The sequence below is a fragment of the Magnolia sinica genome, chromosome 4 (genome assembly GCF_029962835.1).
Source record: "Magnolia sinica isolate HGM2019 chromosome 4, MsV1, whole genome shotgun sequence".
Lineage (NCBI taxonomy): Eukaryota > Viridiplantae > Streptophyta > Magnoliopsida > Magnoliales > Magnoliaceae > Magnolia > Magnolia sinica.
The window spans coordinates 16,221,135-16,282,082 of record NC_080576.1 but is presented as its reverse complement, the minus strand read 5'-3'; the positions used below and the strand labels follow the sequence as shown (position 1 = coordinate 16,282,082).

At 39.9% G+C, this 60,948-nt stretch overlaps 2 protein-coding genes across 3 annotated transcripts; one reads left to right on the top strand and one right to left on the bottom strand.

Annotated features, from left to right (window-relative positions):
* Positions 1-13,481: 13,481 nt before the first annotated feature.
* On the top strand, positions 13,482-17,382 carry LOC131242584 (probable pectinesterase/pectinesterase inhibitor 51). The gene is made up of 2 exons (XM_058241321.1): positions 13,482-14,735; positions 16,351-17,382. The coding sequence occupies exons 1-2, from the start codon at positions 13,664-13,666 to the stop codon at positions 17,040-17,042; spliced, it is 1,764 nt and encodes a 587-aa protein (XP_058097304.1). The 5' UTR covers positions 13,482-13,663; the 3' UTR covers positions 17,043-17,382.
* A 3,209-nt stretch (positions 17,383-20,591) lies between these two features.
* LOC131242583 (putative UDP-glucuronate:xylan alpha-glucuronosyltransferase 3) lies at positions 20,592-33,155 on the bottom strand. Of its 2 annotated transcripts, none has more exons than XM_058241319.1 (6): positions 32,998-33,155; positions 32,392-32,488; positions 26,563-26,766; positions 24,372-25,018; positions 22,176-23,173; positions 20,592-20,894 (listed from the first exon to the last, which is right to left on the bottom strand). In XM_058241319.1, the coding sequence occupies exons 1-6, from the start codon at positions 33,023-33,025 to the stop codon at positions 20,811-20,813; spliced, it is 2,058 nt and encodes a 685-aa protein (XP_058097302.1). In that variant the 5' UTR covers positions 33,026-33,155; the 3' UTR covers positions 20,592-20,810. The 2 variants fall into 2 exon arrangements, with proteins under 2 accessions (XP_058097302.1, XP_058097303.1); XM_058241320.1 differs by having other exon boundaries at positions 20,592-20,872.
* Positions 33,156-60,948: the final 27,793 nt, after the last annotated feature.

Below are 60,948 nucleotides of genomic sequence, written 5' to 3'. Positions count from 1 at the left end.
TGCAATTGTAAATACATTGGGTTCAACTGACCTGGTACAACCTGCCATTGGTTGGTGGGCTCGGGTAGGGTTCACCCCAAGCAGAGCCCATTTACTAAAAACCAGAAACATTTCTAGCCTGAGCCCAACCCACAACCATTTATCTTGGCCTGAACCCACTTAAAAAGCAACAGGATTTGAAGACCAAGCAAATCACAGATCATAAATCCTTTTGCAACTCTAAACCCGCAACCGACCACAGGGTAGATGGTTTTGATTAAACTTGACCATAAGTTGTGTTGTCTGATGTCTTAAATCTGTTTATAATCAGCTCTGTCAATGGCATCGACAGACCACTCGATCTCATCGATAGCCCACTCAATTCCATCAAGAAAATTCTAATTTTTGGTCTTTGTTTGCTAGAAAGTTTTTTGGTCCAAATCAATATGATCGAATGTGACTTCGATCCTATCGATGAGACGTCAATGGCACTTGATATGATCTAAGCTGCCATCGATTGGCTTGTGCAATTTTACGAAAATTTGGGTTTTGTTTCCTATTTCGATTATTAACCTATTAAAAGTGTAATAGAGAATTAGGGATAGAAGAACGTGCTTAGGGCTTTTGAGAAGCAAATGGAGTTCAAGGCTAGGATTTTTGTAGCATTCGGGGTGTATTCATGATCGGTGAGCTCTTCCATATCAAGTTGGTCGTTCTTGATCAATGATTGTTGTTTTTTAGCTAGCTCATGTTCACAATCCGATCTAGCCCACCAATTCTTTATTAGGCATGTTTTCAACTGTGAATGTGTCTTAATTAGAAATCAAAGGAAGTCACTAGCCAAACTTAACCATTGTTCGAAATATAATACCAATTTACCCCATTAAAAAGCCCTTGACCATATTCTCTTCTTTCCACTTGTTGCATCACTCGAGGGCTTTTTGATGGGGTAAATTGATGTTATATTTTATCAGAGTTGTCACTAACTAATTATTAAAATTCTATAGTCGGTTAGAGCTAGTAGAAACATTTAAGATTGAGAATCTGATGATTCTTAACCCTAAGATGACTCGTTAGTTTACGTTATAGAAATTCTGAGTAAGGGACGACGGTTATAGAGAGGGAAGGTGTTAGACACCCACTCTACCCCATACAGTTGTATGGTCTTTACTTCACAAGATCTAACTAATTTCTTAACAATAAGGGTAGATAGAAGAACGTGCTTAGGGCTTTTGAGAAGCAAATGGAGTTCAAGGCTAGGATTTTTGTAGCATTTGGGGTGTATTCATGATCGGTGAGCTCTTCCATATCTTCTAACATTGATTTCATTGTGGATTAATTGTCGCTTTGTGCTGTGGTTTTTTTCATTAGGGCTTTTTCCACGTAAAATATTGCATTTTATTTGTGCTTGGCCTATAACTAAATAAATATTGCATTTTATTTGTGCTGTGTGTCACTATACACTATCATTCTATTGGGCACATGGCCCACTAATGATGAACAACACCGTCCAAACATTGTCCATGTATATCAGCACCATTCGAACATTGTTCATGTAAATCAATGATTAAAAATCGTTGGTTAGTCACTCAGACATGATCTTGTATTTGTGGCCCATTCGAGACTTGAAATTTCATCATTTTCGAGCAAAGCATATATTTCATCGAGCTTATCACAACCATTGTATCAAAAATTACATATCTCACTAATTATAAATGTTAAAGTTGATTTAGTAATTAAATTCAAACCCCTGTAAATATAACATGGATAGGTACTTTTAGATTAAAGTTGATTCACACTCCATGGTGCCAAACACATTGGGAGGATTGCAAATCCAAGGGGTTTCTAATCCTGGGGTTCTGAATCCCGGGGGTTTAAAATCCACGTTCCCAAATAGGCCCTTAAGGTTTGAAAAATGAGGAACCCACATTCTTGAGGGGTGCTACCCGAAAAGGGGGGAGTGTCATGTAGCCGGTAGCAAACTGCATGTTGTCGGTCTCCACTTGGACTCTCTGCTTTGGCAGGCAAGATCCTCCAAGCATGTGGAGGCTATGCTGTGAAGGTTGTCACTCTAAGGTTTCGGCCATCTCTCTAATTGGGCTTGGATTCGGGCTTAGTTTTGTACTTAATTAGGTGAGTTGACTGGGTTGTGAGATTAGGTAGGTTAACGAGGTGAGTCGACTCGCCGAGTTGACTCAAGTCTTTAGGGTTTTGGGTTCATAAGGTTTCGGGTTAAGCTGACCAAGTTGACTCGGTTGATTGGGTTGAATGGGCTGAGTTTAGGGTTTAGGACTGGGTTTCCTAGGAATTAGGCTTTTAGGATTAGGGGTCGTTTGGCACCATAGATTGGAGAGGATTTGAGGGGCTTTCAAATCCCCTAGTTGTTTGGCAACATAAAGTAACTGGAGGTTTCAAATCCCCTCTTTGAGGGGGTTTGTAATCCATGGTAAGAGCTTGGATTACACCTAAAATCATTTCAATACTTGCAGGTGTAACATGTGTGTCACTATACACTATCATTCTATTGGGCACATGGCCCACTAATGATGATCAGCACCGTCCAAACATTATCCATGTAAATCAGCACCGTCCAACCATTGTCTGGCATCGTCCAAACATTGTTCATGTAAATCAACGATTAAAAATCACTAGTTAGTCACTCAGACATGATCTTGTGCTTGTGGCCCATTCGAGACTTGAAATTTCATTATTTTCGGGCAAAGCATATATTTTAGCGGGCTTATCACAACCATTGTGTCAAAAATTACATATCTCACTAATTAGAGATTAAAGTTGATTTAGTAATTAAATTCAAACCCCTGTAAATATACCATGGATAGGTACTTTTGGATTAAAGTTGATTCACACTCCATGGTGCCAAACACACTGGGAGGATTGCAAATCCAGAGGGTTTCTAATCCTGGGGGTTCTGAATCCAAGGGGTTCCAAATCCACACTCCCAAACAGGCCCTTAAGGTTTGAAAAATGAAGAACCCACATTCTTGAGGGGTGCTGCCCAAAAAAGGGGGAGTGTCATGTGGCCGGTAGCAAACTGCTTGCTGTCAGTCCCCACTTGGACTCCCTGCTTTGGCAGGCAACATCCTTCAAGTATGTGGATGTTATGTTGTGAAGGTTGCTATTTTAAGGTTTCGGCCATTTCTCTGATTGGGCTTGGGTTTGGGCTTGGGTTTGTACTTAATTAGGTGAGTTGACTGAGTTGTGAGGTTAGGTAGGCTGACGGGTTAAGTTGACTCGCCGAGTTGACTCAAGGCTTTAAGGTTTTGGGTTCATAGGGTTTCAGGTTAAGCTGACCAAGTTAACTCGATTGAATGGGCTGAGTTTAAAGTTTAGGACTAAGTTTCCTAGGGATTAGGCTTTTAGGATTAGGGGTCGTTTAACACTATGGATTGGAGGGGATTTGAGGGGGTTTCAAATCCCCTTATTGTTTGGTAGCATAAAGTAATTGGGGTTTTCAAATCCCCTCTTTGAGGGGGTTTGTAATCCACGGTGACAACTTGGATTACACCTAAAATTATTTCAATAGTTACAGGTGTAACATGTATGTCACTATAAACTATCATTTTATTAGGCACATGACCCACTAATGATGATCAACACCGTCCAAACATTGTCCATGTAAATTCAATACCGTCCACACATTGTTCATGTAAATCAACGATTAAAAATTATTGGTTAGCTACTCAGCCATGATCTTGTGCTTGTGGCCCATCCGAGACTTGGAATTTCATCACTTTCGGGAAAAACATATATTTCAGCGGGCTTATCACAACTATTGTGTCAAAAATTACATATCTCACTAATTAGAGATATTAAAATTGATTTAGTAATTAAATTCAAACCCCTGCAAATATACCATGCACAGGTACTTTTGGATTAAAGTTAATTCACACTCCATGGTGCCAAACGCACCGAGAGGGTTTCAAATCCACGCTCCCAAACAGGCCATTAGGGTTTAGGATGGGAGTTGGTTGTCTATCCACCTGTTCAAACTCCATCAGCTTGTCAGCCCGTGGTGTGGGATGTCTATAGTAGGGTGGACTGTGACCATATGGTGAGCCAAAGAGAATATGGTCGGTTGCAATCTTATCATAAAAATTAAAAAAAATAAAATAGGTGGTTAGATTCAATGTACACCTTTGAGCTTTCCAATGACCTTTCAAACGAGTGGAGGAGCCTGATTTATTATAATTTTCCTGTGTTGAGCTAGGGATGTCAGGGGGCTTCGCAAGGGTACGAACTTAAGTTCAAACACATGCTCAATGGCAAACTCCAATTGATTTGGGTGAGTGAGACTATCCACCATTGCAATGTTTGGTCAACATATTCGATTTTGATCACGTGACACCTTCGCCTCACATGAAATGAGCATCTCTTCCACTCAGATGGTTGATAATTTCGGCACGACAGGACACACGTAATGGACGGTCTACATCAGTGATGGAATGTTTTGTACTACTATCAACACGCCCGTGATTTCAAGCTTATATGACGGTTCCCTACCAGCGTATCACAATCGCCCTTTCCAAAATGTTATCCAAACGCAACAATAATTAGGATACTTTGTTATTTAAATATATTGGTCATCATGTTCCCCAAAATCTCATGAGAATATATCACATTGATTCACTTACTCTAATCCAAACGACCCAATTCACATGCACCATGGAATATGTCCCTTGGCCCACTTACTGGGTGGGCGTATGAGATTGTGGCTGCTCCAATCTCTAAATCTCTACAATGCTAGATGTGGATACGCTGCATTGTGGGGTCGAGTTAGCTAGACAAGCAGTTGAGCTACGCTATGAATAGGCCAGTCCCTGACAACGGGCCCCACGTTGATGTATTCTTTTTATATCCACGCTGTCCATCCATTTTTCTATTCCATTATAGTACATGGGTCTAAAAATGAAGTACTTCCAAATCTCAGGTGGACTACACCACATGAAACAATGGTTCCACAGGAAGCATCGGTGATTGATCATTAAAAAAATTTTGTCGGCCACAATAGTTTTTGCTGAAGATGATATTTGTTTTTTTTTTTTTTTTTCCTTTCCTTACCCCAGAGATTAGATAGTTGGATAGCAAATAAGCAGCAAGTTTTTAACGGTGGGTGTTCAATGACCACTGTTTCCTGTGGTGTGGTCCACATGAGATTTGTATCCGCTTTATTTTTGGGACGGTGGCTAAAATGATATGTCAAAACTGACGGACGGCATGGATATACAACACATACATCAATGTAGGCCCCACGGTATGGGACTCACCTAATCGGCGCCCATTTATGGAAGCGGACCGTGAGTAACTCGGTACGCTTAGTAAACTCCGTGGGGCCCACTGTGATTTACGTATTTTATTCATTCTTTTCATTCATTTTAACAATAATTTTAGGGCTTAAGCCTAAAAATGAAGTATATCCAAACTTCAACTGGATCACACCACAGGAAACACTGTGAATTGAACATCCACTGTTGAAAATTTCTTGGGGGCCACAGAAGTTTTGGATAAAACTTGTATTTGTATTTTACCTTCATCAATGTCTGTGTGATCTTATGAAAAGGTTGGATGGAAATAACCATTACTGCGGGCGCTAGAAAGGTTTCAACGGTGGAAATCATTATTCCAACTGTTTCCCTATAATATGGTACACTTGATATTTGGGTATGCTTAAATTTTGGTCTTAACCACTAAAATAAGATGGAAAAACGGATGGACGGCGTGGATAGACCGGATACATTCAAGGTGGGCCAAAAGAGTTTACTCAATACGATAAGAGCGTACTGAGTAACTCTGCATGCAATCCGATTTCCCCATTTATATGATACAACACATGGACGTGTTGGGTTGAGCCGCATCAGGTCGGGCTAAAATTATTCGAACTAAGAATTCAAAATAATCTACCTCCGATGGTGGACATTTTATCATGGATCAGGGAACGTTGTCTCTGTTGTCCTTTTAACCGTTCATGTGGTAAGCAGCTATTTGATGGCTAGGGATATCCAGTGGGGTAATTTTCTGTGCCATCCCCAATCTAAGATGCGGTCTACCTGATGAACCCTCTGGATCCCTCAAAGGTGGGTCACGGGTGTTATATATAGGAATGGGGTCCCGAATGACGGTAGTCACATGAATTTGGACCATTCATTACTTTCAGCCATTCATTATATAGCCATTTTTATTGGACGGATTGGATTGCTCAATCGTGGTGTTCTTAGAGCTTTGTTACACGCACGATGTGCGCTTTGTGTGGCCGAGATAGCTGTACACGTGTGCCACGTGTGAGGAGTATAAGTGATCAGATGGCGACGAGGATTTACTGCGAAAGGCTTTCGCAGGAAGTTCCTGGAAACCTAGGCGGGCGTGATATTTGTACTAAATCCACCCGTCCATCCGTTTTGTGAGATATTTTAGGACATTGGACAAAAAAGAGCCGGATCCAATACTCAAGTGGGCTGAAAACGTGAGGATTGACTTTCTACAGTTGAAATATTCGTGGGGCTATATAAGTTTTGAATCAGGTTATTGTTTGTGTTTTCATTTCATCTCAGTAAGAATGAAGCCATGAACGGTATGGATGGCATGTAAACATCAGTCTCGACCCCAGGGAGGTTTCAACGGTAAGAATCTCCCCACCCACCTTTTCCTTTATTGCGGCTCACTTGAGTCTTGTATACTTCTCATTTTTGGTTTAAAACACTAAAATGATCTAACAAAATGGATGTACGGGTTAGATTTCGTACAAACTCTACGGTGGGCCCACCTAGGTTTCGAGCGCTGGAACTTCATGCGATAGGGCTTTAGCAGGAAATCCGCGTCCAGCAAATGGTAATGTCGTGTGGTGCGGACCAACTGAGATTTATATACCTCTAGTTTTTGGGATCAAGACCTAAAATGATCTCTAAAATGGATGAACGGAATGGATGAAACACATACATCATGGTAGGGCCCACAGAGCACCAACCACCAGCCACGGGGCTCGTGGCAGGGGGAGTAGCCAATCCGTTTCAATCTCGAATGTGCTCAGCGCCCGTGAATTCAAGGAACCCTTTCCTTTTCTTGGGATTCTCGATGACGACAAACCCTCCAAAAAGCCATGGCCGACCAACGTCCCACATCGAGAATTCTAGCAACTATGTTGGTCAACGGCGCCGTCGCGAGGATGAATAGAAGAAACACTTCTCGCCCCACGTGCATACCTACTGAGTATGTAAAAGATCTGAACCATTCAATGAGTGGGACCCATTACAAACATTCAGTAGATGGTCCACTATTTATGTTGAATATACTGTGGGTTTACATTTATTTCCATCCGTCATTTTTCCTCAAACACGCGTCTTGCTTGATCAATGGATCAGCCCTGACTTCGGACAGGACATAGCCCAGATATTTCACACGTGTGCCTGGTAGAAACGTGGATTGCTTCATCAGAGCGAACCGTAGTAGTATCAATTCACTTTCAGAGTATCCATTTCTAATCGTTCCACGGACGAGATGGGACGTTAGATATCCGCGGCAGATGAAAACTCCAAGAGCGTGCCAACTTCTTTTCTAGGTAGGGCCCACTTCATATTCATTGCAGCGCCCGTGAATTCACGGACGTGAGTTACCTGTGCCCCGCAAGTTCACGAAGATGTTAGCTAGGTGGGGTCCATCGGGATGTCTGTGAGAAATCCACTCCGACCATCTGTTTGGCCATTTCGTATTAGGACGTGATCCCAAAAGAGAAGTGGATCCAGGAATGAAGTGAACCACACTACAGGAAACAGTGGGAATGGAAATGCTCACGGTTGAAACCTTTCTGGAGTTCGTCGTGATGTTTATATGTCATCCAAACCGTTGATAAGATCGTTCACAATGGGATGAAACGAAAGCACAAAAATTAGTATGATCTGAAACTTCTATCGTCCCATGAGGTTTCAACGGTGAGCGTTTAATAATCACTGGTTTCTATTCTGTGGCCGATGTCTCATTTTTTAGCTCATGCGGAGCTGATGTATGGGTGGATTTCTCGTGAATATCTCGATGGGTCCCAACTAGCTTCCCCTACACGAGCTTCCTTTGGGCTGGGGCCACAGGCAACTCGCGTCCGAAATACGCATGGACTTAATTACTTTAAAGCTTCCTTCTCCGCGTTAGCCAGTGTTAAAGGGACGCATGGACTTAATTACTTAAAAGCTTCCTTCTCCGCGTAACCCCTTCTGTCTCTAGCCCGAAAGGGACAGTTCTGTGAGTGGGCCCACCTTGATGTATCTGTACATCCAATCCGTCCATCACTTTTATCATATCATTTTATGACATGAGCACAAAAAAGGTGAGGCAGATCCAACTCTCAAATGGACCAAGCCACAGATGACTCTTGCATTTAATGCACGTAGCATTTAATGCAACCAAGCTTATTATTTGGTGTGGCCCACTTGAGCTTTGTATCTGCCTCATTTTTGTTCTCATAACTTAAAATAATCTGAGAAAAGGGATGGACGGCTTGGATTTACAGACGCATCACTGTGCGCCAGCCCACAGAACTACCATTTCGGGGCTAGAGACGGGCGGGCGGGGCAGGACGCAAACCGCCTCCGAGTTAAAGCGCACGCAACGCCCCTGCTTCAAGTGCCAAACGCAAACGCGTCACACGTGCCGACTCTCGAGATGCGCGTAGGAACATAAAGCGTGTACAGGCTGCCGACTGGTTAAATGAGGAGTGCACACGTGCATTTCTTCCAGACCATTGGTTATCTTTTTACTAACGGTCCATTTCTTCCTAGATGGACCAAAACGTGGGATGCCTTTGGGACAGGCGCTTGAAGAGGAGGCATGTGAAATCATCGTCCGTGGGCTGGGGTTTGTACTTCCAGTCCGTCTCTCGAGATACAATCACCACCTTCCTTTGGGACTCATGTCTCCTCATTCCCTCGAAAAAAACATGGCGAACCGGGTAATACCCTATCCCCGACATATCGGTGCTGCGGTTCCTACTCGATCGGATCCGATGCCATGGATACTGAACTCGACGTCCGGAACCCGGTTTGGGTCCATTTCTACTTTATCGTGAGGAGAGTTTTGGGGCGAGAGGTGAAAAGAGAGTAGGCAACGAGGGAGTGAGATTTTTTTATGACCAGTACGGAGTGGGTAAAATCTCTGCTTTTCAGTGGTTTTCTGCATGAAAAATCTAGGTGAGACCTGGGCTCACCCACGACAGTGCAGGGGGATAACTTGATGTATGTACTCTGTATCCACGCCGTTCATCCATTTTTCCAAATCATTTTAGTGTATTATCCTAAAAAGTGAAGCTGATCCAATTATCAGGTGGGTCATACTATAGGAAACAGTAGTTTGGTGAGCTTGATTCTTGGGGCGTCCAATTTCATGGTGGGAGCAACAAAGATTGCGAAAGCACATCTAGAAAATAAAACAACTAAAATTCAGACACTCTGCTCGCCACGAGTAGAAAAATTCTGCTTTCTGGCATGGTGATTGGTCTATGTTATTACTGGCGTCTTGAGCACTGTTGCATTAAATACAATATATGATGATGTGATCCAATCATATTGCAATAAACAGAATTTTCCTTCTTGTGAAGATGCAAACTCTTAGTTGTATGAGTTTTTGACACATGCCATTTGTTGGATAACCTTCTCTTTTCTGTATTTACAAATATCATACTGTTTTTAAATTTACAGTCATAAACATCCTCTAGTTAACATCCATAATATTTAAACTATTAAAGGGATCTAAATCGTTAAGCTTGGTTGTTGGCCATATAAACGAACACTTATACCTCTAACAGCCTAAAGGAGAGAGATTTCCACTATTCCCTCTATTCAAATACCCAAAAGGTTACATGGTTTTAAGCAAGATGAACCACTTGCCCGTTTCCCCCTAGATTTGAAACCCCGGCACACTGGATTGTGAATCAACTTTAATCTAAAAGTAGCTATGCGTGGTATATTTACAGGGATTTGATTTTAACTATTAAATCAACTTTAATATCTCTAATTAGTGAGATGTGTAATTTTTGACACAATGGCCGTAATAAGGCCGCTGAAATATATGCTTTGCCCGAAAATGATGAAATTCCAAGTCTTGGATGGGCCACAAGCACAAGATCATGTTTGAGTGACTAATCAATGATTTTTAATTGTTGATTTACATATACAATGTTTGAATGGTGTCGGACAATGTTTGGACAGTGTTGATTTACATGGACAATGTTTGGACGGTGCTGATCATCATTAGTGGGCCATGTGCCCAATAGAATGATAGTATAGTGACACACATGTTATACCGACAACTATTGAAATAATTTTAAGTGTAATCCAAGCTCTCATTGTAGATTTCAAACCGCTTATTTGAGGGATTTGAAACCCCAGTTACTTTATGTTGCCAAACAACCATGGGATTTGAAATCCCCTTGAATCCATTGTGCCAAACGACCCCTGCCCTACCACTTTGAGATGATTCAAACCATCCAATGGTGGGCCATCCATGGAATTTGATCTAATCATCTATCCGAGGAGAGTAAGGGTTAGTATTAGGGCTAGGCTTCGGTGAGAAGGTGAAAGGGTTTTGTAAAAGGTTTATGGTAAAAGGTGGTGAAATCCCACTAAGGTATGAGTGTGTGTGGGGGTGTGTAAAAAAGAGAGAGATTATGGTAAAAGGTAAGGTAAATTGAAGGGGCAGTTTAGTCATTAACATGTTAACTCTTGTTAGATTTTTCAATGCAATTAACTGAGGGGCGTTGTTTGGCCCATTTCAAGAAACAAAGGGTGTTATTGGACTCTATGAAAAAGGGAGGGTGATATATGTAAATAACTCTAATTAGAGTAGTATTATAATTAATGGAATATATAGTATTAGTTGAGTATCCGTTAGGTACCCGTACCTGACCTGCTTTGTAAACCATACAAGATAAAATGGACCCAAACCCGATTGAGTTTTAAAATGGGTCTAGACATCGGACGCATGCCCGTTTAAACATCATCGGATACCCGTTTAAAACATGTCGGATCCCTTGGTTTGCATCCTGATTATTTGGAGTCAGGCATCTACGTGGGCTAAGTATGGTGTGGCACGGATGCCAGATCCTGATTCGGTTCTTCGGAAAATGAACTTTGTATGTGGACCTACGAGGGTTTTTATGGTGCGTCGGCCTATAAAAGCGACACCGGTTGAAAGAAACAGTCGTTTTTAAAAGTTGACACAATTCTCTAGGGACCTACTCACGGCTTAGTGGGAGACACATGCAAACACTCATCTCCTGAATGGAAGAATCCCGTTGACGTTGATGTTGTTTTCTGGTCATCTATTCCAAACCGCCGTATACCTGCAAGAATCGAATGGCAATGGAACCGTGGGCTGCGATCGAATGACAATGGGACCTTGGGCTGCGAGAGGGGACTCTCTGATCCCAAAGTTAGATTAGGCACTTTAAGTCTAATAGGATTATGATTTTTTGTGCATAACTTTCACTATGAGTTTTTTTTTTTTAATATATATTTTATTTTATTTTATTTATTTTTATAGTTGCATGGTGCCAACTACGTAGATGGTATCTTCCTTAGTTGGTGAGCACATATCATGAAAGGGATCTCCATCTTTGACGAAGATTAGAGGAGATCTAATCTTAATAACAATGTCCTCAAGTGGTCAGCCCTCGAGGGGCCGCAGTTGATGATCGAGCCTGACCTCATTAGCGAGGTGGTTGAGGTTTGTGGTTGAATGACCGTGGCTAACCTCGAGGTCAAGTTGGTTGAAGTCTTACAAACTAAATAGAATTATTGATTGTGATCGGCATCCACCTCAAGGCCAAGTTGTTACTCAACCGTGTGTTGGCCGCGATAATGGGGCGTTAGCTGGAGTCGAGGTCATACCTTATAGTCGGTCCTCAGGGTAGTCCCGGAAGTAGTGCTTGATAGCAATGGCCGAGCTGATGTCATCTTCCATGCTTATTGTTCTTTCTCATGTTGTTAACTTGGTCAATTCATTTTTACCAATAACAATTCCAAACCTTAAATTAGTTGCATATATATAGAAGACCCTAAACAAAATGGTAGTATGCATCGTTATGTCCATTTGATTTTGATTGATCCTAAATGATCAACGTGCCCTACCTGCTTTAGTCTACTTTTAAGGTCTAAGAAATCTCGCCAACTGGAAAATTTGAGGTCGGTTGATATTCTTGATCTTTTTTTCTTAAAAAAATTAAAATTAATTTCGACTCGAAAGATTTAAAATTTTTTTAGACATATTTTCACTTACATTCATACAATAATAATTAAATGCTATAAAATTACTTACCCTAACTTTCTTGGATGCTAAAAGTTGAAATTTATCTTATTTTCAGGCCAAAGCTCTTCTATAATTGGATTGGTCCAATAATTATCTTATACAATTGCTTATATTGCACACATATATCATGATTGGGGACATTTGTAAGCATTTAATTCATCCTCTGTATCAATTATAAGAATACATGAGTTACTCTCAATCAGGAATTTGAAAATCCCTGTGGACACATGGAATATAAATTCCAGGAATTTTAAATTCAGGAATAGAAGCTCAGGATTTCAAATTCTAAGCCCCTGAACAAGCCTTCGGTGCAAACGGATTTCAGTTCTGAAAAGCTGGGGAATATTTGGTATAAACGGATTTCCAGCTCTGAAAAGCTGGGTCCATCTGAGTCCATCGGACATGCAGAATGCAACGCAGCGGATCAACAGTCAGGATTAAAAAAACACGGTCCCTACGTACCAGAATGGAGAACACGCGTACACCATGGAAAGGTGCCGCCCCTACTCAGTACGTAGCTGGGTCCATCTGAGTCCATCGGACATCAAGAGTGCAACTCAGCAGACCAACGGTCAGGATTAAAAAAAGACGGTTCCCACGTACCAGAATGGAGAACCCGCGTACAGCGTGGAAAGGTGCCACCCCTGCTCAGAACGCGGATTAGCTGGACGCCAGATCCAGCCAGGTGGGTGCGATCCTGACCGTGGGCACATCGCATTGTATATCTGTGCCGTCCATCTGTTTAACCAGCTTATTTTATGGCACGGTTTCAAAAATGAATCAGATACAAATACAGGTGGACCACATAATAGGGATTGAATTCCCACCATTAAAAGCTTATTGTGGCCGCGGATTAAGCTGCCGTTTCATCCAGGTTAGATTACCCTAATCAAAAGGTTGGATGGCGAATAAACATTGCGATGGACCCTAGGAAATTTTTAATGGTGAGCGTTCAATGACCACCGTTTCCTGTGACGTGTTACACCTGAGACTTGTAATTGGTTCATTTTCGGGAAAATACCCTAAAATAAGCTACCAAAACGAATGGACGGCACGGATATACAATGCATACGTCAAGGTGGGCCCCACGTTCAGGGTCGAACACACCTAGCTAGATCCCAGTCGCGGCTAATCCGCGATCCCCTGCTGAAAAAAACCAGAACACCCTCTTCTCGTCCGTCCACCCTTCCATCCTCTTCCACCATATGCATCGCATTCCCACCACCATCTCTCATTTACAAAATTCCCAAAGTAGCCTTATCTTTTTCGTCCAACCTTCCCAAAATAGCCCCGTAGATCCCAATCCAAATCACCACCATCAATTGGATGAAGGCAAATACTGCCAAACAAACCCCACTCACGGGCCATTAAAATCTCCACTATGCAGAAGAGAAAGCCTATAAAACCCATCTCCTCCCTTCTTCCGAAATTACCCTTCCAAAATCGCCTCTTTCTCCTCTCCATGGCCTCTCTTATCTCTCTCGCCTTCCTCTCTCTCTTCCTCATCCTCCCCCTCTCTTCCGCCACGCCTCACCATTACCACAAGGACCCAAAACAGCTACCGGACGCACGCCATTCCGGGAAAAACCCAAAACAGTCACCGGTTTCCGGCTCCCCAGAAATCCAACAGGCATGCAAAGCCACCCGATTCCCGGATTCCTGCGAAAGCGGTCTCTCCCAAGCCGATCTCCCAAACCCACCAAAACCCATCGATATAATCCTCGCATCCATCAAAATCTCCACCGAAAACCTCAAAACCGCCCAATCCATGGCCAAAACCATCCTCGATTCCGCCTCCGGCAATCCCAACATGTCCAACGCCGCGCAGAACTGCCTCGAGGTTCTGGGCTACTCCCAATACCGCATCTCCCTCTCGTCAGCGTCCGGGATCCTGCCACGCAGGGCCAAGGACGCAAGGGCCTGGATGAGCGCTGCCGTCCTCTACCAGTACGACTGCTGGTCTGCCCTTAAGTACGTGAACACGACTCAGCGAGTCAACGACACGATGGCGTTCCTCGACTCGCTGACCAAGCTGACCAGCAACGCCCTGAGCATGATCGTCTCCTACGATCTGTTCGGTGACGATACCGCTCTCTGGAAACCGCCCATGACCGAGAGATCTGGTTTCTGGGGGAGCAGCAACGGCGATGGGGTAGGTTCCAGTTTCAGGGGCGGTTTTCCGTCTGGTCTAACGGCGGACGTTTCGGTCTGCCAGTCGGGGGAGGGTTGCTATCGTACGGTGCAGAGTGCAGTGGACGCTGCACCAGATATCTTGAACGGTGGGCGCAGGTTTGTTATCCATATAAAGGAGGGGGTTTATGATGAGATCGTCAGGGTTCCGTTACAGAAGAGGAATGTGGTCTTTTTGGGAGATGGGATGGGTAAAACCGTCATTACCGGCAAGTTGAGTGCTCAGATGGTCGGCGTTTCAACCTACAACACCGCTACCGTAGGTAGGATATCTCTCTTTCTCTCTCCGTGATGGAATGAATGGTCAGGATTGTGCGACCACTGCTTTTTTTTTCTTGGCAATTGGTCATTGATGTGGTGGCCCACCAGAGCAATGCTATTGATCGGGTTTCGCGTTTGCCATGGTTGGTCTGAAGACTCTGTACTTCTTTAGAAATTCTATGAAGGGCGGATCGGGTTACAAGCTTGTAAATGCACTAATTGCTACGAAACCGATAACCTACAGCACGTGCTAAGTTAGCATGCAGCGTGTCAACTTCGCAGGACATCTGAACGAATTGGCTACTCCCCCTGACACCAGCCCTGGGGCTGCTGGTCGGTGCTCTGTGGGCCCCACTAATGATGTATATGTTTCATCCATTATGTTCATTCATTTTTAAAGATCATTTTAGGCCTTTTTCCCAAAAATGAGAGGTATATAAAACTCAGTTGGACCACACCACATGAAAACAATAGTGATTGGATATCCACCATTAAAATCCTCCTAAGGCCCACTATACTGTTTATTTGACATCCAATCTGTTGATTATGTCATACAGGCCTAGATGAAGGTAAAAAACAAAAATCAGCTTGATCCAAAACTTTTATGGCCCCCGAAAGGTTTTTAATGGTTGGCGCTCATTAAACATTGTTTCCTGTCAAGTGGTCCACTTGAAATTGGGATATACATCATTTTTTTACAAGCTTGTAAATGCACTAATTGCTACGAAACCGATAACCTACAGCACGTGCTAAGTTAGCATGCAGCGTGTCAACTTCGCAGGACATCTGAGCCATGCAAAAGGTGGTCCCACCATGAATATCGCTTGGCACGGAAATCAAGCAAGTCCACACTCAACAGGTGGGCCGCACCGCCAAAATCAATGGACGGCTGACGTTCTGACTCCTGTAAATGAGTGGAGGATAGGCCTGATTTTCAAGACGGGAATTTCGAGGTGGGTCCCGAGGTTGGTTGTTCACATGTGCCGTGATGAAGTCACTACATAGCATGTAGCCGGCAGCAGATGATCAGTTCGTAGAAAATGACTAAAATGCCCTTCTCTCTTGGTAGAAGGCTACCGTAGTTAGCCTTTAACTTTCAAATTAGGTGTCGTTGGAATTAGCAAAAGCGGGATATCTCTTTCGAGGTCATTTTAGTCATTTTTATTCGGAAGCTACGGTTAGAATTTGAAAGGCAGGGGATGGGGGTCTTTCTCGTCTTTCTCTGTCCCTGTACATGAAATATTTTTCATGTTGACTGAGTGGACGGTCATGTGCGATGATGAAAAGCTCTCCCATTTGAAGGGTAACATGGTCATTAAAGTATAGAATTATCTTGATGGTTGTATACTTATAATTCCACATTTTCTATATGTTTTTTTACAATCATTGGATGACATATTTAAAATTTGATCCCAACCGTTAGATGGGTGGACCTCCAAAAACAGTATAGTAGAGCCAATGTTTATGAATTCACATGGCCCATTGATTCAACGGTCTGAAATGAAGTGTATGTTCATCCCTGCAAGAGGCGGTCCCATACCTGACCGTTTGTGAGGTTGCAGTTTGTCAAGGGCCTACTTTGACCAAAGCCTCATCTTGCGTTTTTCCATGGTGCAGGAGTCAATGGTGATGGATTCATGGCACGTGATCTGACGATCGTGAACTCAGCGGGCCCAGATGCCCACCAGGCCGTCGCATTCCGGTCCGACAGCGATCTTTCCATCCTGGAGAACTGTGAATTTTTAGGGCACCAAGACACTCTCTATGCCCACTCCCTCCGCCAGTTCTACAAGTCATGCCGCATCGCCGGCACTGTCGATTTCATCTTCGGCAACTCGGCCACCATTCTCCAGGACTGTCAGATCCTTGTCCAGCCCCGACAGCTCTCGCCAGAGAAAGGCGAGAACAATGCCGTGTCTGCTCAAGGCCGCACCGACCCTGCGCAATCTACAGGCTTCGTTTTCCAGAACTGTGTGATCAATGGCACAGATGACTACATGACATTGTACCTTAAGAATCCAAAGGCACATAAGAATTACCTTGGGCGACCATGGAAAGAGTATTCAAGGACAGTTTTCATTCATTGCTACTTGGGGGCTCTGATCAGGCCAGAAGGGTGGCTACCATGGTCCGGCGATTTCGCACTCTCCACATTGTTCTACGGTGAGTTTGAGAATGTGGGTCCCGGTGCAAACCCATCGGCAAGGGTGAAATGGAGCAATCAGATTCCAGGGGAGCATGTTTCGGTGTATTCATTGGAGAATTTCATTCAAGGAGATGAGTGGCTACCATCAGCTCCTCCTCAGTAGAGCAAGGAAGATGAGAGAGGCCTTTTATAATTTCATTTTGTCAGGCAACTTTAAACCTATAGAAGAGTAGAGTGGAAGTGGAGTAGAGTAGAAAATCTTTTTTTTTTAGAGTCTACAATCAATCTTGTAAAGAAATGGCCCTAAATCAATATGTGTTGTTACATGATTTTCGGCCCCCCTTTGTGTCTATGTTCTGTTGTATGTAGACATTATCTGACACGTGCGACCACGTGTGTGTAGAGGGAGAGAGGTCGTTAAGATCAATGATTTTTGTTTTTAATGAAATTAATTATATGAAATGGTATGGTAATGTGGATCATCACCACTCAAAGTTTTACTATCGCCGTCTAATATAATGATGCATTTGGGTTGCAAGTGTCATTGATCTGACGGCCATGGTTGATGAAAAGAAGCCATTTCTAGAATATACTCTCAATTGGTTTACTCTAACCTTCACATTGTTGGTATGCAATACATGGTTAAAAAGAAATGCACAAACGGACCACATTCAATGCGGGGATCAAGATTTGATGGTTAGGATCTTCCAGTTTGGGAGAATGGTCCATCTGTAATGGGGCCGTCAGATCAATGGATTGGATAGACCAAACATGGACCCCACATGTAAACTCGGCCTCTTATGTAAAGAGGTTTATATGGCGGAAGCTATATCCATCCATCCATTATGAATTCAATGTACCTTGTTACACTGCGAATTTAAATGCGCGACCAAGTGGGCCCATATACGATCATGGTGGAGCCATAAGTAAGAGGGGCGCACCACTTTCTTTTCGGTACATACGATGTGTATGCATGAACGTGCTTAAAAAGCAATGATCAGGCAATCCCAACCCTTCAAAATGGCATACAAACCATTCACATTGCGTGTTCCAGATTAGTGGAGGCATGAAAAATACTCATACTTCGTACCATTGGATCTCACCACAATGCACTGTTATATACCTTCTACATCCAGCTTCGATTTTAAAAAAAGAAAAGAAGATAAGTTGGTTTTGTTTTTCCTGCAGGAAGTGGAAATCCTAGTACATGATTTAGTGCGACTTCCACTGCATGAGTCTTATGTGTAGGGATGCGGATTGCGTCCTACTAATCCGTCCGGGCAGGGCTCTGTGGGGCCCAACGTGATGTGAGTGCTTTATCCACGCCTTTCATCGTTTTTCTCATATCATTTTAAGGTATAAGCCAAAAAATGAGGCAGCTACAGGTCTTAAATGGACCACAAAGTGGGGATTGAATGTCCACCATTAAAAACTTCTTGGAGCTAGAGAAGTTTCGGATCAAGCTGATATTTGTTTTTTCACTTCATCCACGTCTACATGACCTTATTAACAGGTTGGATGGTAAAAAAAAAACATCACGGTGGCTTTTAGAAAGGTTTCAACAGTGGGTGTCACTATCACTGCAGCTTCCTTTGGTGTGGTCCATTGGAGCTGTGGACCTGCTTCATAATTATGATCAAAACCTAGAATGATCTGATAAAAGCGATGAACGGCGTGGATAAAACACTTACATCATGGTGGGCCCCACAGAGCTCCGCCTGGACAGATTTCGGAATCCGCGTCCTATGTGTAGGCGTCTCTCGTACATGGACGCGGATTTCCTGCGAAAGGCTTTCGCAGGAAGTTCCTGCGCAAGGATCTGGGTGGGGCTTACCACAATGTATGTGAGAAATCCATTCCGTCCATCCGTTTTAAGATCTCATTTTAGGGAGCGCAATAGAAAATGAGGTGAATAAAAAACTTAAGTGGGTCACTGGGTCACACGAGAGGGAAAATTAGGGAAAGAAATTTTTACCGTTGAAATATTCTTAGGGTCTACCTTGATGTTTATATGTTATCCAAACCGTTTATAAGGTCATTGTCAATGGGATGAAGTGAAAAAACCAAAAATGTAGACTGATACAATAATTTTTTGGGCATAAGAATGCTTCAACGGTGCTCACTGAATGATCACTGTTTCCTCTCGTGTGTCCCACTTGAGTTCTAGATACACCTAAATTTTTTTTTTGCTAGTCCTTAAATGATCTCAAAAAACGGATGGACAGAGTGGATTTATCAAAAACATGTCTGTGGGCCCCACCCAGCATCCTTGCGCAAGAACTTCCTGCTTGCGCAGGAACTTCCTGCGAAAGGCTTTCACAGGAAATCCGCATCCCTCATACGGACGCGGATTTCCTGCGAAGGCTTTCGCAGGAAGTTCCTGCGCAAGGATCTGGGTGGGGCTCACTACAATGTATGTGAGAAATCCATTCCGTCCATCCGTTTTAAGATCTCATTTTAGGGAGCGCAATAGAAAATGAGGTGAATAAAAAACTCAAGTGGGTCACACGAGAGGGAAAATTAGGGAAAGAAATTTTTACCGTTGAAATATTCCTAGGGTCTACCTTGATGTTTATATGTTATCCAAACCGTTTATAAGGTCATTGTCAATGGGATGAAGTGAAAAAACCAAAAATGTAGACTGATACAATAATTTTTTGGGCATAAGAATGCTTCAACGGTGCTCACTGAATGATCACTGTTTCCTCTTGTGTGTCCCACTTGAGTTCTAGATACACCTAATTTTTTTTTGCTAGTCCTTAAATGATCTCAAAAAACGGATGGACAGAGTGGATTTATCAAAAACATGTCTGTGGGCCCCACCCAGCATCCTTGCGCAGGGAATAGAAAATGAGGGGAATAAAAAACTCAAGTGGGTCACACGAGAGGTAAAATTAGGAAAAGAAATTTTTACCGTTGAAATATTCCTAGGGTCTACCTTGATGTTCATATGTTATCCAAACCGTTTGGTAAAAATCTACATCCATCCAATTGTAGGGAAACAAGTATTACATCCACCACCATTAATTTTGTTGGATTTTGGAAACAGGAGAAGAAGAGGGAGACACCCATATCACCCATACATGTTCTGCCCTCATCAATGGAATCCATTTCCCAAGAGCATCAAGGGTCTGATTTAATATTAGGTAGTTGTGGCAGGACCCTCATATTCTGGTGTGCCTGACGGCTGCTATATAAATGTAACAATGGCAACTGTTACACGTTACACCTTCATAACGGCCTATTACACCCCCTGGAAAGGCCATAACGGTCCATTCTGGTTTTGTTTTTGTTGTTTTTTGTGTGTCTTTTTTCAATGAAAGAAAAAGACTATAATAGCCGTTACAGCCAATGTTACCGTTACAGAATACCTTGCTCCATACCCTTTTTTGAATGGTTATGTTTATTTGAATTGGTTTCAGCTAGCTGACCAGAGAAAAACTAGCATATGCCCATGGTGTGGTTGGGTCTTAAGAGTTTAGACTGGGGTAGGGTTCCTCTGATGAGTTTTAGTTCGGGTTTAGATGGGTTGCAAGTGTCTGACCTAAGTTTTGAATCTCTCTTATAAGGATGTGAGCTTTTCAAGGTGGGTTGGGTTGCATGGTGAAGAAAAGCTTTTCAAACAGTCAAGCTAGGATGCTCCCTACACAAGTACAGTCAAACACCAACATGCTAAATGTGCCACTTCAGCATGACAGAGAGATTGGATGTGTGCAGGTACAGAGCAGGATGGTTTATACACTTGATTTTTGGTGGTAGTCGATACACATGATCATGGTTCTGTGTCCACCTAAATCTGAAAATCATGGGTAGGAAGCTTAACAGAAACATCAATATGATCAAATACATGAACTTGGCGACAGTGCAACTAAAATAGAATCGACTGAATAAGAATGTCAAAGCCAAACCATGAAATATAGTTACATCATGTTTAGGCATGTACCCACATCGCTTCGTCCCCTTGATTTGTAGGAACCATTCCCAGATCTATAGCTGCACAAAGCATGAAGTGAAGCTGGGGCAGGAAGCATCAATTTGACATGTAAGCAAGTAAAACAGCTACTTAGAAGGATCGTGCAACTAAAGTCGAACCAAAATTTAAAGAAAGAGCGGTGCCTAGATAGTTAGCAAGTATTAAGAAGAGTGGGAACGCAAGTCGAACCACAATTTAAAGCAAAAGTGGCACCTAGTTAGAAGGACCATGCAACTAGGGTCAGGTCACTACTGATTGTGGAGAGAACCAACATGCCCACACATAGGGTATTGGGCACCCAAACACTTCTAGGCTGGTCCCAAATGGGGAAAAAGGATATCTTATATGCTTCGCAGTAATAATTTCACCCGTAGGGAGCACCCCTAGGGTTGTCGACTTTAGATGGCTACGGCTAGTGGGAAAGGGTAAAATCTTAACCATCAACCATCTGCAATGGAGACATTTTCCAATAACTAACATCTGCATTGTTTGTCTTCAAAATGAAGATACTGTGGACCATCTGTTTCTGCATTGCGACTATACGTGAGAGTTGCTGGGCCGATTTTTTTATTCTTGTTCGAAATTGCGAGTGTGATGACAGGAACAATGCAAGCCTTTTCTTTCTTCTTCTTCTTCTTCTTCTTTTCCTTTTTATTTTCTTTTTTTATTTTCTTTTTATTTTCTTTTCTTTTTTTTTTTTTGGGGGGGGGGGGGGGGGTGGGGTTGTATGTAAATGGAGGCACTGCCTTAAGGGCTCAGAGGGAAAGGAGAAATATTTTATGGCCTTTGGCTTTACTAGCAGACACCTGGTCGTTATGAACAGAGAGGGGACTTCTTGTAACTAGGCAGAACGGGTGTTTTCAAATAGCTAAAGGGAAGGTGCTTTGTTGGGCTGTAGGCTTTTTTTTTTTTTGGGGGGGGAGGGGGGGAATTTTAATAAAATCAGTCATCTTTCATAAAAGGAAAAATAAATAAATAAAAAAAACCGCACAATGATTTGGTGAACATCCAAACAGTACACATTAAGCTTGAAGATGGAGGAGGAAACTTCGTAAGGAAATAAAGGAACAGATGTACCCTTGCGACATGTAAAGCAAGACTTATGCAAGAAGAATATTGACAAAAGAATCAATGATACCAATTTAAAGAAGCAAATGAATCATCATGGATACATTCCATTTTGAAGTATCAAGGCATCATTAATTGAAACTCACTCAAAGGCGTACCTAACTCCATTCGGTACCCATCTATATATAAAAAAAGAAGATATATGGAGAGAGAGAGAGAGTGAAATTACAAACTAGAGAGAGATGCAGTCGTCACCTGGGGAGTTGCAGGAACAGTGCCGTTGTCTGTCCAATTCGTCTCTCCCCAATGCCACAACATGCTCTCCCAGAAGCAGAATTCCTCAAAGCAAGTCTTCAGACGCGGGTCTGTTATATTCCTCCTCCAATGCTCGTCTGTGTAGTTCCCCTTCTCAGCCTGCCTCCGGTCCCACTCCAAAGCCGCTTTCTGCTTTGACCGCAGCAGGCAGAACTTCTGCAGATTCTCTGGCATTGTGTCGTGCACTTTCCACCACCTTGCATGCGCAATATCACTCGCAAACTCCTGCAATATATCCACGTTCCAATTGCAGTCGTAGTCCCGGAAACATATCCAAGGCTTATTACCCAGATAGTGAAGGACGTAAAGGATGGGCGGATCTGCTCCAAACAGACGGGTCTTCATCTCTTTCTTCTCCTCCTCGTCACCTATCCAGAAATGCTTCAAAAAGTTCATGTGTCTTGGAATTCGATGCCACCATGTGAAGATCTCGTTCAAATATCCCTGATCGCCTCCGTTATAAGATTCTATCTCGTTAATGTGATCCATCAGCAGCTGAAAAGTACAGTTGGAGGGCTCAATTACCATCACACCTGAGTTGAAGAGCGTAGCATTGTTGCCAGTGGCTGTTATCTCTGGCATCCCAAATAGGAAGTCAATATTCCTCAAGATGAGCAGGTCTGCATCGATGAATATTATCTTGTCGTAGTCAGTCAGCTGCCACAGCCGGAACTTGCTGTAGTTCCATTCGTTGTACGCATCCCGCTCTGCCTTTGGATTCCGGATCCTTTGGATCGTCCGAATTTTCCACCCAGCAGCTTCGAGGCCCCCTCTGTGATACTCACCGATTGTCTCGTCAACAAGTATGACAAGGTCCCTTGTAGAGCCTGCTAAGCGGATGCTCTGGGCTGCAGCGATTGCACCGCAGACATATACGTGTGCTGAATGGAGTATGGTCGCGTATGCCTCCCGATGTGCAGTTCCTAAGTAGGACCTCTCTGTTCATGGAACTAATTATAAGTAATAATTTCCCATGAGAATAAAATGACACTTGAAATTCTTAAACAGCTTTGAAAGAAAGAACAGTTATGTCACAGAAATAATAATTAGTTCACCCATCAATCAAATTTGGTTACTAAAATTAGAAAAAAAAACTGATAATGCATATGGTTTTCCAGGTATTAGCAACAGATGAATCCATTCAGTTTTCTAGCAAATGTAATTACCAGAGATCATTTCAAGATTCAGAAAGTGGCTAGATAAGCAAGTTGGTGTGGCACGGTGATGAACTTGCCATCATTTACCGACATGCAGGGAGATCTAAATCCTCTCTACTAGCAGATGCTCAATTGGAAGAACATTTATTTTCTTTTTTGCATGACTAGGTGTTCCTATGCTGTGAATCTAGTGGGCCCTATCTATCAGGGGATGGGACATACCTAGGATGGCAGCTGGGCAAGCTAGGCTGGGCCAACATATGTTCAGGTCCAACCCACCAGCTAAGGACCTGTGTCCAGGCCCATGAGATAGGGAATCAGACTTTGGCCTGGCCCACCAGCCAGTACTCGCCCACTAGCGTTAAATCAGTTAGTCATGCCTGGCCCTTAGCCAGCTGTAAGCTAGGCCAACTAGTTACTGGGTCTATACCTTAGGCCCAGGTCCAAACCATGGGCCTCGAGGGCTCAGCCCAAACCTGGCGCGAAGCAAGATGGACTTGGACTTGCTAGACAAACCCAGCCCAGTCCAGCTGCAGCCCTAGACATGCGCTAACATATCCCTTGTGAAATTATCCTATCCACCCAATGAAAATTGCAATAAAGGTACACATTTAATTAAGGACCTAAGTTAAATTGTTAAGATCATTTGATGGGGAAGACCTTGGGCTACTTCCCACCCACCGAAGGGCCCACCATATGAATTACAAAGGTACACATTTAATAAAGGACCTCAGTTAAATTGATAAGATCATTTGATGGGGAAGACCTTTGGGGCTACTTCCACCCACCACAGGACCCACCAAATGAATTACAAAGGTGGGTCCACATAAATTTATCAGGCCTAGCAAATGTTAGATTGAAATTGTATATTTTTACTTACAGCATATTTGGACGTGGAATCCATGGTATCCAAACATAGCCTTAACAAAAAGGGCCGAACTGGCTTGCCACACAAATAAAAGAATACTAGAAAACTGACCTTTGGCCTTGAGTGGGACTGCAAGCTCACACGATCCAACTGGAAGCCGAAGCTTTTCCCTCAATACTCTCAGGTTGGGCTTGTACATCCATGTATTTTCTTCACGGACAACAAGTTCCTTGCACATGAAGAGGTTCGGAATAGGGAAACAATCAGTAACAAAGATCACATGCGCTGGGTGGTTTCCCTTCGCAGAAGCAGCAAGCTTCGCAGCTGCAAGCTGCAGATGTAACCGAGCAACGTCTCTCGACCAATTTACTGACCACCGACGACAGGGAAGCTTGACAGCTATAAGATCAAGTTGTGGTTTTTTCACTGCCTCAGGCTCAGGTAGAGATGGGCAAATGGGCACCTCAGATTCTTCTTCCTCATCAATCCATTCCGGGTATAGATCCTCCCAAGTAATATTATTCCTAGCATACTCCAGGTGAAGGATGACACAGTGGGTACCTGGCACAACCTGCTGCCAGTGGTTGATCTCACTACCATTGAAATTTAATAAGCCGATTTCCAGCTGTCCATTTTTATTGTCAGCAAGTTGGTTGACAATTTTTGAAATTTGAGCCCAATTAACATCTACATGCGATGCATAACGTGAATCAGCAAGGGCCCTCTCCCATAGCCACCCCACATCAACGAATCTTGACCTGCATTTCTTGATAAGCTTAGTAGATTGACAAGCGAGAGAAATTATGATGCAAATAGGAGACAGATAAATTCCAAACTTGAGAGACATTCGTAAGGTAGGCCTCGTAAGCAGAGGACTTACACTAAGCTACTAAGAAATTGGAGTTGTAGGCAGCATAAAAAAGTGGTAACTTATCTCTCAGGAAAAAAAAAAAAAAAACATGGTAAGTGGTTTATAGGTTAGTTGTTAAGTCCTAATCTAAGTGAATATGAGCTTCAATTAGAAATAAAACGGTATAAGTCCTATTTTGGCTCTTGAGATTAACACGATGATGAAGAATTTTAATTTTCTGTACACGTCATAGCTCCATGCAACTCCATCCTCACCATATATGTGGTAAACGTGTGCAGTGGTGGGCCTTGTGTTTTTGGATATAACCCACGTACATGGTGGCCACCAATCAATGCTCCTAATTGCGACGCAGAAGTTCCACACGGACAATGTACGTGTGTTATAGTAACATTCCTCTATTGTTACAAGCAATATCCTTGTTTTTTGGGTATCTATCCGTCCATTCCATTTTCATAGGATCCCAGAAAAATATGGGCAGAGTAGTCATTTAGGGCTCGTTTGGATACCACCAAAAAAGTTACTTTTTCTACTTACAGCAGTATATAAGTGACATATTTCACATAGCATTGCAGTAGCTGGAAGGTTTAGCTCAAATCCAGTTGCTGTGATTTTTGCTCATTGAGTGCAGACTGTCGGTCTGTTTTGAGCTGACTGTCCCTTTTCTGGGCCACTCATCATGTGGCTTCCACAAGTCTATGGCCTTGTCTTTTTGGATATAACCCACGTATATGGTGGCCACAAATCAATGCTCCTGATTGCGACGCATAAGTTCCACGTGTACAATGTACGTGTGTTATAGTAACATTCCTCTATGGTTACAAGCAATATCTTTGTTTTTTGGGTATCTATCCGTCCATTCCATTTTCATAGGGATCCAAAATGTCAGGATATAAAAGTCATTTCCCAGAAAAATATGGGCAGAGTAGTCATTTAGGGCCCGTTTGGATACCACTGAATAAGTTACTTTTTCTACTTACAGCAATATATAAGTGATTTATTTCAGATAAGTTTGGTTTATGATTAGTTACAAGTAACTTTTTTACTTAAAAGTACACAATCACTTCAGTTAAATTTTTTAGTTTTTCTACTGTTCATAAGTTGCTGAAAAGAGGCATCAGGAGAGATGAAAGAGAGGAGAAGCTGATAAGTATGTTGTTTGCCAAACATACTTATCTTCTTGATAAGTAGAAAATAAGATAAGCTACTTGTGTAATAAGTAGCTTATCTTAAGCAACTAACGATCCAAACGCTCCAGTAATGATAACAACAAGGCTATCCAATTATTTGCCTCCAACAAGTATTTTGGTTGCTTCTAACAAAACCCATCAAAGGAAAACCTATCCCTGAAAAAACTGGAGCAGACCAAAAATTCAGGCAGTGGTAGCAAGTGTCAAGCAAGATGCATAGGAAAAATCTAAAAATAGAACATACTGGGAAAGAGGATTTGTGAGACGATCATTTTCATATGTGGGTGAATGGAGCACTGTCAAGAAAGTTCCGCATATAATAATAACTAGGACCAGTTTCAAAGAAAGAAATTTGCAGCTTGAGCTCCTATCTTGGAAGGAAGTGCTGAAACCCTTGTCATTATCTTTAAAATCTTTACTTCTTTGAGACCTTTTGTTTGCGTCATCACTGCATCAGGAAGTGGTCGAGCAAGGCAAGTATCAAAGAACCAAATTAGTACAAAATGTAAATAAAGTAGCTAAAAAGTGAGACAAGAAAGTACATTGTAACACCAGTATTTTGCAGGCTAACGTGAGAAAAAAAGTTCAAAGAGGAAAACATTCAAGTAATTTTCAGATTCCAAACATGGTATGGGAAAGGTACAGAAGATATAAACTATTACAAAATCAAGGGACTCACTCCAGTGGCACTGGTACCACTGTAAGCTTTCAGTTGTACAAGGCTGATGTGGGACCCATGTGATGTTTATGTAACATCCAATCTGTCTATCAGATTCGTCACCTCAATAAACCCTTAGGTCCCAAAAATCAACTCAATCCAACACCCATGCGGCCCGGGCACATGGAATAAGTTGGGAGCAAATTCTCACCCTTGATTTTCACCGAGGCCCACTTGAGTAGCAAAACCTCCAGAGTTTTGGCCCGAGCCTTCATATAGGCCAGATGAAGGGTCTGAATGGCCTCTATCCAATATGCACAACTTGGTGGGCACCCCTAAAACATCAATTTTGGGTCTCCCCCCAAATTGTTCCCTTTGCTGTGACCCACCTGAGTTTTGGATCGCTTTGAATGGCCTCTATCCAATACACACACACACACAAAAACAAATGTGGGTCTCCCCCCAAAATGTTCCCTTTGCTGTGGACCTCCTGAGTTTTGGATTGGCCTGATTTTTTCACCTTTGTATGTTTATTAAGGCAACATGTCTGATGGACGAGTTGGATGTTACATAAAAATCAAGTTGGCCCCACCTCAGCCTGGTACCACCATAGCTTATAGTGGTACTGGTACCACTGGAGTACGCCCCCAAACCTAAAAGAGGATTATAGAATGTTCATTACAATTACAGATCATAGACAAAATAAGGAACATCTTGCGCATTGAGGTCAAGATTTCAACAAATTACATTCTGAACTTAGGAGCATCGAGGTGGAGATAAATGCAGGTTTCCAGGTGCTATCAAGCAAGCTGAACCTCACTAAGGCACAACGACTTATTGTTCATACGTGTTCATGCGTACATGTAATTTTCAAACACCCAAATCGAGGGCTCTGTTGTGGATGGAGCACAAGCTGAAAATCAAGCAGAATGGACAACCTTAACCATCTGATTCTGCCTGTTGAATTTGGACCTCTGGCCATTTTCTCTTCAATAGTCTTATTTGATGACCACCTATTGGATGGTTACATCATCCAATCGGTATGATATATACCCCCATCCAAATCAAGGACTGAGTGAAAGATACCTCGTTTCAACCCTGAGGTCTTGGTATCGATCCCTAGTGGGGGTGGCTAACAGTGAAGTGTGAACTGACAGTGGGTGTACTAACAAGCTAACAAAAAATAAAAAAATAAAAAATCAATGACAATGATTTCCAGGTGCTATCAGGCACCCGGGTGCATCAAGGGGGAGATAAATACAGGTTTCTAGATGCTATCAGGCAAGTTGAACCTCACTAAGGCACGACGACTTATGCTTCATGCATGCACATAATTCTCAAAACACCCAAATTGAGGGCTCCATTGCGGAGCACAACCTGAAAATCAACCAGAATGGACAACCTTAACCATCTGATTCTGACTGTTGAACTTGGACCACTGGTCATTTTCTTTTCACTAGCCTTATTTGATGACCACCTATTGGATGGTTACATCATCCACTCGGTTTGATATATACCCCCATCAAATCAAGGACAATGATTTCTGGGTGTTATCAGCCACCCGAGCGCATCTAAGGGGAGATAAATGCAGGTTTCTAGGTGCTATCAAGCAAGCTGAACCTCACTAAGGCAAAACGACTTATCGTTGATACCTGTTCATGCATGCATGTACTCCTCAAACACCCAAACTGAGGAGTCTGTTGTAGATGAAGCACAACCAGAAAGTCAAATAGAATGGACAAACCTTAACCATCTGATTCTGTCTGTTGAATTTGGACCTCTGGCCATTTTCTTTTCAATAGTCTGATTTGATGACCACCAATCGGATGGTTATATCATCCAATTGGTATGATATATACTCCATCCAAATCAAGGACAATGACTTTGACAAGATCGCATGCATGTATGTTGCTGCATCTGAGAGAGGCATAGCTTGTCAGAATTCACCTCCCCATGACGACTTAGAAGTGAATCATTCACATGCACTAGAATGCAACATCTTCGTGTAAAACTGTGTATTCCCAAATATAAGCTACGTTCTCTCCATTCACAACAGAGGAAATCTCGGTGTGTGCACAAGATAAAACGTTCACATCACCAATACAGCTTGGGTGATGACAAGCTGCAAATGATGGATGATTAAACCACCAGTGCCTTAGCCAATCACTTCTGCAGACATACACAATGCACTACATCAATCTGGTTACTAAATCTAGGAAATATCTCTCTTAATTTTAGTTTGAAAGTAGCATGCTGGAAACCATCAGGAGAAAATTGAGATGGAAAACTCGAGGTAACTTTATATGGAAAACACAAACGTCCACTAACACCCTTTAAATGTTGCTATCCAGTGAAATGCTACCAGTTTCCTACAAGAAACAGATGTCCCTAAACATAATCTGACCACACTCACAAGTTATTGTCACGGAAACACTTGGGTACCTCTTGCCAAGTACCCACCAGGTTTACTTTCACTAGCACGGAAGAAATGAATTAACACACATAAAATTCATGCCATCCATCACATGCACCACCCCTTTTTAGGCCTTGATTCCAGAAATCAGGATGATTCAACACTCGGGTGGGCGACCCCAAAAACATTCTACCTAAAACCACTAAATTCTGTGGCATGGCCCGTCTAGGTTTTATGATAGTGTAATTGTCGGGTAATTCTTTCACCCTGATGAGGCATATCATATGAATGTATAGGATGGTATAAAAAAAACAGCAGTGTGTCCTACACAAAACTAATGGTGGGTGTTCCATCCCAAACTGTTTCCTGTGGCGTGACCTATTTTAAGTTTGGATGATCATCGTTGTGTTCAATGGTTAACATGAGGCAATGTGCCTGATGAACAGAGTGGATCTCATGACAGTTTCACCCACGTGGCTCTTGGTTTGTAGAAGTAACCTTGGCAGGTACCAAGCGCAAGTTACCCAAGCGTGGCTCAGCTCTATCGGCACACTTTTAGATGCACAAATGAATTTAGTTGCAATCATTAAGTTTAACCAAATAAAATGACTAAATGCTTTATAGGATTCATAATGAAGAAGTGGACCTCAAATTGCAGGGATTTCTATTGAGTCCAACTAGAACATAAAGCGATTGCAAATTAGAGGCTACTCCATGAATAAAATACTAAGGTAACTTCAATTTGGCCATTTACATTTTATTCAACTACATAAAATCTAATTCAATTTCTTGGTGAATACGAGCGAGCCTTAAGTGCACATGTTGGACAAGGGGAGGATTGGTAGGGTTTGTGCTAGATGGTTGCTGGCCTTAGCCTGTCACACAGAAATCGGCCCGCAATTCATGCCCAGGCCTTGCCTGTGACAAGCATAAATGGGATGCCTGGGCCTTGGCTGCTAAGAGCCCAGCTCAGATGGGTTAGGCCTTGACATCTGACATGTTAGAATGGCCCAATGCTAGCCCTAGTAGACATCTCTCATTACTCAGCTTGGCCACTGAACATGACTGCTTCAAAAATGCAGTATATCATTTAGTTGCAGTGCAGCAAAACATGCAAATAAGATCATTGGAGAACCTGAGTAATTCAACTGTAGTTTAATTGGGATGCCATTTTATATCTGCAGACCAGGCCCAAGAGATGAGATTGCAACCACTGTGTCCAAGTTAGTTGCATATAGGAATAAACATGTGCACAAACATACCATATGCAAATATTAGATAATGTTATCACTGCCTCTGTTCGTGATAACACCAGTTCTCTAGCTCACTAGTCACTTCAGGGCACTTTTCATAGTACACAACAGATAGTGAAATGAGAGAATCATGATTGAAAATGCCACTATGGTTTGTTTTTTTTTCTATGGAGGCATGTTGGTTTCTTGTCTTTCAGTTAAGATGTCAGATCCATGTGTGTTTTTTAGGTCATTAATCTTTTCCTGACTGGTTCTTCTTTGTATACATTGAAGGCACAATCATGACATTTCCCATATCTACTGGGTAACCAAAATTTATCTCTTATAATTTTGCAATTAAATCATGTTCAGAAGTCCACAGCATAAGACTGACTGACAAATCCAGTGCTCTATTGTGTATCAAATGCATCCAAGGGTGTTTCTGACTTTTTCCTATTTGCTGTTGTTCTCAGGTGTTTGGTATTTGCAGATGTTAAATGTTCCTTTTTATATTTAGGGATGTAAAATTTCATAAACAGCAGAAACACCCACGAACAATGACAAGCAACCAAAGAAATAGACAAGGACAAAAATAGACGAGTTCTAGGGAACTCGTTCTCTTCAGCCTTTCTACTATATGCAGAACAAAGAGGAAAGGAATGCACTGTCTGCTCAATCAAGGTAGTAGTTTAGATTTTCAGAGAGCCCAAAATAATTCCCAATATGGGGCAGTCTGATAGCTTGATCTGAACCCAACAGAAGTCCTGTCCACAAACCATTTACTGAATCTACACTGTAACAATGAAAAAGACCTTTCTACAGCAATCAGCTAGAAGCCTAAAACACCAAATTTCTATTGTATACATGCTAAAATAACCTGTTAGACATTCATCTTCCTATCCTCCTAATTTCAATGAGCATCCAAATTCACCCCGTCTAAAAGTCAGCGCTTTATATGAAAAATCCTATAAAATCAGCACAACCCTAATCCTAATACACAACGAAACAGGACAAAATGAAACTGATAACCCAGAACCTCTACAATTAAACTCCTAACACTTCCTATAACCAGGGACAAAATCCTTGAATTAAAGCCAGAGAAGAATATATTTAAAAAAAAAAAAAAAAACCGCATTCCATTTCAAGCTCACCCCAGCTTTAGACAACAAATCAAGCACATCATCATCATCATAGCCTTTTCCCAGCTATTTGGGATTGGCTCTCCAAATCCTATTTCACCTTCATCCATTTCCGAAGCAGGAATTCTCATACAAACATATACAAACCCAAAATGTCCACCACAATCAACCTCATTACAACCACGAGATCGAATCCAAATAAAAAAGTAGCAAATTTTAACAGAGACTCAAATCCAGACTGACAAGGAAAATTCAATATGTGTCGCATTCTATACATGTGTTTCGAACTTAGTTCATGCAGTCAGGATCATACAAACATACACTAATCCAAAATGTCTACCACAATCAACGTAACTACAACCACAAGAACGAATCCAAATTAAAAAAGTAGCAAATTTTAACAGAGACCCAAATCCAGACTGACAAGGAAAATTTCAGTAGTTATCACATTCTATGCATGTGTTTCAAACTTAGTTCATGCAGTCCGGATCAGTGTTTAATTTAAGTACGAAAGCTAGGAAGGACTAACTCGCATGAGAAAAATAATAATAACCCACACATTTAAAATCAGCCTGATGAATTAATAATATACATAAGCACAGTGAAAGGATGTGAGAAACAAGAAACTCACGTCGATCCCGGCAACCGATGCCTGGCCTCTACAGGACTAGGCAATGTATTGAGAGCCCCTCTCATCTTGTTCCAGTTACAGCAGGGTAAGACATCATCTGATATGTAGTCAATAAAAATAAAAACCCAAATTCAAAAAAAGGAACAGAAACAAAAGATGAGTAAATACAGTTGAACGGATGCCTCACAAACATTAATAGAAGGAAAAAAAAAAAAACCCACATCAAGAAAAATAAAATGGCACAATACAAAAACCCAATTTGCATAAAGACTAAATCAACCAAAACCAGGAACTAAAACCAGAGAAAATTATAAAAATAAAGAAAGAAGCCATGAAGAAAATCCTATAAAAAGCAAGATGCAAAAAATTAAAAAAGTGAAACAGAAGGAATCAATCAGCAAAAAAGAGTAACAAAATGAAGCAAGAAATGCCAAAATAGCAGGAACAGTCCATGATCATTCTAGGAAGTAACCAGATTCTTAGATTGCCAGATACAAAATTAAAAAGACCCAAATACCAGAAACAACAAAAATCAACAAAATCAAGATGAATTAAAAGAAAGTAAGAAGATATAAATAGTCAACGTAGAAAAGATAGCTTCATTACATACCCAAAGAGAGATCTTTCTTTCCATTGGATATAGGGGGGGTGATTTTTGAAGAGAGCTTTTGCAGGGGGCTGGCAATAAAAATCGGAGGTGGAGAGAGAGGGGGGGAGAGAGAGAGAGGGGGGTCAATAAGGACTTGAATGGGGTGGAACTTGTCCAAATGATATGAGAGAGCTTTTACTTTGAATTTTTTCTCTTCCCAAAATGCCCCTCGCTGCCAAAGCAATGTCGAGATGCTTGATTCGTGAGGAGTGTGACTTTGCTACTCTGGCGGATGGTGAAGGACGATATGCAGGGACTTAGAGATTAGCCAGAAATTGCATACATGGAATATAATTAATTCAAAATTTAACTTCCAGGTTATTAGTTGCTAGTTTAGATTTGTTATGAAGCAAAACATTACGGTAATCTTATCATGTTCCTGTCGGATTGGTGGACATTTATTGGACGGCTGAGAATGAAAGTATCTAATGGTCCTATTTCAATAAACGAATGTCCACGGCTCAGATGGTAGGATTATTGCACCGAGCTGATTTTGTGCATGTAACCTCGAGACAGTGAGTTCCACGAATTGATCGGTTTATTTGAGTTCATGTACGCACACGTGTACAAGTTCTGAGTGGTTGCGTATCAAGTGCCAAATGCTGTCGGAGTATGAAACAGCTCCCAATTCGAGAAAGGACGATGTTTAATGAGGGGATCCCACATGAGTAGTGCAACACGTGTCAGATATCCGGGCGTAACCCACGTGACAGAGATCCAGTCCATTCATCATGTGGGGTCCACAGAGACCATTCCATATACAGAAAGTAATGATGGTCTGATGGTTATATGCATGTCAAAAATCATACAATAAAAATGTGCGGTTGGAAAGAAAGTCCGACTGTTCAAATTCAACATAAATATGTGACTCATTTGATAAGTGTACGACACTGATTTTTGGCAGGTAGTATGCTTGCTCTGCTTCCGACATGATGAATGGCTCAGATCTTAGAAAAGTGGGAATTTCACGTGGATATCTGACACGTGTTCCACCGCCTCACATGAGAGGGCCCTCCTCGAATAACAGTCCTCCCGGCGGTAATTCCCGCGGAGATCTGCACACGTGTTCGGGACGTGAGCTGGCCTGGAAAACTGGCTGATTTACTGGTTAGCTGGGCCAGACAGGTGTGCAAAAAATGGACGGTTAGAAAGGCGATGATCCAACGGTGCATAATCAACCTATGCATGTGGTCCAACTGACCAGTGGAGCGGTACAACTCTTGGGGTTGTTGGTGATCCCGACCGTTGATCTGATGCCGAATTTTTTTTCCATATGGGAATCGGAGGATCTTGACCACCAGTTTATGGCTCTGATTAATGTGCATTGTAATATTTGCAACGCTGCGAAATTGAAGTTCAGGGATTGTCCCGGTGGCCAGATTTCTTCGGGATCGTCCATCCACGGAGGGGTCCATCAGATCAACGGTCTTAACCAACTAACCATGGGCCTCACTTGTACAGACTCAATGCCACTCATCACAAAGGTAAAGGAGACCAATCAGGCCAGAATCATCTGGAGTCCTTTTAAAAGAGGTCAGATCCATTACAAAGCTTTGTAGTTAAGCTTATCGTACAGCCCGATTTGTGGGGAACAACGTAATGTATGCATGAAATCTAATCCGTCCATCATGTGGACCCATCATTTTCTTACTTTTCAGCCAAAAATCAGATAGCCCTAAGTCTCAGAGAGGCCACCACATAGGGACGAGTTGGAATTGGGATGCCGACCATTAAAACCTTTTTAGATTGTTTGTTAGGCCAACCGTGATTTCCACATTCAATCCAAACCATTCATAAGACGAATCTTATCGAGATAAATTGATACGATAAAAATAATCCCATTACATACTCAGGTGGGACCCACTATTTTATTTTAGAGGTTTTAGGCATGATTTTACATTTTGCGGCCACATCAGCTTTATTTCGGCCCGATTTTTGGATTCCTAAAATAAAATGAGAAGGTTCACATCTTGGGCCGATTGGATGAAATGAATCTATGATGGTGGACCCCACACGTTGCGTTGTATTTTAACCTTGACCTCCAAAGTCTTCCGGTGGATCCGGCCACCGTTTAGAAATGGAAAAAAAAAGGAAGAAGGGAGGAGATCGGATACAACTGGTTATATCATAGGCTTATGATAGTACAGGTTGCTTTTGTACATGTGGGGGCAGTCAAATCATCAATTTAAAGTGTACGGTCATCTCAATAACCGGATGATCTTAACCGTCTGATTCCAAAATGGTTCAGATCGAGCAAATGGAGATATGTCTAATCATGAACTTAAAAAACAAAGACCAACACTCAAAGTGTACAAATCGTCCAATCGGTGTGATTTTTGTATCATGGCTTTCCAATAGTGGTATAAGGTGAATGGACGGCTGAGATCCATGATTGGATTGTCCACACATACCCAAAGCAGCTGGCTGTAGTATACAATCATCTCTGAAAGGATATGGAAAAAACGGATGGACGGTGTGGATATGGGGGGCCGCACCTAATCCGCTAACGGTTGATAGACCGTCGAAGAATTTTAACCGTATGACTAGTTTACTTTCTCTGTTAAATAGATTGTCCGGCCATCTTTAATTTTTAGCCATCCATTTGCAGGGGAACAATCAAACCGATCAGATGGTGGAAATAAGGTGCATCTTTATGGCATCAGCCATCCACCGTGCAAACCGCCAAATGAACGGTTCATATATATGCAAGCTACTCCTCGCATGTGAGCAATATTGGTCCAAATTAAAACTACGGAGAAGTCATGGAAAGATACATAAGCATATGTTCTAAAATGAGGCAGAGGCGAAATTTTTTAAAACTTCAACTACCAAAATAAAAAAGAAGAAGAAGGGAATGCATATTTAACTAAATAATGCCATCCGCAGGTAATTTTTTTATTATTAAAATACCATGGGTCTAATTCTTTTCTTGAAAAAGTAGTGAAGCTAAAAAAATTGTGGGTCATTACTCTTACTCCAGTGGAAGACTCTGAGGAGTTTCAACACCTGGTTGAGGGTACGATGAGTGGTGGCGATCAAAAACATTAGGTTAGGGCCTGTTTGGTTTTTTGACTCAAGTGTAATTACCTTGTAAATAAGTAATCCTCATTTACTAAGATAATTACCTGCATCTTTCCCAATGCTGGCTTAACCAGTTATTTTTTAAGCACTTGAATCGAGAAATTTGTAAAATAAATATGGGGCCCACCATAATGTGTGTGGCTTATCCACACCACCCATTCATTATACCAAATAAATTTAAGGCATGAGCCCAAAAATTAGGCAAATCCAAAGGTCAAGTAAACCATATCACACGAAATTATGAGAATTGAATGCCTACCATTAAAAACTTGTTGAGGCCTTTAGAAATTTTAGATTAGGCTTATATTTATATTTTTCACTTATCCATGTCCGTGTGACCATACGAACGGGTTAGATGGTGAATAAACCTCAATGTGGGCCTACTAAAATAATCAACTTTCAACGGTGGACAAATTAAGTCCATTGTTTCCTTTCATGTGGGCCAATTGAACATTAGATCTTTCTAATTTTTTCGGATCAAGCCTCAAAATATTCTAGTAAAACAGATGGACGGCACGGATATATTATATACATTATGGTGGGGCCCACAGATTTAAGTCAACTTTTTTAGACCAATTTTCTAGGTGAAATTACTCTCTCATTTCCAAACAAGTGAAAAAATATAATAATTATTTTTTTATTGCGATTTACCTGGATTATGGAAAACCAAAGAGGCCCATAATCAAATCATCAAAGGGCTACACAAAATGGAGTTCATTATTTTCAATGGATTGGCCCACCTTAAACTTAGATTAGCTATATTTTTGGTTCGTCTGGTGATAATTCGTGTGCATCTATTGGATTAGTTGGATGCAAGACAAATACTACATGTGGTCAACAACTTTCAATTTTTCACTTTATGGTAAAGAAAAAATAACATTATTAATGTAATTTCTCCTTTAAAAAAGCACATATTTGATGTACTATTTAGTAAAATCTAATTATTTGAGAATTAAAATAATTTTTTTTTAAATCTTTGAATTTATAAAAAATAGGGCTACTTTTATATGAGTTTAGCACCATTTAAAAATAATTATGAATATTTAAATTGTTTACACTCGACTTAACACGATCATACCAGATGACGTAAAAGATGGCGTGTGTTATCCATGTACATTATATGACAAATAAATGTCAAAGTCAAGCAGCTAGAGGCACATCTAGCCCAAGAAAAGCAAGATTCTATCAAACATCAAATGCTAGAGATAAAAAAGCAAGTTGCAGCTAAACGCAAGAGTCTCATCACTACTCTCTGGCAAAGCAAGAGCATACACATTATTGGAAATGTGGAACATTAAGGAAAGTTGCACGAGATCACATGAGCCTCTCCAAATTTATAAAAGAACAACGAAGAAAAGAGATTTAAGCCTCGTGCTAAAATAAACACACACAAGCCTTTCGGTTCAACTTTGCTTAGCTCTTTCATTCCTCTTGGACATTTATTCTTATTAGTTTAATTCTACTTTTCTTTGCTTTTGTCCACTAACATGCTGTAATAAGTTTAAAGCTTCCAATTTAGTTTATTAACTTAATTCTTGCTACTATCCAGGTCATCACTACAATATACCAGTTAGTATAAATATCCACAACCATATTGTTAGATCCCCATAATATAGAGTTCTTACTTGGTGATTATCTGGTCATGACCTATCGACCATACACAATGGTCGTCTCACAATCAGCTGATGTTTCCCCAACCATTTCACGGTCATCTAGGTCCGGAGTACCGAGAAGACCATAGCCGTTTTGCCAATATAAATTACCGTTAGTAATTTCTGATGCTTACTTTTCTTTTTGCCCATTGTATTGCACTCGTAGTTAGATCAATAAAATTGATAATGAAGCCTTTATTTTTAGTTCTTTTATCTTATATTACCTTTTTTTAACTAAAAAAAAAAAAAAAAATCAACTCAAAGCTATCACCATATAAAGTTTTATTTTTTTAAATTTTAAATTTTAATTTTAATTTTTTTATAATAAAGGCCAAAAGAACTCATTTAGACGAATTAATCCTCCCATTTATAAATCACTTGATTGCTTTAACAATCGGTGGCTAAATAGTTAGGCTAATCTTCATATCTGGTCTTAACCTAACTAATTCAGCACTTGAGATCACAAGTGTTCAAATTGATTTGAGCCCAATATGACTTTAGCACTCCCAACACTTAGTTTATTTACACACGTTTAACTAAAATTGGGTCATTCGTAAAACGTGTGGTCGAATTGAATAGAAACTCAACCATGCACATGAAATGGTTGCTAAATAATTCAAATGATGAAAATTATTAATCCAACTATGGATGGAGCTGAACGGATCGAAAAAGTTACACTGAGAAAGACAAAATTAATCACTTGATTCTCCCTACAATTTTGAACCATGCACACACTATTTCACTTTTAACCATCCATTTGATCCGTGTGATTTTAGAGCCATGCTCCAACCACAATAGGACTCATATTTTGAATGCTTTGGATGGTGGTACATCAGTGTCACTAATCAAACATGTTCAAAATGAAAGGAAACTAACATAATGAGTCTAGCCCCAAGAAATGTGGGGTATATAAAAAAGTCCTTTTTTTGGCCTCTTCTAAATTGGTCCCATGAAATGCTTATCCATTCTATTTTAGACCTTCACTTCAGCCAATGACTTAGTTTTAAAATACAAAGCTGGTATTGTTGCCAAAGGTTTTGCTATAAAATTTTACATTGACCATGGGAAAACTTGTAAGTCATGTTGCTATGTACACCACGGTAAATAGTTTTTGGATTTAGATTAATGGTATGAAATTTCTTCTTTTTCTTTTTTTTGTTAAGCAGTGTGTTGGGCTTGGCCATCTCACTTAAAAAACACAGAAACAAAACCTTGTTCAACAATGGAGAGTGGAATTTGATAGCTTACATGTGGTTTTGGAAACTCAAAACTAGTTAGAAGATTTTACTTCACTTTGCATGAATTGCCAAAAACTGCATTTTTTTTTTTCTTACTCTAGACCATGCAATTGCTACACCTTTTTATTATTGATAGCAACGTTAAGGTGTTTATCATGCAACAAAAATCTCTTGGGGCCAACATGACGCGTGTGAGAAATTTCATCCTTTGCTCAGAACATTTTACGCTGTCAACCAAAAAATTAGGCCCACCTGAAACTCAAGTGGGCCATGAGCAAATAGAACAATGGGATTAAAAGACACCATTGAAACCTTTTTAGGGCCTACCAAAGTTTTAGATCAGCTTGATAATTAAAATTTCCTTTCATCCAAGATGTTTTCACCTTATGAATAGGTTCAATGTCATGTAGACATTAGGGTTGGTTCCTGGTAGGTGTCCTGGTTCCAACTGTTTCATATTATGTGGTCCACTTTAGTTATATCTCAACCTCAATTTTTTGGACTCATGTCCTAATGCAATTTATCATAATTAATGCATGAAATAGATTTGATGCAAATATCATGGTGGTCACGCATATCTTTTTGTTGCATATTCTCATGTAACTGAAAGGGGATACGGTGCAAACATAGGCCGAATTGCCCAAGCAAATCACCCAAACACAAATCACCATAGGATTACTCTATCAAACGAACCCCAACATGGCAAAAGGCACCTACCTTGCTCCATTAGCATGTTATGGAAATGTTGGCAAATGTGCAATATATAGAATATGGGCATTTTAAGAAAGCAAAGGGATTAAGTAGTACCAAAATCTTCTACATTAGTTATCAGACATTTGATATCTATGCACATGGTACACGTATACAAGATCGGGACCGTTCATCTATTGGGCATGGATAAGGCGCATGGTCCAAGCAACTAACATATATTGTTTTCTCTTATGGCATAAATAAGATTATTTTAATGAAACTGTCTATCTATCTAGCATCAATTTCTCTATTTTGCAGTAGGTTAGGATGGTCTTATCAAAACGAAAGAAATGACCAAAAGGAGAAAAATATTAAAAGAAAAAAGATTAGCATTTGCGAATACATGTTAGACCAAAAATCCCGTTTCTATTACTAACACTAATTTTTTTTTTTTAAATTTAAAAAAGGCCCGTTTAGGAAATAGTTATTTTCAAAAAAATGTCTGTACAAAGCTTATTTTCGTTTGTTAGTAGAAAGCATTTATTTTCGTCGAAGGCTGGTAAGATGTCAGATGCATTGAAGCAAACATATGTAGAGGAAGGTTTTTAAAATAGATAGATAGGTGGACAATATGAAGTTAGGGCATGGCACCACAAAACAAGTGCCATGTGGTAAAACTTTCATGCGATCCACCCCGTCCATCAGGTACAGCACCAAGTGTTTTGCCTTGATCCCCAAAAAGGAAGCTGATGCAGCCATTAGGTAGGCAGCCCCACAAGGCACAGTAGAAAATTACACCTAGGACATGTAATGTAACCTAAATTCATATGGTATGGCCCACACAAATTTTTAGTACCTTGTTTTTTAAAGGTCTATTTTCATCATGATGAGGTACGTAGGTGGGCCCCACACATAACAAATGATGGGCATTGCCATACTAACTGCTTCCTATGGTATAGCCCACTTGAGTTTTAGATGGGTGAATCTCATTAAAGTTTCAACCATGTATGGAAGGGCTTTCATACACTAGGCTTTGTAGAGTCCATCATGAATTGAAAGAGCACAGTACATATGGGATGAAAATTCACTGCCATCTAAGGGCTATTTGGCTTTTCATCTCAACCATAAATACCTTATAAATGGATTATTATTATTATTATTTTTTAATAGTTTGTTTGATAATCTGGCTGTATTTACACTTTGAAAGTCAGTTAAAAAAATTAATTTGAATTTGTGGGCTGCATCATGATGCATATGACATATCCATTCGTTTTAGTAAAACATTTCAGGGCATGAGTTGTCAAAAAGTAGATCCAACACTCAAGTGGCCCACATTAAAGGAAACCATGTTAGTAAAAATCCACCATTGAAAGATGTTTCTTTCATAAGGTCCACATTAATGTTTATATGTCATCTAAACTATTCATAAGGTCACACAAATATGAATAAGAGAAAAAATAAAAATAAAAAACAAATATCAACTTGATGAACCTCTAAAGGTGCCAAGAAACATTTAATGATGTGCATCCAATTCATTACAATTTCGTATGGTGTGATCAACTTGCGCTTTAGACTTGCCTCATTTTTGAAGGCAGGATGAAAACAACAAAGTGAGGCAGCTGGTCTTGGAAACACTCATTATTATAAGGGAATTTTAGTCTTTATCCCTTTAAAATATCATGTTTTATCGAGATCAACTTTTCCTGAGAGACATGATATCTTTGTTAACAGCCAAGTCTTGAAAATTAATAGTCTTTATTTTCCTCTATTCCAATACACAGTAGAAAAACCATGGACACATTTCATTCATAGCACAATTTGGTGATACATGTAGTGTTTTTATTTTAAAGAAAAATGATCAAATTATCCTTGTATATTAATTATTTTTATTTAAAAAGTAAAAAGTCATTATTTTAAAGGCACACGGAATGCGTACGTGACATTCATCTTATCAAACACACACACTCAACCATAATAATCACATTGACAAAAGATCATTATGATTAAATTACTAAATAAGTTGGATGTGCATTTTGATGTTTTTAAATAGTGTGTATTATTTTTTTATAGTGTGGCTTATCTTATGTTTAAATAGATTAATTTTTTAATATCACGATCAGTTATATTTATTGGACATGTTAGATATTATAAAAATATCACATGGGTTGACAATGCTCTACTTTATCGGGCAATAAAATTCCTTATATTTGTTTCGAGGATGTGGATTGGCTAATGATACTGCCGATAGCCGTTAGCTAAACGGTGCTCTATGATTCCCACCATGATGTATGCATTTCATCCATGCCATCCATCCATTATTTTGGATAATTTTAGGTGATGAGCCCTAAAAAAGAGGTAGATCTAAATTTCATGTGGACCACAAAATAAGAAAAGTAATTGAACACCCACCATTAAAAGCTTCTCAAGGCCACAAAAGTTTCGGTTGAAGCTGATATGTGTATTTTTCCTTGATCCAGCTCTATGTGACCAAATTCATAAGTTGGATGGCAAGCAAACATTACAGCGGGCCTTAGAAAGTTTTAAGGGTGGGCGTTCAATCACCACTGTTTTCTTGTTGCATGGTTCATTTGAGATTTGGATATGTCTTATTTTTATGCTAATGCTCTAAAATAATGTTGAAAAATAGATGGACAGCTTTATAAAACACATACATCATTATGGGCCCACAAAGCACTGTCCCATAACCACCTTGGTAGTGTCAGTAGCCAATCTGCGTCCATGTTTAGAAGTCTCAAGTTCAACTGAGTTTGAGTCCTTACCTCAGTGGTAGACTCGTCTTGGATCTTTACTCTTGCTCCGGTGGTAGGATGTCAGGAGTTTTAACACCTGGTCAAGGGTTCAAGTACCCATAGGTGGTGAAATCCCACTATAGCATGGGTGTGGGAGGGTGTGTGCGTTAAAAAAAATGTAAAAAAAAAAAAAAAAAACTCATATGCGGTGAAATCCCATCACCGCGTGCATGCGTGTGTTGGATGCCTGTATCATAAAAAATAATAATAATAAATAAAAAAAAAACGTAATGGCTTTGCCATGAAGATCGTCTTACGCAAAAATCAACCTAGTTACTTATCAAGTGGACCAAAGTTGTATTTCGGGTTGGATGTCGCACACAAATGAACCTCGAAAGCAACGGTGGGATCATTGTACACGTGCCAAGTGTATGGTTCATGACCATGTTGTTTACGTGAGATCACGGCATTTCAATTCTATCCACCGGAAGTATCCGTCTACCAACCAAACGCATGACAAGTGGCATAGTTGTTGATGGACGCTCGTTGGGAGGTTACGGTGGGACCCACTTGTAGAATGGGGAACCTTGCACCAATGGCTACGTTTCTACTGCATGCATGTCTGTCTTTTATTTTCTATTTTAAGATTATAATTTCATTTCTAGCAAGTATCTCGATTCAGGATCGTATAAAATATATAACTGAATGAGAAACCTCGAAATCGAAAATGGCAATACTTGGATTAAAAAATAATAATACTCGAAAAAGACAGATATAAACAAACACAAACAGAAAAGAAAAGACAAAAAGAAAAAACTAATAATAGAGAAAGGGAAGGGAAGAAACATGAAAGTGTTTGTATTTGTACATTGAAAGCAAAGCAAAGATAGAGCTAAGCAACCTCTTTTTCTATCTTCTTTTCTTTTGGAATTTAGAAGGAGAAATCGAAAGAATATCGTATGGGATTTGAGGGTAACTTATAAGGTGGGTCATTATCATGAATATATATGACTTGGTACAAAAGTAGGTAGGTCCACACGTCAGCTAATGTAGACATTAAACGTTTGAAATGGTCTGATTTAGTTTTTATTTATTTACAACAAATCACATTCTATTAGCTGCCTGCGTCATTGAGATGTGACTTCGATCTCACGAGTGTTTTTAAATTATACGTGCGATGGAGTACTGGAAAGTCTCTTTAAGCTATAAACTAATATACATTTATTCAGTTAGGTCAGGACCTGATCAAGTTTCAGCAAGTCTTTTTTAGTTGGGCCCACTTTGATATATGTATTGTATATTTATGTTGTCTGTCTGGTTTGCCAGCTCATTTAAAGGCTCAAAAGGCCTTAAAATGAAGTAGATTCATGTCTCAAGTGGAACATACCATAGAAAGCTCTAGTTATTATATAACTATTAAAAGTTTTTATTAGATCCCAAAAGTTTTGGATCAAGCAGATATTTGTGTTTTCCTTTTATTCATGTCTGTATGAGATTATTAATCAGTTGGATGGCAAATAAACATTATGGTGGATCCTAGGAAGTTTTTATTAATGGACGTTTAATGATCATTGTTTCTTGTGGTCTAGTCGGCATAAGATTTCGGTTTGCTTCATCTTTTGGTCGAATGCCCAAAAATTAAATGACATAACGAATGGAAGGTGAGGATATACAACACATGTATCGAGGTGGGCTCCATAGAAAAAGCCCTGATGGAACTTAGTCAAGTCCAGATCTAAATGAGTCCGCGCCTGACGCAGGGGAGGACGTGAGGTCGAGCACCGTCTTCCTCAAGAGGATAACTATTTCGAATCCACGGAACTTCTCTGGACTCCTCGCAGAGACTTCTCGAATCAACGAGGAAAGAAAGCAGAAAATAGAAATAAATTCTAATAAATTCGAAATTGATTGATGAATAATTGATGATCCTATAATGTGTGTCCTTACACCATTAATATAGAAAAAAATAAACTAAAATTCATAATTACCAAAAATAGCAAAATTCTAACTCTAATAAAAATCCTAATTCTAATAAAACTCTTCTAAGGCCTAATTTCTAAAAATAAAAATTGCAAATAAACTTTCTCTAGAAGAGTCCTAGTATAACTAAAAGTTATTTCTAAAAGGAAAGAAAATCTAAAACTCTAAAAAATATTAAAAAATTCAGAATTACTAAAAATAGTAAAATTTTTCTAAAAATTCGTTTTTGAGCTGAAAGCACACGTTTTCTGACAAAATAGACAGATGCGACCCACTTTGTGCGTCGGTTCACCTCGGATGGCCCGTTTCAGTAAAGATTGATAGGTTGCACGCCCCATAATGATACCCGGGTCAAAAGTTATGGTTAATTCACCATCCATCTTCTTTTGGCTCAACTATGTTGGGAACGTATCTGTGATACGTTCTACATCAGACCCCTCCACTTAAAAAAACTCATCCTCGAGTTACGCAAGAGACTTGGCACATGAGTCTGAGATAACTTCTGACGCCGATGTTCATTATCCTTTTTTTTGTATTTGGCATTAAGCTCTTGAGCTGACACAATACACGTACTCATGTTTTCCTTGACTTGACTAATATTGTTCAGTTCCTTCACATCTGTCTTCAAGATCTCATATTTTTTCTGATAATGTGGGCAATTAGGCGGACTTGCCCCTGCGACGGGATCAACGTGATTTTGCATATCTTGTATGGGAGGTAATTTATTAGGGAGTTCATCGAGCACAACCCCCTTGAACTCCTGCGATACTGGTTCCAAATCCTTTAGGATATTCACAGGCTCCACATATTTTTTCTCTTCAACTAATGCATATATATCTCCTGTTTCCTCAGATTGTTTAACAAAGGCCCGTTCAGTCATGAGAGATTGTCCCTCCACTTTAGAAGTCTTGAGTTGGTTCACCGTTCCCATAGGGGTCACATGTTCGCCACTAATGAATCCTGTGGTCTGTTGCAACTCCGTTTTGACCCGGTCACCTCTCGCCGACAAATAATAGGATTTCTCTGCATAACCCTTTAATGATTGGTTATCTTGCCAATAATTTTGATTTTGTTAGAATAATACCTGACGTAATTGGTAGGGAAGAATCGCATGCACAACAACTTCTTCATCCGCGACCACCTGCGAATTGGCTCCTTCATCCGTCTCGTTTGCTCGAGTTGAAGTTGTTCCCACCAATCTGAAGCTCTGCCCGTCAACTTGTAGGCTACGAGTTTAACTTTCTTTTCTTCCATTATGTTCATGTAGTCGAAAAAACGTTCGATTTTACGCAACCAATCGAGGAAGTCCTTAAAGTAGAGTTGACCATTAAAACTAGGAAGATCGACTTTCATCTTGAATTCTTGATCCATCCGATCCATCTGATCAATGCCTCGTCTAGGATGCTGTAAAATCATGTCGTTAGATTCCACTTTATCAGGAGTGATCCTGTGGTTCACTGATAGCGTCGCCCTACGATCAGTATGATTACGAATTCTAGCAATTGTTGATGGTGGATCACCACTATGAACACGGAGCTACCCTAGGGCCTCCGCTAAACGATCCGCCATGCGATCGATGGAAGCCTGCAGCCCTTGCATGGCTTGCCGATTCTCTCGCCGTGCTGCTTCGAAAGCTGCCGCCGTTAAAGGTAAATTTACTGGAGCACTGCCCATGGGATTGTTGCCCGACCCGTCGTTAGAAGCTATCAATCCGAGGAGAAACCTGGCTTTGATACCAAAATGACGCAGGGGAAGACGTGAGGTCGAGCACCATCTTCCTCAAGAGGATAACTATTCCGAATCCACGGAACTTCTCTGGACTCCTCACAGAGCCTTCTCGAATCCACGAGGAAAGAAAGCAGAAAATAGAAATAAATTCTAATAAATTCGAAATTGATTGATGAATAATTGATGATCGTATAATGTGTGTCCTTACACCATTAATATAGAAAAAAATAAACTAAAATTCATAATTACCAAAAATAACAAAATTCTAACTCTAATAAAAATTCTAATTCTAATAAAACTCTTCTAAAGCCTAATTTCTAAAAATAAAAATTGCAAATAAACTTTCTCTAGAAGAGTCCTAGTATAATTAAAAGTTATTTCTAAAAGGAAAGAAAATCTAAAACTCTAAAATATGTAAAAATTTGGAATTACTAAAAATAGTAAAATTTTCCTAAAAATTCAATTTTGAGCTGAAAGCGTGCCTTTTCTGACGAAACGGACAGATGCGATCCACTTTGTGGGTCGGTTCACCTCGGATGGCCCGTTTCAGTAAAGATTGATAGGTTGCGCGCCCCATAACAATACCCGGATCAAAAGTTATAGTCAATTCACGGTCCATCTTCTTTTGGCTCAACCATGCTAGGAACGTGTGTGTGACAGGTTCTACATCAGCGCCTATACATTTTTATACAATGCTAGTCAGTAAAATGATTGGACCAGGCCAACGGCCTCACCATTCCCATAGGCGGTTGTAGGTTTGGGCACCTGGTCATTACCAGCCATAGAATAAGCGATCCTTTTACTATACATGTCTGGCCCACCTGATGAGTGGACCAGATTTGGCATGAATGAACTATGTGGGCGCAATGCTGATAATGGCCACACCAGCCTCCCAGGTAAAGGGGGCTAAAAATTACCGATGGATATACTTCAGGCGTGTCAAAGATTCAGGCATTGATTAGGTAGAGCATGCTGTCAACATGGGGTCAAATAAATATAATGCTAGTAAGATGAACATACATACGGCTCTGTGAGGCCCTTTGTGATGCGTGGATTAAATATATGCTACTTCTTTCATGTTTTTTAAAGATCGTTTTAGGATATGAACACTAAAATAAGACAGATCTAAGGCTCAATGGACCACAACCTAGGGATTGAACTCCCACATACCATTGAAAATTTCCTGCCAGCGGCATTAGTTTTGTATCAATATGATATTTGTGTTTTCCCTTCATTTAGGTTTGTATGACCTTATGAATAGTTTGGATGGAAAATAAACATCACGGTGGTCCCTAGCAAGGTTTCAATAATGAGTTTCATTATGGCTGCTGCTTCGTAGGGTGCGGTCCACTTGAGCATTGGATGTGCCTAATAACCTAAAACAATCTAAAAAATAATGGATGGACTGCATGGATAAAACCCATACATCAAGGTGGGCCCAGTCATATCCTGGACTCATCAAGCGTTTAACGCGTACAGGTAGGGATAGGACGCTGTCCGAAGTGGACTGCAACCAACCCTAGCCAGACCTTTAAGCATTCCACTAGATCTGTGTGGGACCCATCATGATGTATCTATTTATCCACCCTGTTCATCCCATTTTTAAGATCATGTTAAGGTATGGGCTCAAATTAAACTGAGGCAGATCCAACACTCTAGTGGACCACACCAAATAGTAAGCTTGGTTTTCATTGAATGTGCATTAAATGCAAGAGTTATATCTGGTGTGGTGCATTAGATAGTTGAATCTGCTTCATTTTAGGCTCATACTTTAACATGATTTGAGAAAAGGAATGGACAGCGTGGATAAAAATATGTAACACAATGGATGGAGATTCACGTAGATTTAGACGCTTGAAGGTTAGATGGGGGGTGAGACCCAATCGGCTTCCGATACTATCTCCTCCTTAATCAAGCTAACCAGTAACAAAGCAATAATTTATGTTATAAACTGTAAACTTTAAATGTAATTAAGTTTCTAGTTGAATTATCAAGAAGTGTCATGTGCGGCCGTATTCTATAAAAACCCTTGTCCTGATTGCTACTGCATAAGTAACTTATCAACCACTCAATCGATGAAGACGTGGCATGTATATAAAATCCAGATTGTCCAACCTACCATGATTGTTTTGCCTATGTCATATCATACTAGTAGTAAATGGCGTGACGCATTCCATGTAGCAGGTGTTGTGCACCTGAGTTTTGGATGTGCAGAATTTTAGCCCCATGGCCCAGAAGCAGGTGGGTCGCTTGATGGATGGAGTGGATGTCACGTACAAGATATGGTGGGCCCTGAGCATCTCAGCTTTTATTTTCGTTATACATAAAAAGTACCTGAGTGGTTACGATGAGGCTACCAATGATAAAGGGGAGGCAGGAGGCTGCTGCCCTCCGTGTCGGAAGGATATTACTCATCTAGTATATAGATCATATACCCCATGGTGGGGCCCACCGTGATGTTTGTGAGATATCCAGCCATCCATCCGTTTTGCTGGCTCATGTTAGGGCATGCACAAAAAATAGGCAGATCTAGAACTAAAGTGGGCCACACCACAGGAAACAATGAAGATTAAATATTCACTGTTGAAACATTCATGGGGTCACATAAGTTTTTGATCAGGCTAATGTTTCTGGTTACTTCAGTTCATCACAGTGGGAATGCCCTTTTGAACGGTTTGGATGGCATACAAGCATCACTATGGACCCTAGAAAGGTTTCAACAGTAGGCATTTCTCTCCCCTAATTTTTCCAGTCGTGTGTGGCCTACTTGAGTTTTGGATCTGCCTCATTTTTGGCATCATGTCCTAACATGAGCTGGAAAAACGGATGGATGGGATGGATTTCTCACAAACATTACTATGGTCCCACCTAGCTACCGACGGCAAGAACTTCCTACCCTCGGGTCATAGTTGATCATAGCCGCCAATTAAGCTTCCATCATCCATTCGTGTACGGATTCTTTCATCTGCTAACACGTCACACGTGTCAGACATCTGAATCAAGAGGAAAAGGTAGGACCCATCGTGAAGATCATATGGAGTGAAAATTACGTTGATGCATTCTATAGATGTTCAAGAATGCTATATTCTTCAGTTGATTTTGTTGGTGTGGCCCACTTATGAGTTGAGTGCCTCATTTTCGAAGATGATCTTCATGATGAGGCTGACATTTTTCATGGCTCGGATATCTTGCAAACATTACACGTGGGAAACAAGAGGCGCAGTTCAGTAAGCTGACACTACAGCAGTATCGGATCCTTACTCTTGCTTGGGTGGTAGACTCTCAGGAGTTTCCACACGCGGTCAAGCGTTCGAGTATCCATAGGTGGTGAAATTCCACTAGTGTTAGTGTGTGGGTGGGGTGTGTGTGCGTGTTTTAAAAAAGGAAAAAAAATCAAGAGTATCTGATCATTTCCAAAATTTATTAAATCACATATTCACAATAATTAAATAAGGGAGTTGTATGATGCTCAATGGGCTGGGCTACCCCATCAGATTTTTGGGCTTGGCCTGCATCGGAATGGGCTTACGTTGGAATATCAAACCCAAGGGTCAAGCTTTCACTTAAAATTCAGGCCCATTTCTCATTAGGGTTTGCAAGGACAATTTTGTAATATCTATAAAAATTCCACACCCCTCATCTCTCTCTATTCTCCAACCCTGGCAACCATTTTGGGTTAGACATAGGTTGGACTATTTCGGCTAATCATGGGTTTGGTCTAATGTTAGGCTTTTGTTGAACAATGTGGGCAGGCTTTGAGAGATTTTGGCCTGGACCTAACCAGCCCGTTGACAACCCTATTTATGACATTTGATACACACATGTGGCATACATGATCTCAAATTAAATCAACTAAACTGTAGAACCAGCTATCTCTAAGGGAGCATTTGGATCTTAAGTTACTTAATATAAGTTACTTATGCCTCAAGAGTAACTTATCTTCATTTCTACTTATTATTATGAAGTGACTAAGAAACTTTAAGTAAAAAATTAAGTTACTTATAATTTATCTTAAACCAAACTTACTTATTTGAAATAAGTTACTTATCTACCATTTTAAGTAGAAAAAGTAACTTATTTGGTCGTATCCAAATGGTCCCTAAAGTCTCATTACTAATGTTTGATTCCTCTACCATGTAATACAGAGAATGCATTCTACAACACTTTTCATGTGCACCATACCAGAGGGTGCATGAAGTCCAACTCCACAGTTTGCCCTACCATGAAGTAAAAATGCTTCAAAAATCAGACGTATTTTATTATGAGACGAGCCAACATGTAATTTTGGAGGTTTTTAAGTGGTTGTGGGTTGTTTTCTATTGTGTGCCCATCTTATAATTGGGTAGTCTTGATTTTTATGGTATCTTATTCTTACGGTGGTATTCATTTTATGCTTTAGAGTCCCACACAGATTGGGTCTCATTGAGGCAGGTGAGTAACTTTCACATGGAGGTGATTAGGTGAATAGGTAACTTATTCACTGAGATGAATAAGTTCTCTAAATAACGGTAAAAAAAATTTCATATATATATATATATATATATATATATATATATATAAAGAAAATAAAGTTATTTTTTAAAGCTGTCTTGTAGTGATTGTGTCTGGTCTTCTTTTAAATTAAAAATATATATATATATATAGCTTTACATTGAAAAGATGGGAAGACAAAAATGAATTTCCATAAGATATCTCATGTAGCTGTGTGAATGTGCTGAGTTATACCCAAGTCCATATGTATGAGCCTTTTGAGCTAAATTTTCCTAACAAATCATGTTTGGGCATGCATACGGGTTTGGACATAGTTTAGCACATTAATATATATTTTTTAAATTCAAATTATTTTAATTAATATTATTTTGAATTTAAAATTTAAATGTCTAAACCATTTCAATTGTGAGAAACATGTCTTACATTAAGCATTGACCCATCAATTACAACTAACGGTAAGGAAACGTATGGTTGTTTTTGCACCTCTCTTTCAAAACGGTCCCTCAAACAAGTCTATAAAAGGAAACTGTGGAGTCCAGGCTTCACAGAAACTCACTTAAAAAAATCCCTATTTTTCTTTATGTTTCTCTTTTTGTATTAGGCATATGAAGGAACATGATCTTGATGTTGAGTGTTGGGTTATTCTACTATATATCTGTGTATACTGAAGATAGCTACCTTGGGTATTGTATCCTAGAGACAGCACATCAGGAAACCTATTGTACCAATCTCAAAGATAATGACTAGATTTGTGCATCGTTTCGGTAAGAAAAATTTGAAGTCCTATAATATAGCAATCATCTCAATTGGTGTGAGGTTCTTATTTTCTATTTTGTTTATTTATTTATTCAAGTTCTTTTCTTGCATTTATTCCAACAGAATTAGCATTAATTTTTGAATTGCAGTTTGAACCAACTCATTTAAGTCATCAATCACCAGTGATGACTTGCACAAGTCAAGGGGTGACTTAACCATGTCAGGCTTATTTGCATTATTGGCTCATGATGTCGAACCATATTGGACTCAATTAAATCTAAATCAACTTGGATGGGTCATCAATCCAACAGTACCAACCTTTGAAGTCGTTTTTTTCTTTGTAAATAAATAAACAAGTAGGGTTCCAACTTGAGAACTTAATTTAAGATGTCAGTTGTCTACCAACAAACTAAGGGCTTGATTGCCTTAACTTTAGGTTATAAAATATAATTTAAGCATGATTGAAAATAAGGAATTTACATTCGATATAGAAAATTGTAATAATTAGCTTTTTATCAATTAGTCTATTTTTTAAATATAGTTGGAAATTTTATATTTATCAACAATAGTCATGTTACATCTTATGTCAGGAAATTAAAACTAAAAATAAATATAATAATAACTTTGTAAAATTTATAATTTTCTTTATAATCTAAACAATAAAAAATGTTAAATCAAGAAAGAAAAGCCTACATAGACATTAATGGTCTGATTTCAAAGACCATAGAAACAAACACGTCTTCTGATGAGCCAACATGGCCCATTTTTACCATCCTTGCTAAAGAAACAGAAATGGTCCGCGTCATTAGCTCAATGGCTTTAAAAGAACAGCTTCTATTTACCCCTAATATTCCCACCACATAAAAGTTAGTTTAGGGAGGGGTGGGTCCCATCCTTCTCACCAAAGAGAACTCATGGGTAGGGCTGTCAATAGTGGACCATAGAGAATTTGAGTAGGCCCAATAGAACTAGTTTTAAAAAAAGGCCCAAAATGACCCACGACAGCCTCATTTCTGGGGAAGTGCCCCATATACCAGTGGTCCTCATGATTTTAAGTTGGGGTTAATGTGTAAATATTCACACTTGGCATATGTGCATTAGATCCCAGCCATTTATTTAGCTCTCCACCACATAGACATCCTGACCCAAAAATAAGGGTGGCCCACCACATAAAACATCAATTTGACCAACCTGATGAGTGGACCCGCCAGATTTTCAAGCTGGGTCATGCTGAGGGTACGTGATGAACGGCCTATATCTCACACATGTCACTTTTCTTGCAAGGCAAGGGCCCATGCATCTCACGATTGCTAGTCAGGGTCTATTTGTTTCAGAGGCCCTTGCTCAGCCCTTAATTCTCGATTGTTCTACTGCTATGAAATAAAATATTAAGGGTGACAATGGGTCTGGTGGCCTGGGCCAGACAGGTCTTGGACCACTAAACTTAGCCAAGAGCCAGGCCTGAGCTTGAAATCTGCGTCCGGGCTGAGATGGGCCTGGACCAATGATGAATGGCTGGGCTTGTTGACCCAGTCCAATCAACACGTGTGACACCATTACACAAAAAGGTTTAACGATTTAAGGGCGCTTGTGAATGACCCATCTAGCAGGATCACCGTACCATGAAAATGGGCCATGTAGAAAATGTCAGATCCAAACATCATCTGGGCCCCGCCATAGAAAACAAAGGAAAACCACCCCTGATTCTCACACCCCACGCACACCCACGCACTCATGACTTCACCGTAATGCGTACTGGAACCTATGACTTCGTCTTGAAACTCCTATGGGGCGTTTGGCAAAAGGTATTAGATGGGATTAGGTGGGATAGAATTGCATTTAGCCGAGTGCAATTCCATCCAACATTTGGAGATGATAGGAAAGGTTGGGTTCAGGTAAGATGAAATTACTTCTAGTCCCATGAAATTGCATTTGCTCCCATACAGAATTTCAGTAGATTTTATAATCCACTACACTTGTAAGCCCCACATTGATGCATGCAGTTATTCATGCCATTCATTCATATACACCGTTTCCACCTGACATTCTAGTTAAATATGTGTATAAGTGAATGACATCCGTTGTGAATTTGGTCAATTGATTATAACTCCTTGATCCACCAAACATGATTTTGCTTAATCTATTGTTTTCCTTTAGCAAAATTTTTATCCGAAACATGGGATTGGATAACTACAATACCATAGTATTTTCGGACATACAATCATTGTGTAATAATGATGTTAATCCCATCTAATATAATTCAATACCATTCAACTCCAGGGACCTCACCCCTAGAATCATCCCTTACAATACCATAGCACCGTGATGTTTATTTGCCATCCAAACTTTTCATAGAGTTACATGGACGTTTATGAAGAGAAAGCATAAATCAGCTTGATCCAAAACTTCTATAGCCCTCGATAAGTTTTCAACGGTAAGAGTTCAATCCCCATTATGTGGTCTACCTGTATCTTGGATTTTCCTTATTTAAGTTAATGTATTCTGAAATGGACGGTATGGGTAGAACCCATGCATCGCCGGGCCACTCAAAGCTCCTGCCGGTTCCCAGCCGGAGACAGGCGGCTGGGTCACTTGATTCTACCTGGATCTACCGTACGCATGCATATGAAAGTCGTACACGTGGCATCCATGTACCACGTAGAAAATATCTAGGAGTGGCCACGTTAAAAGTATCTAAGAATTGTTGCTTTTCGAACATGGTGGGCATCTACTGCGAATGTACTCATTTTTTAAGGGACTCAGGTTTGGTAGTGACCATTCCACTACCCAAGCTTGGTGGAAATGACGTGTGGGCCCCACCATGATGCATGTGTTTATAGCCGTCCATCCATTTTTATCAGCTCTTTTTAGTGTACGAGTTAAAAAATGAGGCAGGTCTAAGGTTCAAGCAGACATTGCCATTAGAAATAATGGGGATTGAACGACTACTACTCAAAATTTCCATGGGCCATGGAACTTTTTGATTAGTTGGAAATCCGTCTGCATACTGATTAAACTATGTTGGCCACCATGAATGTATGTGGTTTATCCACCCCATCCATCTCATTCTCTAGCTCATTTTAGCGGTTGAGCAGAAAAATGAAGAATATCCAAAGCTCAAGTGGACCACACCACAAGAAACAGTGGAGATAATGATTTCTAATGTTGAAACTTTCTTAGAGCAAACAGTGATATTTATTTGTCATCCAACCTACTCATAATATCATACATACATGATGAAGGAAAAACCCTAATATCAGCTTGATCCAAAACGTCCATGGCCCCCAAGAATTTTTAACGGTTGACATTCAATTCACACTATTTATTATGGTGTGGTCCACTTTAGATTTGGATATGCTTGATTTTTGGACTCAAGCTCTAAAATTATCTGGTAAAATGGATGGACGGAGTGGATAAATTAGATAAATCACAGTGGCCTGGCCCACAAATCTTACTCAGTACTCAATGGGCCTCAGTCAAGTTAATATTTATGTTTTCCGTTCGTCTAGGTCTAGGTTTACTTGATTTTATAAACATGCTGGATGGAAAGTAAACATTGTATCGAGATCATATTTGTGTTTTCCTTCTCCCAATTTTTTGTGACTTTCTCGGTTGGATGGCAAATAAACATCTGATCAACCTAATCTTTATATTTTTCTTTCATGTTGTTTTACATTTTTTTGTGAATAGGTTGGATGACTAATAAACATTTTGACAGGCTCCTAAAAAAATTTCAATGATAACCATTCAATTTTCACTATTTCCTATAGTGTGATCCACTTGAGCTTCAGATGTATATATTGGCAAAAAAGATGCTCGGTGTGGATAAAACACATATATTATGATGAGTCCACGGAGATTTCCCACCATGACTTACGAAGCAGAGGGCTCACTACCCAATCAAAGTCCTATTCACGGCGGCTGAGGAATGACAACAGCCATAGTAACTAATGTAGTTGTTATGTCTATATTGTTCACCTGTTTTTCGTGCCCACACAGCTTTATAAGGGTCCTTAGTAATGCATTTATTATGTCTATATTGTTCATGTAATCCCCCATTCATTTTAAGGTATACACTAAACATGAGGTGGATTTAAATCAAATCTCAAGTAGACTATACACGAAATGGTGGGGAAAATGACACCTAACATTGAAAATTACAATTAACCATGATGATTATTTGCCATCCAACTTGTTTAGAAGATGACTCTAATATAGATGAAGTGAAAATACAAATATCGTTGATCAAAAACTTATGTTGCCTTTAAGAAGTTTTTAACATTAGGTGTTCAATCTCCACCATTTCTAGTGGCATGGTTCACTTGAGTTTTGGATCTGCCACATGTTTGGTAGGCTGCCAACTGATTTTGGGCCACAGGCCCAATAAAACAGTAGCAAATCACAAACTCAAGTGGACCACACCATAAGATGCATTAGTTATTAGACACTTAGGGCATGCTTAGATGTTGCCAAATAAGTAGCTTTTTAAAGTAATGTAAGTTAATAAGTTACTTTTCTTAAATAAGTTAGCTTGGTCATTAAACTTATTGTTTTTTATTATAAAAAAATAATTTATTTTATTAATTGTTTTTTATTACTTAAGTTAAATTATTTTCTTCATTTTCATTAGTAACACATTAATTTAGAAAATTATTTAAGAGAATATGCTCTTTGGCCATGAACTCCTAAGTTTATAAGATTGGAAAATCATCCCATGAATGGATAAATGATCTAATGGGCCTCACTTGATGATGATTCATATCGAGGTGGCGTCACATGATGGATGATCCACATCAATGGTCCACCCCTAATGATGAATGGCCTACATCCAAAGCAAGCCCCACATGATGGGCAACCTACATCAGAAGTAGGCTCCACATGATGGGAAATTAATAATGGTTGGCCCCACATGATTGACATTCACATCAAGGGTCAACAGTTGGCCCCACATGATTGAGAGTTCACATCAACGGTCAATGTAATGATGAGTGGCCCATATCCAAGGTGGGACCTGCATCATGGATGGTCCATGTTGGAGGTGGGCCTACAGGATGGATGTTCCACATCAAAGGTGGGTTCCACATGATGGGTAGTAGATGTTGAAATGGGTGCAAGCTAATGGACAACAACATTAATAGTGGGCCCCACGTGATGAATGACTAACATCAAAGGTGGACCCTACCTAATAAACTTTGCACATTAAAAGTTAACTCCTAATGATGAATGATGCACAACCAAGGTGGGCTCTGATGATGGACGTCCTACATCAAAGGGGAGACCCACACAATGAATGATTCACATCAAAGATTGGCCCCACATGACGGACAATGGATGTGAGAGGGACCAAACAGACTTTTAGAAAATTACTTATAATCTTGAAAACCAAATGTACTTTTATACTTTTTGGATGATACGTACATTGTTTACCAAATATATTTGTTGATTAAGCAGAAACCAAAATAAGCGACTTATGACATAAGTAGCTTATTCGCTTATTTAAAGTAACTTTTGGAAATGTTTGGAAAGGGGGATTAAATGGCATTGAATTGCACGCAATGATTACACGTATGGAGATACCATGTTATTTTGACCATCTAATGTCATGTTTAGGACCAAATTCTTTTTCGAGAAAAAAGTTTTATTAAGGGCCCATTTGGATACCATCAAAGAAGTTACTTTTTCTACTTACAACATTAGATAAGTAACTTATTTTAGATAAGTAAGTTTGGTTTATAATTAGTTATAAGTAACTTTTTTTTATTTAAAAGTATTTAATCAATTCAATTAATTTTTTAACTTTTCTACTTTTCATAAGTTACTAAAGAAAGGCAAGAGAGACCATTGAGAGAAGCTGATAAGTGGGTTGTTTACCAAATATACTCATGTTCTTGATAAGTAGTAACTAAAATAAGTTACTTGCGACAAAATTTATTTTTCTTAAGCAACTTACGATTCAAACGGGCCCTATATGAAATGTGCAGTTGGTGGACCATGAAATTGTACTTAACAGACTAGATTTCACAATTGATGCCAATCACCTATATTGATATGCAACTCAACTGTCACTTGTAAAAAGCACATATGGATCAACAGTATAGATAAAACACATGCATCAATATAAGCCCCACATATATGGTCGAAGACATCAAAACTCACAAAAAAAAAATAAATAAATCAACCATATCTCTATGGACTAGATGATATAATACTTGGATTAAGCCAATCCCTTCCACCTATTCCAATTGCTGGGACGAAATTACGGTAGACCAAAGCAATTCCATACCATCTAATCTGAAGTTCCAAACGGGTTTATTATTTAAAACTTTTTTAGCCAGGCTTGTGTGACCTTACGAATAAGTTGGATGACAATAAACATCACGGTGGCATTAAGTAGGTTTTCAGGGTTGGTATCATCTTCTTCGTTATTTCTTGTGATTGTCCACTTGAGTTTTAGATGTTTTCATTTTTAGCTCATGATATAAAATTAGCTAACAAAATGGATAGAAGGAAAGGATATATAATATATACATAACAGTAGCATCTGCGGCCGGCAATGGGTTTCCATCCTACGTAGCATGCTCTGTGAAGGGGAATTGAGTGGTGCGACGTGGGAGAATTTGATTGGTGAGGTTGCACATGATAAAAGTCTTAAATAGGCCCGGGCTGGTCTCTGACAGCAGATAACTGTAGCAATAGAATCTCACCACGTCATCTTTCCACCGAGATGGGTGGACTCGGACTGATGCCATGTTTGAAAAAAAAATGTAGGGTCCACCATGATGTATATATTTTATTCAAATTGTTCATCCATGTGAGGATGATTCAAATATCAGCTGGACCACACCATTGAAAACAATGGTGTTTTTTTTTTTTTTTTTTTAAAGTTAGCTTGTTAGTACAAGCCACTGTCAATTCACAGGTCACTGTTAGCCACCCCCACCGGGGAATTGATACCAAGACCTCAGCGTTGAAACGAGGTATCAAAAACAACAACAATAGTGATTAAATGGTCGACGGTAAAAAAAACTTTTTCTGTCCTTCAAAAGTGCAAATAAACATCACAACAAGTCTCAGGAAGTTTTGGACTATGTATGTTCAATCACCACTGTTTCATGTGGTGTGGTCTACTTGAGATTTTGATCTGCCTCATATTCTAGCTAATGCCCTAGAATGAGTTGGCGCAAGATGAAAGGAATGAATGAAACAAATACATCATGGTGGGGGTGACAGGGCTTTTCCAGCACCCATGTGGTAGATGGGTCACTGCGGAAACCGATGGTAGCTCCTCACCACCCAATCTACGTCCGCACATGCCGACAGCATATTTTCATGCTTGATTTGAACCGTCATTGCATGGGCCCACTATGATAATACTTTCAGAAAAAGACAAACGTAGTCGACCATTAACTACGTGAGAGTGGAATGAAATTATTTATAGCCGTACATTTGTTTCTAAATTTCTGGACCATGATTAACATAACCCCCTATTTCTGTACATCTCCATTTACGGCCTCTTTGGATCATGGGATTAGGTGGTGCCGAAATGCCTTTGGTCCCATGTTAATTTTATGGGGAATTTGAAAACCAAGGAGAGAATTAGATTAATACAGGAATCACATAATCCTGGCCCCAAGGGAAGATACTTTGCAATTTCTAAATGATTTTGAAATCCACTTATATTTGTGGGCCTGCCATTTGTTTATGTGTGGTTTTTTACACATGTTACATCCCACACACACTCACATACTCAAACTACAGTAGGATTTCATCCTAATAGATATACAAAACCCTTGACCTCACGTTGAAACTCTTGCTAGTAATTAGCACTGAGGCACGAATAAAGACCCAACATTCAAGTTGCATGTAGGTATATATGACTGGCATCAATTGTGAAATCCGGTCCACCAATTATAAATCCATGGTCCACCAAACAAGGATTTCACTTAATATCGTGTTTTTCCCTAATGAAGAGTTCCATCTCAAATGTGGGATTTGGTCAAAATAACATGGTATTTTCAGACATAAGAGTGTTAATTAATATATTGCAATTCCATACCATTGTGCAAGAGGAGTTAGATAGCTTGTGACGGATGATTTCGATCCTACACATGTGCACCGGCGAGCAGATGCTTTGTGTGTGGATCACCTGTTCATCACCACACGTGACCTAAGAGGAAAGGGTCATGCTGCATCTATGTGGGCTCACGATCCACCGTCTGTTGGTAAGTGGTCTTATGATCTGAACGGTCTATGTTGTGTGCTCTAATATATATTTTATTTGAAGGATGATTTTGGCAATGACTGTTCATGGATGAATGTGGGTTCCAACCCATGGCTCCACCATAGAGTGTGTTTAAACAATAAATATTTCTGAATTTAGAATCCGGCCTAAATGTAGTCTTTGAAATCTAATGTATCGAATCACATGTACTTAGGCAATTTGCGTACCATGTAATCTGTTTAAAAAAAGACCTAGATCCTACTGTAATGTATCCATTAAAAACTTCCCAAGTCCAACCATAATGTTTATTTGTCATCCAATTTGTTGATTTGGTTACACAGGCTTAAAATCACAAATATCATATTTTGTTTGTACCAAAATCTGTTCGGACTAGAGAAACCGTGCAGGTCGAGCCATTTAGTATAGAAGATACTTGATAAGGATATGTTAGAGGTTGAAGGTTAGATAATCTTTTTAGGAGTATTTTTGGTATTTAGGTTATCTCCAAATAAGGGTAAGCAACATTTCAAGCCATGTCAGCCCTATAACGCGTTTTGAGTGTCCAACAAAGAAAAGATCATGATTGAGAAATGTAAAGCGCCATGTTTGTTGTCTCGTCTCTCATATAAAACTATAAATAGCATAATCTACCCCCGTAGTTTCGGTTCATCCCTGTGCATACATTGGACCAACTCTTAGTTGTAGCCAGTAGTTATAATTCTCTTCCATATGCACTTGCGTCTCGAATTTGAAGGAAAACTTTATCTTAGGAACCCGTCCTTCTGTACTCATATGCTAGGCCAATCATAATTGTAATATTCTGCATTACTTTTGTCTCGCTTATTAGCACATTACTTCCTAAAGCAATTTGTTGCTCTCAACCAAGTCAACAATCTTACAATAGTGATAAGTTACACATCTTTTTCACATTCACCTCTAACATTTTTCATGCAATCATACAAATGTCATTCCTTTGAAAGTACTTAAATACTTAAATATTTAAATATTTAAGGAAGTGCACCAACCTCCTCCAATTGCCTTAAAAAACGAGAGCACAATAGTTGGCTAAATAGACAAATGGTCGGACCATGATTGAACATTGTTCTGTTTCAATGCTAGAGTCTTTTGTCATGGTTTGAATCGGATCTAATCAACTCTAACACGCCTGTGAAACTTCACACTTTGACTGAATTCAAGACTAATGGGTTCATCGAAAACTTTTGTTCCCCATGAAGTTCTATAAAGTTTAAATGATAGGTGTTCAATGGCCACCGTTTCTTGTTGCATGGTACACCTAAGATTTGAATTTGTCTCATTTTTA

Excerpts from the sequence above, each read along its gene's own strand:
- LOC131242583 (XM_058241319.1), bottom strand. The coding sequence starts at position 33,025 with ATGGAAAGAAAGATCTCTCTTTGGGTAT. Across the intron at positions 25,019-26,562 it reads CTCACAAATCCTCTTTCCCA|GTCAAGATTCGTTGATGTGG; the intron begins GTATGTTCTATT and ends CAAGAAATGCAG. Across the intron at positions 23,174-24,371 it reads AGTCCCACTCAAGGCCAAAG|AGAGGTCCTACTTAGGAACT; the intron begins GTCAGTTTTCTA and ends TTCCATGAACAG.
- LOC131242584 (XM_058241321.1), top strand. The coding sequence starts at position 13,664 with ATGCAGAAGAGAAAGCCTATAAAACCCATCTCCTCCCTTCTTCCGAAA. Across the intron at positions 14,736-16,350 it reads CTACAACACCGCTACCGTAG|GAGTCAATGGTGATGGATTC; the intron begins GTAGGATATCTC and ends TCCATGGTGCAG.